Raw genomic sequence first — 72,089 nt, 5'->3', positions numbered from 1 at the left:
GCTTCTTTTGGTCGTGTTCCTGTTCTTTGGGCTAAAAAAGTCTGATCACTTTTAGAGTTAAGTCTCTGTAGTGCTGTAAATCTATTCTGCATCCTTAGTGTTGGGGATGGTGTATTCATTTCTGAACTCCGTAGTGGTTTGCCTTTAGTTGGTATGGTTTTCCAATACTGTCTCTTGATTTGATTAGGTTGTTGATTCATATTTCCAAATCTGCTCCAGTTTTTAATTTTGCCTTGCTCATAGTCCGTCTTATCCCTTAGAAATTTTTTCTCCTTATTTTTCGTGACCTCTTCTTCTATGTGTTCCATTTTTCTGTATAACACCTTTTCATTAATCTTGTAATCCTCTTTATCTTTAAAGGGTTCAAGTTCACTTTCTTTGCTTTTGATGTTTCTCTCTACTTCTAAGAGAGAGTTCTTCTTTTCATCAATAAGCAATTTCATTAGGTTAATGGAACAATTGTGTAGTGTCTTGTCCCACATACACACTGCTCAAAAAAATAAAGGGAACACTTAAACAACACAATGTAACTCCAAGTCAATCACACTTCTGTGAAATCAAACTGTCCACTTAGGAAGCAACACTGATTGACAATCAATTTCACATGCTGTTGTGCAAATGGAATAGACAACAGGTGGAAATTATAGGCAATTAGCAAGACACCCCCAATAAAGGAGTTGTTCTGCAGGTGGTGACCACAGACCACTTCTTAGCTCCTATGCTTTCTGGCTGATGTTTTGGTCACTTTTGAAAGCTGGCGGTGCTTTCACTCTAGTGGTAGCAGGAGACGGAGTCTACAACCCACACAAGTGGCTCAGGTAGTGCAGCTCATCCAGGATGGCACATCAATGCGAGCTGTGGCAAGAAGGTTTGCTGTGTCTGTCAGCGTAGTGTCCAGAGCATGGAGGCGCTACCAGGAGACAGGCCAGTACATCAGGAGAAGTGGAGGAGGCCGTAGGAGGGCAACAACCCAGCAGCAGGACCGCTACCTCCGCTTTTGTGCAAGGAGGAACAGGAGGAGCACTGCCAGAGCCCTGCAAAATGACCTCCAGCAAGCCACAAATGTGCATGTGTCTACTCAAACGATCAGAAACAGGCTCCATGAGGGTGGTATGAGGGCCCGACGTCCACAGGTAGGGGTTGTGCTTACAGCCCAACACCGTGCAGGACGTTTGGCATTTGCCAGAGAACACCAAGATTGGAAAATTCGCCACTGGCGCCCTGTGCTCTTCACAGATGAAAGCAGGTTCTCACTGAGCACATGTTGCAGACGTGACAGAGTCTGGAGACGCCAAGGAGAACGTTCTGCTGCCTGCAACATCCTCCAGCATGACCGGTTTGGCAGTGGGTCAGTAATGGTGTGGGGTGGCATTTCTTTGGGGGGCCGCACAGCCCTCCATGTGCTCGCCAGAGGTAAACTGACTGCCATTAGGTACCGAGATGAGATCCTCAGACCCCTTGTGAGACCATATGCTGGTGCGGTTGGCCCTGGGTTCCTCCTAATGCAAGACAATGCTAGATATCATGTGGCTGGAGTGTGTCAGCAGTTCCTGCAAGACGAAGGCATTGATGCTATGGACTGGCCCGCCCGTTCCACAGACCTGAATCCAATTGAGCACATCTGGGACATCATGTCTCGCTCCATCCACCAATGCCACGTTGCACCACAGACTGTCCAGGAGTTGGCGGATGCTTAAGTCCAGGTCTGGGAGGAGATCCCTCAGGAGACCATCCGCCACCTCATCAGGAGCATGCCCAGGCATTGTAGGGAGGTCATACAGGCACGTGGAGGCCACACACACTACTGAGCCTCATTTTGACTTGTTTTAAGGACATTACAGCAAAGTTGGATCAGCCTGTAATGTGTTTTTCCACTTTCATTTTGAGTGTGACTCCAAATCCAGACCTCCATGGGTTAATAAATTTGATTTCCATTGATAATTTTTGTGTGATTTTGTTGTCAGCACATTCAACTATGTAAAGAACAAAGTATTTAATAAGAATATTTCATTCATTAAGATCTAGGATGTGTTATTTTAGTGTTCCCTTTATTTTTTTGAGCATTGTATAATCCTGGCACTCAGCAAAAATTTGAAATTGGCCTCAGTGTCCTATACAATTTCCAACACACCAGCTAGTGTGTATACATAGGCAGAAAGAATGGTCAATGTTCGTCACTGAAGGATTTGTGACTTTGTTTACACTTTAAAAGTACATGAGTGTTGTCCCTTTTCTCTGTATATGTATAATGATGCAATTCACCCCAGCCCACATAGTGGCCACCTGTATCTCCCCTCCGCAAGGTGGTGATGGGGTTTGCAGGTAAGGGGGCACTAGGCTGAAGCTTTGCCTAGGCTGCAGAGAGAACTTGAACCAGCCCGGTTTTGCAGGGCCAGTATGGGGCAACAAATTTATGTTTAAGTTTTACACAAAAGAGAACAAAACTGTGATGAGGGAACAACGCTCTCATCACACATACTCAATACGTTGCTATTACTTTCCTGGCATAAAAAAGGACTACATGGAAAAATAGGATTTTAATTACCTGCTGGTAAATCCTTTCCTCGTAGTCCGTAGAGGATGCTGGGGTCCATTTTAGTACCATGGGGTATAGACTGTTCCACAGGAGCCTTCGGCACCTCAAGACTTTTCAACAGTGTGAACTGGCTCCTCCCTCTATGCCCCTCCTCCAAACCTCAGTATAGGAACTGTGCCTGAGGAGACGGACATTCTCGAGAGAGGAATTAGTATTAAACTTGTGGCGAGATTCACACCAGCTCACACCATCCATAAACAACATGTCGGCTAACTTGGACTTTAACATAAGTCATGACAACCAGCATGCATAACGCAACAGCTATTAACAACTGAACACATGAAACAATGTGCAAAAAGATAAACGTAATCAGCAGGAAAAATGAGCACTGGGCGGGCACCCAGCATCCTCTACAGACTACGAGAAAAGGATTTACCGGCAGGTAATTAAAATCCTATTTTCTCTTACGTCCTAGAGGATGCTGGGGTCCATTTTAGTACCATGGGGATATACCAAAACTCCCAGTACGGGCGGGAAAGTGCTAATGTTCCTGCAGAACTGACTGACCAAATTGAAGGTCGTCAGCAGCCAAGGTGTCAAACTTATGAAATTTATCAAATGTGTTTGCACCCAACCAAGTAGCAGCTCGGCAGATTTGCAAAGCCGAGACCCCCCGGGCAGCCGCCCAGGACGAACCCACTTTCCTTGTAGTGGGCTTTTACCGAAGTCGGTAATGGCAATCCTGCCGTGGAATGAGCTTGCTGAATGGTACCCCTGATCCAGCGCGCAATAGTCTGCTTAGAGTACAAACGGAGATTCTGTTTTCCTTATCCGAGCCGTTCTTGCAACATAAGTCCTCAGCGCTCTGACGACATCCAAGCACCTTAAGACGGCTGAGGTGTCAGAAGCTACTGGCACCACCATTGGTTGGTTGATATGAAAAGAAGACGCAACCTTCGGAAGAAAGTGCTGACGTGTTCTCAGTTCAGCCCTATCTTCATGAAATATCAAATAAGGACTCTGTGACAAAGCTCCTAACTCAGACACTCGTCTGCCTGAAGCCAAGTCCAACAGCATGACCACTTTTCAAGTGAGAACTTTAACTCCACCTCTTGCAGAGGCTCAAAACAGTCCGATTTAAGGAACTGCAACACCACATTAAGATCCCATGGCGCCGCAGGAGGCACAAAGGGAGGTTGGATGCGCAGAACCCCTTTCACGAACGTCTGGACCTCAGGAAGAGAAGTCAATTGTTTCTGAAAGAAAACCAACAATGCCGAAATCTGAACCTTGATAGATCCTAATCTCAATCAAGCATCCACACCTGCCTGTAGAAATAGGAGAAGCCATCCTAATTGATACTCCACCGCAGGAGACTTCTTGGTTACACACCAAGATACATATTTTCTCCAAATACGATGGTAATGTTTGGACGTTACCCCTTTCCTGGCCAGAATAAGTGTGGGAATGACTTCATTGGGAATACCCTTATGGGCTAGGATCTGGCGCTCAACAGCCATGCCGTCAAACGCAACCGCGGTAAGTCCTGATAAACTAATGGCCCCTGCTGAAACAGGTCCTCGCGAAGAGGAAGAGGCCGAGGATCTTCCATTAATAACTCTTGAAGCTCTTGATACCAAGCCCTCCTTGGTCAGTCCGGAGCAATGAGTATTGCATGAACTCCTGTTCTTCTGATGATCTTGAGAACTTTTGCAGTAAGTGGAAATGGAGGGAACAGATACACCGACCGAAACACCCACTGGGTCACCAGTGCATCTATCGCTATTGCTTGTAGGTCTCTTGACCTGGAACAATATTTCTGAAGCTTCTTTGTTGCGGCGTGATGCCATCATATCCACTTGAGGAACACCCCAACAACTTGCCACCTCCGCAAAGACTTCTTGGTGGAGGCCCCATTCTCCTGGATGGAGATCGTGTCTGCTGAGGAAGTCTGCTTCCCAGTTGTCTACTCCCGGAATGAAAATTGCCGACAGAGCTTTTGCATGTCTTTCTACCCAGAGGAGTATCTTTGTCACCTCTGCCATTGTTGCTCTGCTTTTTGTTCCGCCTCGACGGTTTATGTAAGCTACTGCCGTTACATTGTATGACTGGATCTGTATGGGACGACCTTGAAGAAGGTGTGTCGCTTTATGAAGACTGTTGTACACGGCTCTCAACTCCAGAATGTTTATGTGAAGGCGAGTTTCTTAACTTGACCCTCTTCCTTGGAAGCTTTCGCCTTGCGTGACTGCTCCCCATCCTTGGAGACTTGCATCCGTGGTCACCAGGATCCAGGCCTGAATCCCGAACCTGCATCCCTCCAGGAGGTAAGAAATTTGTAGCCACCACAGGAGCGAAATTCTGGCTTTCGCTGACAAGATTATCGTTTGATGCATGTGGAGATGCGACCCTGACCACTTGTCCAGAAGGTCCCACTGGAAGACCCTGGCATGGAAACGGCCGTATTGTAGCGCTTCGTAAGCTGCTACCATTTTCCCCAACAGGCGAATGCACTGATGAATTGATACTGTTCTTGGTCTCAAACGTTGTTTGACCATGCTCTGGATGTCCTGAGCCTTTTTCACCGGTAGAAATACTCTCTGTATCTCGGTGTCCAGTATCATTCCCAAAAATGATAATCTCATTGTCGGTTCGAACTGCGATTTTGGAAAGTTGATGATCCAACCGTGCTGTTGAAGCACCTTCGGGGACAATGCTATGTTCTGGAGTAGCTTGTCCCTGGATCTCGCTTTTATGAGATCGTCCAATTATGGAATTATGTTGACTCCTTGTTTGCGAAGGGGAACCATCATCTCCGCCATCACCTTGGTGAATATTCTCGGAGCCGTGAAGAGCCCGAACGGTAATGTCTGGAATTGGTAGTGGCAATCCTGAACCGCAAACCTCAGGTATGCTTGATGTGGCGGGCAAATGGGGACATGCAAGTAAGCATCCTTGATGTCCACAGACACCAGAAATTCCTTTTCTTCCAAGCTGGAAATCACCGCTCTCAAGGAATCCATCTTGAATTTGAACCTTTTCAAATAAAGATTCAGAGATTTTAGGTTTAAAATCGGTCTGACCAAGCCATCTGGCTTCGGTACCACAAACAGGCTTGAATAAAAACCTTGGTTTCTTTGTTCGGCAGCAACCAAGGCAATTATTTTGTCTTGACATAATTTGTGTATTGCGTTCAGGACATTTGTGCCATCCTGATCAGAAACTGGCAAGGCTGATTTGAAAAAATCGGCATGGCGGAAGGTCCTGAAATTCCAACCTGTAATCTTGCGATACTATCTGTAATATCCAAGGGTCCAGGTCTGAGTGAAGCCAGACCTGGCTGAAATATAAAAGACGTGCCACCACCCATTCGCACTCCCGCAGAGGAGCCCCAGCGTCATGCTGTGGCTTTTGCAGAAGTAGTTGCGGACTTCTGCTCCTGGGAGCTTGACGGTGTTGTAGATTTTCTACCTTTTCCTCTCCCTTTTCCTGTGACAAAAGGGGTACTCTTAGCCTTTTTGTACTTGTTGGGCCAAAAGGACTGCATAGTATAAGAATGATATACTTTTTTTTTTTTTTAGCCGGTGTAGCTGCCGACGGCAGAAATGCTGACTTGCCAGATGTAGTAGTTGATATCATGGCATCTAGTTTCCAAAGAGGGCCTCACCATTGTAGGGGAGCGCCCAATATTTCTTTTGGATTCAGCATCAGCATTCCATTGGCGGATCCAGAGCGCCCTGTGGCTGAAATCGCCATAGTAGTGTCCCTTGAGCCCAGTAAGCCCATGTCCTTCACAGCCTCAACCAAGTAACCTGCAGAATCTTTGCATCAACCTAGAATTTGCATCACATCTTTATCGACCGTGTCAATATTAACAATTAAATTGTCTGCCCACTTTTCCACTGCGTTACCTACCCATGCAGAAGCAATCGCGGGCCTGAGTAACGTACCCGTAGCAACATAGATGGACTTTAAAGTTGTCTCCAATTTGCGGTCAGCAGGTTCTTTTAATGAAGCTGACTCTGGGGCAGGTCAAATGATTTTCTTTGACAACCTAGAGACTGAGGTGTCTATCATTGGGGGTGACTCCCACTTACGCCTATCCTCTTCAGGGAAAGGGTACGCTATCCTTAGACGGAGGAAAAGTTACCACCTGTTTTTTATTTAATTTAAGATAATCTTTTTCCTCAGGTGGAGGTGTTGTATCAGGAAATTCCAACACCTCTTTTATAGTGACTATCATACATTGAATGCTCTTAGACAGTTTGGGATCTACCCCCCTCAAATCTTCAGTGTCGACTTCAGTGTCGGAATTTGTGTCAGTGTCCCTTTGCATAATATGGGTCAGAGACCTTTTCTGGGAACAGGAGGGGTCCCGAGTCGGTGACGTGGAGGAATCAGCAAACAGAGCATCCTCCACAGACTGTCTTGCTTTGTCTGTTGTTCAGACTCAGAGAATTTACATATTACTCTGCAGCTTTCACACCCACACAGGCTCAGAACACTCTTGTGGTTCCAAAATGGTTTCCTCTGGGGAAGAACTTTCTCTAGACCTGTTACACACGTGTTCAGTCACACCACTCACACACACAGGGGAGCTATTGGGGACAGATCTACCTAAAGTCTGTCAGAGAGACCCACAGGGGATTGCCAGTCCACACCACGCGCCCTATATGTATTACATACAATGAATATACATATATACCAAAACAGCGCTTTTTATCCAATGTGAAGCCAGCAGACTTCAATAAATTATGTGCTCCCCTCCCCTTCTATAACACCCTGGTACTTGTATCAGCGATGTGCGAGGAGAAGCAGCTTGTAGGATCAGCGTTCCGGCATCTCTGTGAGGAGAAAATGGCGCCAAATGAGTGTTACAAGCAAGTCTGGGGTGAAGCCCCGCCCCCTGTAATGGCGCGGTTCAGCCACAGTAATATTTATACTGGCGGGGGTAGTGTACATCAGCGGCTGACATGTATGTACATTTTGCCAGTGAGAGTAAGGATTTATCATGTCCCTCAGAGCGCCCCCCCCCCACGTGCCCTGCACCCTGTGCTGAGAGACATGTTGCTGCGCATGCGCAGCGTCCCGCGCTGCGCTGGTACCTTTATGCCGCCATGATGACCGGAGGGCCCCTCTCTGCAGGTCTCCGGTTATTACTCACCAGCCTTCTGACTTCTGGCTCTGTTAGGGGGTGGCGGCAGTGCTGTGGGAGTGAGCAGCAGCCAGGCAAGGGCTGTGTTCAGTACCCTTCAGGAGCTAATGGTGTCCTGTCAGCGGAAGCAGAGCCATTAAACTAACTGAGAAGTTGGTTCCTACTCCTACAGCCGGCGTCCCTGACTGATGCTAGAGGTCAAAATTGACCCCTAGTGTCAGTGCAGCGCTGCTATGGGAGAGACGTCATGACGTCTCTCCCATAGAGAGGAGCCGGCGCCCGGAGACAGCAGAAGCAGCGGTCCGGAAACAGGAGCGGGGCTGGTAAGTATAGTTTTTTTTCTTTTAGGGTTTGAAAGCGTTGCTACTACAGGGGGCGCTACTACTGTGGGCACTACAACAGGGGGCACAGCTACTGGGGGCAGATCTACAGGGGGCACAGCTGCTGGGGGCACAACTACTGTGGGCACAGTTACTGGGGCAATTCTACAGGGGGGCACAAGTACAGGGGGCACAATTAATGGGGGCAAATCAACTGGGGTGCACAACTACTTGGGGAAAATCTGGGGGCACAGCTACTGGGGGCATAACTGTGGCCACGCCCCTAATTTTCACAAACTGTTTTGCCGTGGCGCCAGTGGATACTTTCGCACTGGGCGCCGCAAGGTGTAGAACCGACCCTGGTCTTAACAGCATTGTAGTCCCTGGGAAAAGCAATCCACTGGGACCCCACCTATTATCATGAATAAATTCAAATAATAATTTACTCTCCTCATGCTTCCATACAGTTAATGGCTATAATCACTTTAATTGATGGATAACGCCACCCACCCACCAATCAGCATTCACTGTCTGGCTGCAGCCTGGAAGGAAGGTAGAAAATGCTAAACTTTGATTGGTGAATAGCTCCAGCTAAGCGTGTAGGTACCATAGGTGCAGGAAGAGCAGCTGCTATGGGGCCTACAGCTGAGAGGGGCCCACCTTCCCTGTCACAGTTAGATGTGTTTTATATAATTTTTTTCACCATTGGGTGATACATAGGGGCCCTTACAAACTTTTTCCTTGGAGGCTTATATTATATCTAGGTATGACTGTGGACCTGCTCATTGTAATGTGGTATAAAATGAATTGGAGGCAATATATGACATAACGTGACTTGTGGGTACTGTATTGCATAATGTGTTCTGGCACCCCTGCAATGAGAAATAATGTGATCTAGGGCACTACTATGGTTTGTAAAATAAACTATTGCTCTATTATAGGGCTTAACATTAACTACTATGGCTCAGAAAATGATGTAGGGCTCTATTTTGGTGCAGAAAATTAATAACTGCTGCAGGGAGTTGTCTCTCTAGATGCATTAAGACAGGGGCTCACAGCCAGATTAATGGGAGGGGGGGCGGAGGACATACTGTACCCTGGGCCCCCTTCGTCAAGGGACAGCCCCTCCCCCCCGGAAAGAGGACACTGACATCACTAGCTTTCCCTCTTATGCAGCAGCAGAACCAGGCAGCCAGAATGTGAGCAGGATAGTATGCAGTGTAGCCAGGCAGAGACAGAGGCGTATCAGGTTTTATGAGCTATCTATGGAGTTTTCCGACCAGAGGAGAGCTAGTAAGGGAAGAGAGCTGTAAGTGACATAGGGATCCACTGAGTGTCTGCGTCCTGTGTAACCTATTATCTAATGAGGGTCTAGAAAGAGACCTCCTGAGTCCTGTCCCAGCGTGTAAGTAGTACAGAGGTTGCTGCTATCCCTGCATGTGACAAGATAAATTATAGATTTTATTTTTCTATGTGTATTTTAAGGTTGTTTAAATTGTCTTTGTTCCACTACAAGAAAATTAGGTAGAGATATACACAGTACTCAGGCACTATTAAAGTAATAGTTTACATCTTATATAAACCATTGGTTTCAATTAAATATACACAATCCATACATCCCAAAATGACCCATTCCAGGAGTGACAAAATGCTCTATACTTGGACTTCCTTCTTAATTTATGACAGCAATCACCTTTCTTATAGTGATGAGCGGGTTCGGTTCCTCGGAAACCGAACCCCTCCGAACTTCACCAATTTTACACGGGTCCGAGGCATACTCAGATTCTCCCGTATGGCTCGGTTAACCCGAGCGCGCCCGAACGCTGTCGGATTCTCGCGAGATTCGGATTCTATATAAGCAGCTGAGCAACGCCGCCATTTTCACTCGTGCATTAGAAATGTTAGGGAGAGGACGTGGCTGGCGTCCTCTCCGTTTATTAATCTTGATGCAAAAATATTTGTGCTTATTCCTTAATTGTGGGGACTGGGGAGCAGCTGTATTATATAGGAGGAGTACAGTGCGGAGTTTTGCTGACAGTGACCACCAGTATACGTTGTCTGCCTGAAAAACACTCCATATCTGTGCTCAGTGTGCTGCATATATCTGTGCTCACACTGCTTTATTGTGGGCACTGGGGACCACCAGTATATTATATAGGAGGAGTACAGTGCAGAGTTTTGCTGACCAGTGACCACCAGTATACGTTGTCTGCCTGAAAAACACTCCATATCTGTGCTCAGTGTGCTGCATATATCTGTGCTCACACTGCTTTATTGTGGGCACTGGGGACCACCAGTATATTATATAGGAGGAGTACAGTGCAGAGTTTTGCTGACCAGTGACCACCAGTATACGTTGTCTGCCTGAAAAACACTCCATATCTGTGCTCAGTGTGCTGCATATATCTGTGCTCACACTTCTTTATTGTGGGCACTGGGGACCACCAGTATATTATATAGGAGGAGTACAGTGCAGAGTTTTGCTGACCAGTGACCACCAGTATACGTTGTCTGCCTGAAAAACACTCCATATCTGTGCTCAGTGTGCTGCATATATCTGTGCTCACACTGCTTTATTGTGGGCACTGGGGACCACCAGTATATTATATAGGAGGAGTACAGTGCAGAGTTTTGCTGACCAGTGACCACCAGTATACGTTGTCTGCCTGAAAAACACTCCATATCTGTGCTCACACTGCTTTATTGTGGGCACTGGGGACCACCAGTATATTATATAGGAGGAGTACAGTGCAGAGTTTTGCTGACAGTGACCACCAGTATATATAGCAGTACGGTACGGAAGGCCACTGCTCTACCTACCTCTGTGTCGTCAAGTATACTATCCATCCATACCTGTGGTGCATTTCAGTTGTGCGCAGTATATATAGTAGTAGGCCATTGCTATTGATACTGGCATATAATTCCACACATTAAAAAAATGGAGAACAAAAATGTGGAGGTTAAAATAGGGAAAGATCAAGATCCACTTCCACCTCGTGCTGAAGCTGCTGCCACTAGTCATGGCCGAGACGATGAAATGCCATCAACGTCGTCTGCCAAGGCCGATGCCCAATGTCATAGTAGAGAGCATGTAAAATCCAAAAAACAAAAGTTCAGTAAAATGACCCAAAAATCAAAATTGAAAGCGTCTGATGAGAAGCGTAAACTTGCCAATATGCCATTTACGACTTGGAGTGGCAAGGAACGGCTGAGGCCCTGGCCTATGTTCATGGCTAGTGGTTCAGATTCACATGAGGATGGAAGCACTCATCCTCTCGCTAGAAAACTGCAGTGCCACTCCTAGATGGGCCAGGTGTTTGTGTCGGCCACTTGTGTCGCTTAGCTTAGTCACACAGCGACCTTGGTGCGCCTCTTTTCTTCTTTGCATCATGTGCTGTTTGGGGACTATTTTTTTGAAGTGCCATCCTGTCTGACACTGCAGTGCCACTCCTAGATGGGCCAGGTGTTTGTGTCGGCCACTTGTGTCGCTTAGCTTAGTCACACAGCGACCTTGGTGCGCCTCTTGTTTTCTTTGCATCATGTGCTGTTTGGGGACTTTTTTTTTGAAGTGCCATCCTGTCTGACACTGCAGTGCCACTCCTAGATGGGCCAGGTGTTTGTGTCGGCCACTTGTGTCGCTTAGCTTAGCCATCCAGCGACCTCGGTGCAAATTTTAGGACTAAAAATAATATTGTGAGGTGTGAGGTGTTCAGAATAGACTGAAAATGAGTGGAAATTATGGTTATTGAGGTTAATAATACTATGGGATCAAAATGACCCCCAAATTCTATGATTTAAGCTGTTTTTAAGGGTTTTTTGTAAAAAAACACCCGAATCCAAAACACACCCGAATCCGACAAAAAATTTTCAGGGAGGTTTTGCCAAAACGCGTCCGAATCCAAAACACGGCCGCGGACCCGAATCCAAAACCAAAACACAAAACCCGAAAAATTTCCGGTGCACATCACTACTTTCTTATCAATTAAACCACAACAACAACACAGGTGACACCAATCATAGAGTAAGGGGGAAGACCAGGTAGAGAGCATTTTGTCCCTCCTGGATTGGGTCATGTTAGGATGTATGCACAAACCAATATATCCCCCCCCCCCCCCCTTCACCAGGGCCCCACTGCATAAGTGCCCCGGGTCCACCCAAGGCTTAATAGCTTAATACATCCCTGGATGGCTCCTTCAAAATATTGCTATGGGGCCCACAAAGTTCTTGCTACGTCCCTGGCTCCAGCTATCCACTAATCATGATGCTGACAGCCATTTACTGTCTGTCTGCAGGCTGGGAGGCATGTAGAGAATGCTGCCTGCCCACCCTGTGTAATTCACAATCAGAGCAGTCAGGCAGCATTCTCTATCTGCCTCCCAAGAATGTCCTGAGGCACTGGCCGAGGGATGGGGGGGGGGGGGGCAAATACCACTGTATATTATGTTTACATATGCAGTCTGGTTTAGGTGGGTGCACATTTAGAATTTCTGTACTGTAGTCCCCTACTGTCCTGCTCAGCACCATCATAGAAGAGATAAGATATGTTTGATTAAACATGGGGGAGATGTGTGCTGAGCGATCTAGCACAGACCGCTCAGCACACATCTCCCCCCCCACCCCCACCCCTGCTCAGCACACAACGCGGTGAAATGAGCAATCTCATTAGATTTGGCACACATGCATGCTAAATCTAGAGGCGGGAGATAGCGACGCGCGGGGCCGCGCATCGCTGTCGCTAAGGGCATACAGTCAGATTGCTTAGAATTTAAGCATGGATCTCGCCGTGTGTACTCCCCATGACACAAACAATGCAGAGCAATCATAAAGCTGATTGCATTGTACATTACTTGCATGGTATAATGTACTGAAAACAATATATTGCTAGAAATCTGAAGAGTACATTCGAAGCAGCTCTAGAAATGCATTGTTAAATCAATCAAATAAAGGTAAGTGGGAGACCGTAGACCTAAAAATAAAATAACTTTTAATGATAGCTTGAAAATCTAGCAGGGAAACTCATAAAAATATGTGTACTTGCTGTTACACCTAAAGATGGAAGATAACAATGTACGTTTTTTGTGAGCATTCCAAAGTATGCAAAGTATGTCTAGGACTAAACAAGACCGCTATTTTTACATTCAGTACAATAGTTCTCCAATAAGAACTGCAGTCAGAAGTGTCTTAAGTGTAGTTTTCCTATTTCTGAACAAAACACCCATTGTCTTTGTCTACTAATCTGGTTAAGGCAGGAATGTGCTGCCCTGGTCAGCTAAAGGTAACAAGGTGAGAAAGAGCAGTTCAAGGACACTTTGATGAAAAGCATGGCCTGATGAGAGTTTGAGGTGCAAAGTGATTTCTGAATGAGTCTGAAAAAGTCTGTTAATCATCCGTGTTGCACAGTAACAGAACATACAGTGAATGGAATACAGTTCAGCTCTTCAGTTTTCGGAATAAGATACAGTACATCCTGTTTCATAACTGCAAGATATTTTACCAATGCTAATGCATTACACCAATCTATATCATCTATATACACATGCAATATTTGGCGTAACTGGAATAAGACATATTAATAGTAATTTAATAAGCTGCACAAATGTGGACCAACATCACCAGTGTCATTTTGTAATGTCATATGCCTATTTTTGTGCTGTACAGGAATGCACATGGCTTAGCATGTCTGCAAGATAGCGACTGTAGGGCTGCAGACTACTGCAAAGTCTGCTACTTCTGTTAGGATTAGCTGGGTAGGACTTTATTTGCTCTTTACAAGTTACCTAGGTGCAATTTATATGGGATCAGGTTGGTATTGGGACTCGGAGACCAGCGTTTGGGATCCCGGAAGTTACTATACCAACCCCAGGATCCCGGTATCCAGAATACCAGCAAGCACAACAAAGCCCCTTGCGGGTTTGCTGCGCTTGGCATGCAGCGGGCACGGTGGCTCGCCACAGTTCTATTCCCACTATAATGGTGTCGTGGACACCCTCGAGTGGGAATAGTCCCTGTTAGTCGGCATGCTGTCCAGAGCTCCAGATTCCAGCGTCGATGTCACATAAGCTCAACCCGGGAAAAATATGTGTGTAAGGGTGAGACGGTGAAGAGATTTTCTTATACGGAGCAGACTTCCTGTATACAGTAATCCCATTGAAGGGCACAGCAGCCAGCCTCTGAAACAGGGCAAACGGCTTATAACTAGAGATGTGCACCGGACATTTTTCGGGTTTTGTGTTTTGGTTTTGGATTCGGTTCCGCGGCCGTGTTTTGGATTCGGACGCGTTTTGCCAAAACCTCCCTGAAAATTTTTTGTTGGATTCGGGTGTGTTTTGGATTCGGGTGTTTTTTTTTACAAAAAAAACCCCTCAAAAACAGCTTAAATCATAGAATTTGGGGGTCATTTTGATCCCATAGTATTATTAACCTCAATAACCATAATTTAAATTTACACTCATTTTCAGTCTATTCTGAACACCTCACACCTCACAATATTATTTTTAGTCCTAAAATTTGCACCGAGGTCACTGGATGGCTAACCTAAGCGACACAAGTGGCCGACACAAACACCTGGCCCATCTAGGAGTGGCACTGCAGTGTCAGACAGGATAGCACTTCAAAAATGGTGCAAATGGTGGAAAGCGCAAGCTCTTCCCGTCCAGTGTTGGGAAGGTCAGGCATCGCAACCGACACAATTGGACTCTCCTTGGGGATTTGTGATTTAGAAGAACACACAGTTCTTTGCATTGCTTTTGCCATCTTAAGTCTTTTCATTTTTCTAGCGAGAGGATGAGTGCTTCCATCCTCATGTGAATCTGAACCACTAGCCATGAACATATATACTGGTGGTCACTGTCAGCAAACTGCAAAACTAAAATGCACCACAGGTATAGAATCTAGATGGATAGTATAATTGATGACACAGAGGTAGGTAGAGCAGTGGCCTTCCGTACCGTACTGCTATATATACTGGTGGTCACTGTCAGCAAACTGCAAAACTAAAATGCACCACAGGTATAGAATCTAGATGGATAGTATACTTGACGACACAGAGGTAAGTAGAGCAGTGGCCTTCCGTACCGTACTGCTATATATACTGGTGGTCACTGTCAGCAAAACTCTGCACTGTACTCCTCCTATATAATACTGCTGGTCCCCAGTCCCCACAATAAAGCAGTGTGAGCACAGATATATGCAGCACTCTGAGCACAGATAGGGAGCGTTTTTCAGGCAGAGAACGTATAATACTGGTGGTCACTGGTCAGCAAAACTCTGCACTGTACTCCTCCTATATAATATACTGCTGGTCCCCAGTCCCCACAATAAAGCAGTGTGAGCACAGATATATGCAGCACACTGAGCACAGATATGGAGCGTTTTTCAGGCAGAGAACGGATAATACTGGTGGTCACTGATCAGCAAAACTCTGCACTGTACTCCTCCTATATAATACAGCTGCTCCCCAGTCCCCACAATTAAGCAATAAGCACAAATATTTGCAGCAACATTAATAAACGGAGAGGACGCCAGCCACGTCCTCTCCCTAACAGTTCCAATGCACGAGTGAAAATGGCGGCGACGCGCGGCTCCTTATATAGAATATGAATCTCGCGAGAATCCGACCGCGGGATGATGACGTTCGGGCGCGCCGGGTTAACCGAGCCATATGGGAGAATCCGAGTATGCCTCGGACCCGTGTAAAATGGGTGAAGTTCGGGGGGGTTCGGTTTCCGAGGAACCGAACCCGCTCATCACTACTTATAACATAGCATACTGTACCTTTCTCTCAGGCATGCAGCAAAAGTGAGCACAATGTTAAGTCATAGTTGCCTACTTTTGAAAAGTAGTTTCAGGGAGATTATACATTGCACTATAATGCGGGGAGTGTGCCATGCAATTGAGAGGGCGTGTCACATTCCACCCCAGGGGTGTGTTTATCTCCACCTATGTCTTAAGGGTGTGTCCTGCAGTGGCAGGGGAAAACTAAAGTACAAAGCGCAGTACATGGTACACACTGACAACACAGCTACATTACACAGCACAGCTATGCACCAACATCACATCTACATTACACGGCAGGGCTACGCACAGACATCACACCTACATTACACGCAGGGCTATGCACCAACAAAACAGCTACATTACATGGTAGGGCTACAGACCGACAACACAGCTACATTACATAATAGGGCTACGCACTGACATCACAGCTACATTACACGGCAGGGCTACACACTGACATCACAGCTACATTACACGGCAGGGCTACACACTGACATCACAGCTACATTACACGGCAGGGCTACACACTGACATCACAGCTACATTATTATACACATACAGTATATGTAACATACACGTGTGACAGACATTATTTTGGCCTTTAAAGTTTAAACTTTAATGTTCTTAATTTTTTTTTAAATAGGCCACTGCTTTCACTCCCGCTACTGCCAATAAACAGTCCCACCCAATGATACCTCATCCTGCTAGCGCTACTATGCTAGTCACCGCTACTTACAACCCCGCGGTGGTGCCGGTGGCTGGCCTTTAAACATCACAACGTCTCCCCTACAGGTCCCGCAGTAAATTTGCAGGGCAGCGGGAGACAGGTAAAAAAACGGAACCCTCACACATGGCAAGTCTGCTCCAAATAGGTATATGTTACTGGCTCTATTAGATCAATTAAATCCATTCAGCTGTTCATTACTTCCCACTAATACCTCTTTTACACCCAAATTCTGGATCCAACCCAGGATGTGGAACACACAGTTCAAATCTGGGTCAGATACAGAATTTATCCCATTTCCACTGCAGTGCCGACCCGGGATATTCCCGTGTCGGCACTGATGTGCAGTGTCTTAAAGGCTGGCACGTGTGTGTGTGTGTGTGTGTGTGTGTGTGTGTGGTCGTGGGTGCCTTGGATGGGGGAGAAGGATGTAAAGCGAGAGAGTGAGCAGGTGAGGGGAATCTATGTGGGGAGAGAGGGGTCGGGGGATACTGCGAATGGGGAAAGGGGGAGTTTGGAGCTGTGAGGGGAAAAAGAGTAAGCCTAAGCAACAAGCCACTCACTGACATTGGACCAGCTATAATAGGGGCAGTAACACAGGTTCCCTAATGCCTACCCCAGAGGCAAACTCAGAATTTGTGTGTTTGTGCGTGCGTGTGTGTGTGGGGGGGGGGGGGGGGGGGTTCCTTATGATTACACACACATATATACAGTATAATACATGCATGCTCACACACAATGCTAGATGCCACCAGGTCTTACAGATGACAACCCCCTGACTCTCCCATGTACAGTCCTATGCCAAAGTACAGATGTGAATGGCTGTTCATTGTGCATGACTGGTGCATACAGCAGAAAGGTGGATGGCATGAAGTGTGCATGTGTCACAGTTGTGCCCTGTGCAGTGAATACAGCAGACTGGTGGATGACAGGCAGAGTACATCTGCCACAGATGAGCTCAGTGCGGCGCTTACAGCAGAATGATGAGGTGTGCAACATGCATGTGCCACAGATGAAACCTGTGCGGTGCACACAGCTGAATGGTGGGTGACATGCAACATGCATGTGCCACAAACGTGCCCCGTGTGGCGCATACAGCAGACTTGTCGATGACATGCAGGGTGCATGTGCCACAAATGAGCCCTGTGCGGTGCATACAGGTCCTTCCCATTGTCTCACCAGCACTGGGTGCAGCTCCTGCCCGCCGGCCTCTGCGCACCTGTACAGCAGCCAAGTGCGTACAGTTCTGGCCCCGGGGATCCTCCAGACCACATACAAGTGCAACAGCGCCCGCTTATTCCCCTTCTCCTCCTCCGCCACCTTTGTTGTGCACGCCCCCGGCGGCCAGCAGGTGGCAGGAGTGAGCTGCCCGGGCCAGTGTGTGCTGCCAGTGAGTCTCCCTCACTGACCGGTGTGACCGCGGCCGTGGGACGTACCACTCACAGGCAATCGGCAGGGGGATTATTTGGCAGCAAGGAGGCATCCGCACTCACTACCGTCCACAGTCCTACCGGTTTCCACTTGCATACACACTGCATATTCTCGCGGACTGGGGAAGGGGTGGTTGTAGTGGGAATCCGGGAGCTGCAGGTCAGTGTGAGGGGCAGCGGGGGACTGGCAAAATACGGGAGCCTCCCGCTAAATGCGGGAGGGTTGGCAAGTCTGTTTAAGTATCTAAGGTTCTGTCAAGGATTAGGACCTCGACCTTTTCCACACATATCTGTGAAAGGTATTTATAGCTCACTCTTTTATCCAAAATCAACTTCGATTTAGTGGCCCTTAAATTATAACTATGGCAATAAGAACCAGAAATATCCATCATAGTCCCAGCTATGTTTTCTGGCACTGCTCCTCCCCAGGAAGACTGGTTATATTTCACCCACTGACCACCCTGAACTCTGCTTGAGAGATGTACATGTATGCTTTATTTATGCTGTTGTTCTTGTGATTTCAAATAGACACTGTACCAAGCTTTGTTATAGAGTGATATTAACCTCTATCTGGAGGTAACTAAAAAGGTAACCTTGATATCTGAGGGGTGTCTAAAGGCCCATATAGACGGGCTGATGTGGGAGAGATGTGTGCTGAGCGAACCGCTCAGCACACCTCTCCCGCCGCTCAGCACAGCGCGATCTGCGCTGAGCGTGCGGGAGGAGATGGAGGGGGCTCATTTCACCCAGCGGGTGAAGTGAGCGACCTGCTAGATTGGCCTGCATGCAGGCCAATCTAGCACCAGCGATAGCGATGCGCGGGCTGCGCATCGCTATCGCTGTAGGGGTTACACACGGAGCGATAATGCTTAAATTCTAAGCAATCTAGTCAGATTGCTTAGAATATCGCTCCGTGAGTACCACCCTTAAGGTGTGTGTAATTCTGGAGGGGGCTACTCTCTCTGTCCCACTTTTCAAAGTGAATGTGCAGTTGTGCACTGAGGGTGTAATAACTTCATAAAAACAAATGTCACTACGAAAAACCTTTTTCTCATACGTCCTAGAGGATGCTGGGGACACTTCAAGAACCATGGGGTATAGACGGGATCCGCAGGAGACATGGGCACTTTAAGACTTTGAATGGGTGTGAACTGGCTCCTCCCTCTATGCCCCTCCTCCAGACTCCAGTTTAGAATTGTGCCCAGGGAGACTGGTCACACACAGCGGAGCTCTACTGAGTTTCTCTGAAAAGACTTTATGTTAGGTTTTTTATTTTCAGGGAGAACTGCTGGCAACAGTCTCCCTGCATTGTGGGACTTAGGGGAGAGAAGTCAGACCTACTTCTAATGAGTTCAAAGGCTCTGCTTCTTGGCTACAGGACACCATTAGCTCCTGAGGGTTTGGAACACTAGGTACGCCTAGGGGTTCACTCCCAGAGCCCGCCATCACCCTCCTTGCAGAGCCAGAAGTCAGATGAGTAGAAGAAGATAGAAGACTTCAGTGACGGCTTTCTGAGGTACCGCACAGCGATCGCGCTGCACACCATGTTCCCACACACAGCGCACTACAGGGTGCAGGGCGAGGGGGGGGGGGGGCACCCTGGGCAGCATAAAAAAATCCTCATACAAGCTGGCAAAGTGGATAAGATGTGCCAAGGCACAAAATCCTGACCCCCGACTGCGTTTTTATATTATAAAATAGCGGGCTGAAGCGCGCCATTGAGGGAGCGGGGCTTAGCCCTCACAGCTCTCAGCGCCATTTTCTCTTCACAAGAAAGCTGTAGAGACACTGGTCCTTGCCTCCAAAAACGGGGGGCACAGTTAATTTGGCTTATATAAGTTATAAAAGCGCTAGAAAAAGGTCTGGGCTTTATATTAAGGTTTCAGTACTGGGTTTGAGCACTGGGTTGTGAGCTGGCAAACTCCCTCTGTGTTTCTCTGACAGGCTTTACTGTAGGTCTGTCCCCTATCTGCCCAGTGTGTCATTGGGTGTCGGTACACATGTGTCGGCATGTCTGAGGCTGAGTGTTCTTCCTAGGAGGAGACTGTGTTAGGGACAGAAATGGCCGTGGGAGTGACCATGTCGGCGCCGCCGACTCCTGATTGGGTAAATGTGTTGAATGCCTTAAATGCTAATGTAAATCTGTGGAGGATGTGTTATCACAGGTCCAGAACCCCTCGGGGGTCACATAAACGTTCATTTGCTCAGTTGGCAGACACAGATACCGACACTGACTCCAGTGTCGACTATAGTGATGCCAAATTAGACCCAAAGTTGGCAAAGAATATTCAGTACATGATTGTGGCAATAAAAGATGTGTTAAATATCACTGAGGACCCTACTGTTCCTGATACTAGGGTCTGTATGTGTATAAGGGAAAGAAACCTGAGGTAATGTTTCCTCCCTCTCATGAACTGAATACTTTTTTTGAGACAAGAGGATTCAGGTGACGTATCCATTCCCTTCTGGGGATAAAGAAAAGTGGGAGTCTTCCCCCATTGTGGACAAGGCTCTGTCACGGTTGTCTAAAAAGGTGGCTTTACCGTCTCCTGACACAGCAGCCCTTAAGGATCCTGCGGATCGTAGACAGGAAAATACATTAAAATCCATTTACGTCACCACAGGTTCACTGCTCAGACCAACCATTGCATCGGCGTGTGTGAGTAGTGCTATTGAAAAGTGGGCAGATAACTTGTCATCTGATATAGATACCCTAGATAGGGATAGTATCCTGTTAACTCTGGGTTATATCAGGGACGCTGTGGCCTACCTAAAGGAGGTGGCGAGGGATATTGGCATTTTGGGAGCAAAAGCCAATGCCATGGCAATTTCAGCTAGGAATGCTGATGCTGACTCTAAGAAAGCTATGGAGTCTCTCCCATATAAAGGTAGTGTTTTGTTTGGCGAGGGTCTCACTGATTTGGCATCTACGGCGACCGCGGGTAAGTCGTCTTTTTTGCCTTATGTTCCTCCACAACAAAAAGGCCATTTTCAGATGCAGTCCTTTCGGCCAAATGAATACAAAATAGGGCGAGGTTATTCCTTCCTCGCTAATAGGGGAAGAGGAAAAGGTAAAAGATCTCCAGCCGTCGCAGCTTCCCAGGAGCAGAAGTCCTCCCCGGCTTCTGCCAAGTCCACCACATGACGCTAGGGCTCCACTGAGGGAGTCCGCACCGGTGGGGGCACGTCTCAAGCTCTTCAGTCAATTTTGGGCTCGATCGGCCCTGGACCCATGGGCTTTAGAAATAGTGTCCCAGGGGTACAAACTGGAGTTTCAAGACGTTCCCCCTCACCAATTTTTCAAATCGGCCTTACCAGCTTCTCTTCCGGACAGGCAGGTTGTATGCGATGCAATACAAAAGTTATGCCTAAATCAGGTCATTATCAGGGTTCCCCCGTCTCAACAGGGAGAAGGCTTTTATTCCAGCCTGTTTGTGGTCCCGAAGCCGGATGGTTCGGTCAGACCAATTCTGAACCTAAAGTCCCTCAATCTTTACCTAAGAAAATTCAAATTCTAGATGGAATCTCTCCGAGCAGTGATCTCCAGTCTGGAGGAAGGGGATTTCATGGTGTCGGTCGACATAAAGGATGCCTACTTACACATCCTCATATATCCTCCGCATCAGGCTTACCTAAGGTTTGCTATTCAGGATTGTCATTACCAATTTCAGACGTTGCCGTTTGGTCTGTCCACGGCTCCGAGGATTTTCACCAAGGTAATGGCGGAAATGATAATTCTCCTTCGCAGGCAAGGAGTCACAATTATCCCTTACTTAGACGATCTCCTGATAAAGGCGAGATCCAAGGACAAACTGGTCAAGGACTTTACGCTATCCCTGACAGTTCTACAACAACATGGTTGGATCCTAAACTTGCCAAAGTCACAGTTGAATCCGACAAAATGGCTGTCGTTCTTGGGAATGATTCTGGACACAGAATTACAGAGTGTTTCTTCCAGAAGAAAAAGCTCTGGAAATCCAGAGTTTGGTCAAACGGATTCTGAAACCAGCGAGAGTGTTGATCCATCAATGCACTTGTTTGCTGGGAAAGATGGTGGTGGCCTACGAGGCCATTTAATTTGGCAGGTTCCATGCCAGAGTATTTCAGTGGGACCTGTTGGACAAGTGGTCCGGATCCCATCTACACATGCATCGGAAAATAATCCTGTCCTCCAGGACCAGAATCTCACTCCTGTAGTAGCTGCACAGCTCTCACCTCCTAGAGGGACGCAGGTTAGGGATCCAGGAATGGATTCTAGCAACCACGGATGCGAGTCTCCGGGGCCGGGGAGCAGTCACACAGGGAGAAAACTTCCAGGGAAGATGGACAACCCAGGAAGTTTCTCTACACATAAACGCGCTAGAGTTAAGAGCCATTTACAACGGTCTTCTTCAAGCGGAACGTCTCCTTCAAAACCTGCCCGTACTAATCCAGTCGGACAATATAACTGCAGTAGCGCACATAAACCGCCAGGGCGGAAGAAAGAGCAGAGCGGCAATGGCAGAGGCCACAAAAGTTCTCCGCTGGGCGGAAAGACATACAAGCGCTCTGTCAGCAATCTTCATTCCAGGAGTGGACAACTGGAAAGCAGACTTCCTCAGCAGACACGATCTCCATCCAGGAGAGTGGGGTCTTCATCAAGAGGTCTTCACAGAAATGACAAGTCTTTGGGGAATTCCTCAAATAGACATGATGGATTCTCGCCTCAACAAGAAACTTCTGAGATATTGTTCCAGGTTGAGGGACCCCCAAGCAATAGCTGTGGACGCACTAGTGACGCCATGGGTGTTTCAGTCGGTGTATGTGTTCCCTCCGCTCCCACTCATACCAAGGGCGCTAAAGATCATAAGAAGAACAAGGGTTCAGGTGATCCTCATTGTTCCGGACTGGCCGAGGAGGGCTTGGTATCCAGATCTTCTGGAATTACTCATAGGAGATCCCTGGCCTCTTCCTCTAAGAAAGGATCTGTTACAGCAGGGGCCGTGCGTATATCACGACTTACCGCGGCTACGTTTGATGGCTTGGCGGTTGAACGCTGGATCTTGCCCCGAAAGGGTATTCCCAGTGAAGTAATTCCCACACTTCTTCAGGCTAGGAAAGATGTAACGGCAAAACATTATCACCGTATTTGGAGAAAACATGTGTCTTGGTGTGAATCCAAGAGGGCTCCTACGGAAAAATTTCAGCTGGGGCGTTTTCTCCATTTTCTGCAAGCAGGTGTGGATGCGGGCCTAAAGTTAGGCTCCATAAAAGTACAAATTTCGGCCTTATCAATTTTCTTTCAAAAATAATTGGCCTCCCTTCCAGAAGTTCAGCCTTTCGTGAAGGGCATTTTGCACATCCAACCTCCCTTTGTGCCCCCAGTGGCACCATGGGTTCTTAATGTGGTGTTGCAGTTCCTTCAATCTCATTGGTTTGAACCTTTACAGAAGGTAGAGTTGAAATTTCTCACTTGGAAAATGGTCATGTTATTGGCCTTAGCACGACGGGTGTCTGAGTTGGCGGTTTTGTCTCACAAGAGTCCGTATTTAATCTTCCATGAAGATAGAGCAGAGTTGAGAACTCGTCAACAATTTCTGCCAAAGGTGGTTGCATTGTTCCACATGAACCAGTCTATTGTGGTGCCAGTGGCTACTGACGTTTTTACTGAATCAAAATCTCTCGATGTGGTCAGGGCTTTAAAGATTTATGTCACCAGAACGGCTCCACTTAGGAAAAATGAAGTTTTGTTTGTCCTGTATGCTTCCAACAAGATTGGAAATCCTGCTTCTAAGCAGACTATTAAGCGCTGGATCTGTAATATGATTCAGCATGCTCATTCTACGACTGGATTGCCGTTACCGAAATCAGTGAAGGCCCATTCTACCAGAAAGGTGGGCTCATCCTGGGCGGCTGCCCGAGGGGTCTCGGCATTACAACTCTGCCGAGCAGCTACGTGGTCGGATTCAAACACTTTTGCAAAATTTTACAAGTCTGATACCCTGGCTGAGGAGGACCTCATATTTGGTCAATCTGTGCTGCAGAGTCATCCGCACTCTCCCGCCCATTCTAGAGCTTTGGTATAAACCCCATGGTTCTTAAAGTATCCCCAGCATCCTCTAGGACGTATGAGAAAATAAGATTTTAAACCTACCGGTAAATCTTTTTCTCCTAGTCCGTAGAGGATGCTGGGGACTTCGTAAGGACCATGGGGTATAGATGGGCTCCGCAGGAGACATGGGCACTATAAAGAACTTTTAGTATGGGTGTGCACTGGCTCCTCCCTCTATGCCCCTCCTCCAGACCTCACTTAGAGAACTGTGCCCAGAGGAGATGGACAATGGCCCTCATTCTGAGTTGTTCGCTCGCTAGCTGCTTTTAGCAGCATTGCACACGCTAAACCGCCGCCCTCTGGGAGTGTATGTTAGCATAGCAGAATTGCGAACAAAAGATTGGCAGAATTGCGAATAGAAATTTCTTACCAGTTTCTGAGTAGCTCGAGACTTACTCAGCCATTGCGATCAATTCAGTCAGTTTCGTTCCTGGTTTGACGTCACAAACACACCCAGTGTTCGCCCAGACACTCACCCGTTTTACCCAGAAACGCCAGCGTTTTTTCGCACATGGCCAGAAATCGGCCAGTTTCCGCCCAGAAACACCCACTTCCTGTCAATCACAGTACGATCACCAGAACGATGAAAAATCCTCGTTATGCCGTGAGTAAAATACCTAACTTTTGTGTAAAATAACTAACCGCATGCGCTCTGCGAACCTTGCGCAGTAAGCGACTAATCGCAATATAGCGAAAATCGGCAACGACCGAACAACTCGGAATGAGGGCCAATATGAGGAAAGGATTTTGTTAATCTAAGGGCAAGATTCATACCAGCCCACACCAATCATACCATATAACCTGGAATATACGCAACCAGTTAACAGTATGAACAAAACAGTATCAGTCAAAGACCGATTCCAACTGTAACATAACCATTATGAAAGCAACAACTATATACAAGTCTTGCAGAAGCAGTCCGCACTGGGACGGGCGCCCAGCATCCTCTACGGACTAGGAGAAAAAGATTTACCGGTAGGTTTAAAATCTTATTTTCTCTTACGTCCTAGAGGATGCTGGGGACTCCGTAAGGACCATGGGATTATACCAAAGCTCCCAACCGGGCGGGAGAGTGCGGATGACTCTGCAGCACCGACTGAGCAAACGCAAGGTCCTCATCAGCCAGGGTATCAAACTTGTAGAATTTAGCAAAAGTGTTTGAACCCGACCAAGTAGCTGCTCGCCAAAGCTGTAATGCCGAGACGCCTCGGGCAGCCGCCCAAGAAGAGCCCACCTTCCTAGTGGAATGGGCCTTTACCGAATTTGGTAACGGCAATCCAGCCGTCGAATGAGCCTGCTGAATCGTGTTACAGATCCAGCGAGCAATAGTCTGCTTAGAAGCAGGAGCGCCAACCTTGTTGGCTGCATACAGGACAAACAGAGCCTCTGTTTTCCTAACCCTAACCATCCTGGCTACATAAATCTTTACGGCCCTGACTACATCCAGGGACTTGGAGTCCTCCCAGTACCCCGTATCCACAGGCACCACAATAGGTTGGTTCATATAAAATGAAGAAACCACCTTAGGCAAAAATTGAGGACGTGTCCTCAACTCTGCTCTATCCACATGGAAAATCAAATAGGGGCTCTTGTGGGACAAGGCCGCCAAGTCGGACACCCGCCTTGCAGATGCCAAGGCCAATAACATGACCACCTTCCACGTGAGAAATTGTAATTCAACTGTTTGAAGAGGTTCAAACCAGTGACATTTCAGGAAACTTAACACCACGTTAAGGTCCCACGGTGCCACTGGGGGCACAAAGGGGGGCTGGATGTGCAGCACTCCCTTCACAAACGTCTGGACTTCTGGGAGAGAAGCCAATTCCCTCTGAAAGAATATAGATAAGGACGAAATCTGTACCTTAATAGAGCCTAACTTTAGGCCCATATCCACTCCTGTCTGTAGAAAGTGGAGAAACCGGCCCAGATGGAAATCTTCCGTAGGAGCATTCTTGGCTTCACACCAAGATACATATTTCCTCAAGATACGGCTTTGCCGTCACCTCCTTCCTAGCCTTTATCAGAGTAGGTATAACTTCCTCCGGAATACCTTTCCTAGCTAGGATTCGGTGTTCAACCGCCATGCCGTCAAAGGTAACCGCGGTAAGTCTTGGAACACACATGGCCCCTGCTGTAACAGGTCCTCCCTGAGCGGAAGAGGCCACGGATCTTCTGTGAGCATTTCCTGAAGATCTGAGTACCAGGCCCTTCGAGGCCAATCTGGGACAATGAGTATTGTCTGCACTCTTCTTTGTCTTATGATTCTCAATATTTTTGAGATGAGAGGAAGAGGAGGAAATACATAGACCGAATGAAACACCCATGGTGTCACCATGGCATCTACTGCTACTGCCTGAGGGTCCCGAGACCTGGCACAATACCTCCGAAGCTTTTTGTTGAGGCGTGACGCCATCATGTCTATTTGAGGAATTCCCCAAAGACTTGTTATCTCTGCAAAAACTTCTTGATGAAGTCCCCACTCTCCCGGATGGAGATCGTGTCTGCTGAGGAAGTCTGCTTCCCAGTTGTCCACTCCCGGAATGAAGACAGCTGACAGAGCGCTTACGTGATTTTCCGCCCAGCGAAGAATCCTGGTGGCTTCTGCCATCGCCCATCTGCTCCTTGTCCCGCCTTGGCGGTTTACATGAGCCACGGCTGACGTCTGATTGAATCAGAACCGGTAGGTCGCGAAGAAGATTCTCCGCTAGTCGTAGGCTGTTGTATATGGCCCTCAATTCCAGTATGTTGATGTGTAGACAAGCCTCCTGGCTTGACCATAATCCCTGAAAATTTCTTCCTTGTGTGACTGCTCCCCATCCTCGGAGGCTCGCGTCCGTGGTCACCAGAACCCAGTCTTGAATGCCGAATCTGCGACCCTCTAGAAGGTGAGCACTCTGCAGCCACCACAGGAGAGACACCCTGGCCCTGGTGGACAGGGTTATTTTCTGATGTATTTGTAGATGGGACCCGGACCATTTGTCCAGAAGGTCCAACTGAAAACTCCTTGCATGAAACCTGCCGAAGGGGATGGCCTCGTAGGCTGCCACCATTTTCCCCAGAACTCGATTGCATTGATGAACAGACACTCTTTTTGGTTTTAGCAGGTCTCTGACCATGTTCTGGAGATCCTGGGCTTTTTCCAATGGTAGAAAAACCCTCTTTTGTTCCGTGTCCAGAATCATGCCTAGGAATGATAGCCGAGTCGTTGGAACCAATTGTGACTTTGGCAGATTCAGAATCCAACCATGCTGTTGCAGCACTTTTAGGGAGAGCGACACGCTCTTCAGCAACTGGTCTCTCGATCTCGCCTTTATCAGGAGATCGTCCAAGTATGGGATAATTGTGACTCCCTGCCTGCGCAGGAGCACCATCATCTCTGCCAATACCTTGGTGAAAATCTTTGGGGCCGTGGAAAGCCCAAACGGCAACGTCTGAAACTGGTAATGACAGTCCTGTACAGCGAATCTCAGGTACTCCTGATGAGGGGGGTATATGGGGACATGAAGGTATGCATCCTTTATGTCCAGTGACACCATCAAATCCCCCCCCCCTTCCAGGCTGGATATTACAGCTCGGAGCGATTCCATCTTGAATTTGAACTTTTCAAGTACAGGTTTAGGGATTTTAGATTTAAAATGGGTCTGACCGAACCATCCGGCTTCGGGACCACAAACAGGGTTGAATAATACCCTTTTCCCTGTTGGACCAGGGGAACCTTGACCACCACTTGCTGTTGACACAGCTTTTGAATTGCAGCTAACACTACTTCCCTCTCCGGGGGTGAAGCAGGCAAGGCCGACTTGAAAAATCGGCGAGGGGGCACCTCTTCGAATTCCAGCTTGTAGCCTTGGGAAACAATTTCCATCACCCAAGGATCCACGTCTGAAAGAATCCAGATCTGGCTGAAAAGTCGAAGGCGCGCCCCCACTGGTGCGGACTCCCTTAGGGGAGCCCCAGCGTCATGCAGTGGATTTTGTAGAAGCCGGGGAGGACTTCTGCTCCTGGGAACTAGCCGAAGCAGGTGTTCTCTTTCCTCTACCCTTACCTCTAGCAAGGAAGGAGGAGCCCCGACCTCTTCTGGATTTATGCGACCGAAGGGACTGCATCTGATACTGTGGAGTTTTCTTTTGCTGTTGGGGAACAAAAGGTAAAAAGGTAGATTTACCCGCGTTAGCTGAGGCAACCAGGTCCGCGAGCCCCTCCCCAAACAACACTTCACCCTTGTAAGGTAAAACCTCCATATGCTTCTTCGAGTCTGCATCACCCGTCCATTGGCGGGTCCATAGAGCTCGCCTCGCAGAAATAGCCATGGCATTGGCTCTGGAACCCAGCAGCCCAACGTCTCTTTGTGCGTCACTCATATATAAGACTGCGTTTTTAATGTGGGCTAAGGTCAATAAAATGGTATCCCTGTCTAGGGTATCAAGGTCAGCTGACAAGGTATCTGTCCATGCTGCAACTGCGCTACATACCCATGCCGATGCTATTGCCGGTCTGAGCAAAGCACCCGTATGCGCATAAATAGACTTTAAAGTAGTCTCCTGTCTGCGATCAGCAGGATCCTTGAGGGCTGCCGTGTCCGGAGACGGCAGCGCCACCTTCTTGGACAGGCGCGTTAAAGCCTTGTCCTCCCTGGAAGAGGATTCCCAACGTACCCTGTCCTGTGCAGGGAAAGGATACGCCATAAGAACCCTTTTGGGAATCTGCAGTTTTTTATCTGGAGTTTTCCAAGCTTTTTTAAAAAACTTGTTAAGCTCATGAGATGGGGGAAAGGTTACCTCAGGTTTCTTTTCCTTATACATGCGCACCCTCGTATCAGGGACAGAGGGGTCATCAGTGATATGCAAAACATCTTTTATTGCAATAATCATACACTGAATACTTTTTGCCACCCTTGGGTGTAATTTTGCATCATCGTAGTCGACACTGGAGTCAGAATCCGTGTCGGTACTAGTGTCCACTATTTGGGATAGGGGACGTTTTTGAGAACCAGAAGGGCCCTGTGACCCAGTCCAATCCGTGGATTGACTCCCTGCTTTCTCCCTGGACTCTGCTTTGTCCAGTCTTTTATGTAATGAGGCCACACTCGCATTTAACATATGCCACATGTTCATCCAATCATGAGTCGGCGTTGCCGACTGAGACACACCACACATCTGCTCCACCTCCTCCTTGGAAGAGCCTTCCGCTTCAGACATGCCGACACGCACGTACCGACACCCCCACACACACAGGGATATATCTATAAGGGGACAATTCCCCAACAAGGCCCTTTGGGGAGACAGAGAGAGTATGCCAGCACACACCCAGCGCCAAATTGACACTGGAATAACCCAGATAGCGCTTTTTATATATATAATCAATGTTATACACTCACTGCGCCTTAAACATGCCCCCTCCCCCCTCTTTTCAGCCCTCTGTCACCGAGTTCAGCAGGGGAGAGTCCGGGGAGCCAGCTTCTCTGCAGTGTTCTGTGGAGAAAATGGCGCTGTTAGTGCTGAGGGATCAAGCTCCGCCCCCTCCAGCGGCGGGCTTCGGTCCCGCTTCAATATTCAAAAAATAGCGGGAGATCTCTTCATTTACTGCCTCCGCAGCCTAATGTACCCCCCCTGCGCCCTGCACCCATCAGTGCCCGTTCTGTGTGGGAGCAATGGCGCACAGCGGTACCGCTGTGCGCTTACCTGTCAGGGCCGAGTGTTTTTGTGAATCCGTTAACCCTGGACCAACCAAAGGTGTAGGTGGTGGGGTATGATGAAAGCAGGGAGGACGAAGAAAGTTCTGTTTCATATATTTCTCTGACGTCCTAATGGATGCTGGGAACTCCGTAAGGACCATGGGAATGGCGGCTCCGCAGGAGACTGGGCACAAAAGTAAAAGCTTTAGGACTACCTGGTGTGCACTGGCTCCTCCCCCATGACCCTCCTCCAAGCCTCAGTTAGATTTTTGTGCCCGGCCGAGAAGGGTGCACACTAGGAGCTCTCCTGAGCTTCTTAGTGAAAGTTTTAGTTTTAGGTTTTTTATTTTCAGTGAGACCTGCTGGCAACAGGCTCACTGCATCGAGGGACTAAGGGGAGAAGAAGCGAACTCACCTGAAGTGCAGAGTGGATTGGGCTTCTTAGGCTACTGGACACCATTAGCTCCAGAGGGACCGAACACAGGCCCAGCCTCGGAGCTCGGTCCCAGAGCCGCGCCGCCGGCCCCCTTACAGAGCCAGAAGCAAGAAGAGGTCCGGAAAAATCGGCGGCAGAAGACATCAGTCTTCAACAAGGTAGCGCACAGCACTGCAGCTGTGCGCCATTGTTACTCAGGCACACTTCACACTCCGGTCACTGAGGGTGCAGGACGCTAGGGGGGGGGGGCGCCCTGAGCAGCAATGTAAAACACCTTGGCTGGCATAAATACACCACATATAACCCCCAGGGCTATATGGATGTATTTTAACCCCTGCCAGAACTTACAAAAAAGCGGGAGAAAAGGCCGCCGAGAAGGGGGCGGAGCCTATCTCCTCAGCACACAGGCGCCATTTTCCATCACAGCTCCGCTGGAAGGACGTCTCCCTGACTCTCCCCTGCAGTCCTGCACTACAGAAAAGGGTAAAAAAGAGAGGGGGGGCACTAATTTGGCGCAGTTTTGATATAACAGCAGCTATAAAGGGAAAAGCACATTTTATAGTGGTATTCCTGTTTATATATAGCGCTCTGGTGTGTGCTGGCATACTCTCCCTCTGTCTCCCCAAAGGGCTAGTGGGGTCCTGTCCTCTATCAGAGCATTCCCTGTGTGTGTGCGGTGTGTCGGTACGATTGTGTCGACATGTTTGAGGAGGAAAATGAGATGGAGGCGGAGCAATTGCCTATTATACAGTTGTCACCCCCTGGGGAGTCGACACCTGAGTGGATGAGCTTATGGAAGGAATTGCGTGACAGTGTCAGCTCGTTACGACAGACAGTTGACGACATGAGACAGCCGGCTACTCAGCTTGTGCCTGTCCAAGGGTCTCAAACGCCATCAGGGGCTTTAAAACGCCCATTACCTCAAATGGCAGACACAGACACGGATACTGACTCCAGTGTCGACGATGATGAGACAAACGTGACTTCCACTAGGGCCACACGTTACATGATTGAAGCAATTAAAAATGTATTGCATATCTCTGATAATACAAGTACCACTAAAAAGGGTATTATGTTTGGTGAGAAAAAACTGCCTGTAGTTTTTCCTGTATCCGAGGAATTAAATGAAGTGTGTGATGAGGCGTGGGTTTCCCCCGATAAAAAACTGATAATTCCTAAAAGGTTATTGGCATCATACCCTTTCCCGCCAGAGGATAGGGCACGTTGGGAAACACCCCCTAGGGTGGATAAAGCGCTCACACGTTTGTCAAAACAGGTAGCACTGCCCTCTCCTGATACGGCCGCCCTAAAGGAACCTGCCGATAGAAAGCTGGAGAATATCCTAAAATGTATATACTCTCACACGGGTGTTATACTGCGACCAGCAATCGCCTCAGCCTGGATGTGCAGTGCGGGCCTGGCGTGGTCGGATTCCCTGACTGAAAATATTGATACCCTAGATAGGGACAGTATATTACTGACAATAGAGCATTTGAAGGATGCATTTCTATATATGCGTGATGCACAGAGGGATATTTGCCGACTGGCATCAAGAGTTAGCGCGCTGTCCATTTCTGCTAGAAGAGGTTTATGGACGCGGCAGTGGTCAGGTGATGCGGATTCTAAAAGGCACATGGAAGTATTGCCTTATAAAGGGGAGGAATTATTTGGGGTAGGTCTATCAGACCTGGTAGCCACGGCAACTGCTGGAAAATCCACATTTTTACCCCAGGTAGCTTCTCAACCTAAGAAGACGCCGTATTATCAGGCGCAGTCCTTTCGGCCCCATAAGGGCAAGCGGGCAAAAGGCGCCTCATTTATGCCCCGTGGCAGAGGGAGAGGAAAAAGGCTGCAACAAACAGCCAGTTCCCAGGAACAAAAGCCCTCTCCCGCCTCCGCAAAGTCCTCAGCATGACGCTGGGGCTTTACAGGCAGACACGGTGAGGGCCCGTCTCAAGAAGTTCAGTGCGCAGTGGGCCCACTCGCAAGTGGACCCCTGGATCCTTCAAGTGGTATCTCAGGGGTACAAATTGGAATTCGAGACGTCTCCCCCTCGCCGTTTTCTAAAGTCTGCTTTACCGACGTCTCCCTCAGACAGGGAGGCAGTATTGGATGCCATTCACAAGCTGTATTCCCAGCAGGTGATAATCAAGGTACCCCTCCTACAACAGGGAAAGGGGTACTATTCCACACTATTTGTGGTACCAAAGCCGGACGGCTCGGTGAGACCAATTTTAAACCTAAAATCCTTGAACACTTACATACAAAGGTTCAAATTCAAGATGGAGTCACTCAGAGCAGTGATTGCAAACCTGGAAGACGGGGACTATATGGTGTCTCTGGACATCAAAGATGCTTACCTACATGTCCCAATTTGCCCTTCTCACCAAGGGTACCTCAGGTTTGTGGTACAGAACTGTCACTATCAGTTTCAGACGCTGCCGTTTGGATTGTCCACGGCACCCCGGGTCTTTACCAAGGTAATGGCCGAAATGATGATACTCCTTCGAAGGAAGGGAGTTTTAGTTATCCCTTACTTGGACGATCTCCTGATAAGGGCAAGATCCAGGGAACAGTTGGAAATCGGGGTAGCACTATCTCAGATAGTGCTGCGCCAGCACGGTTGGATTCTCAATATCCCAAAATCTCAGCTGATCCCAACTACCCGACTCCTATTCCTAGGGATGATCCTGGACACAGTCCAGAAAAAGGTGTTTCTCCCGGAGGAGAAAGCCAGGGAGTTATCCGAACTAGTCAGAAATCTCCTAAAACCAGGCCAAGTCTCAGTGCATCAATGCACAAGGGTCCTGGGAAAGATGGTGGCTTCTTGCGAAGCAATCCCATTCGGCAGATTCCACGCAAGAACCTTCCAGTGGGATCTGCTAGACAAATGGTCCGGGTCGCATCTTCAGATGCATCAGCGGATAATCTTGTCACCAAGGACAAGGGTGTCTCTCCTGTGGTGGTTGCAGAGTGCTCATCTTCTAGAGGGCCGCAGATTCGGCATTCAGGACTGGGTCCTGGTGACCACGGATGCCAGCCTGAGAGGCTGGGGAGCAGTCACACAGGGACGAAATTTCCAGGGATTGTGGTCAAGCCTGGAGACATCACTTCACATAAATATCCTGGAGCTAAGGGCCATCTACAATGCTCTAAGCCTAGCAAGACCTCTGCTTCAAGGTCAGCCGGTGCTGATCCAGTCAGACAACATCACGGCAGTCGCCCACGTAAACAGACAGGGCGGCACAAGAAGCAGGAGGGCAATGACAGAAGTTGCAAGGATTCTTCGCTGGGCGGAAAATCATGTGATAGCACTGTCAGCAGTGTTCATTCCGGGAGTGGACAACTGGGAAGCAGACTTCCTCAGCAGACACGACCTCCATCCAGGGGAGTGGGGACTTCACCCAGAAGTCTTCCACATGATTGTGAACCGTTGGGAAAAACCAAAGGTGGACATGATGGCGTCCCGCCTCAACAAAAAACTGGACAGGTATTGCGCCAGGTCAAGGGACCCTCAGGCAATAGCTGTGGACGCTCTGGTAACACCGTGGGTGTACCAGTCAGTGTATGTGTTCCCTCCTCTGCCTCTCATACCCAAGGTACTGAGGATCATAAGAAGGAGAGGAGTAAGGACTATACTCGTGGCTCCGGATTGGCCAAGAAGGACTTGGTACCCGGAACTTCAAGAGATGCTCACAGAGGACCCGTGGCCTCTACCTCTAAGAAAGGACCTGCTTCAGCAGGGACCCTGTCTGTTCCAAGACTTACCGCGGCTGCGTTTGACGGCATGGCGGTTGAACGCCGGATCCTGAAGGAAAAAGGCATTCCGGATGAAGTCATCCCTACCCTGATCAAAGCCAGGAAGGATGTAACCGTGCAACATTATCACTGGATTTGGCGTAAATATGTTGCGTGGTGCGAGGCCAGGAAGGCCCCTACAGAGGAATTTCAACTGGGTCGTTTCCTACATTTCCTGCAAACAGGACTGTCTATGGGCCTAAAATTAGGGTCCATTAAGGTTCAAATTTCGGCCCTGTCGATTTTCTTCCAGAAAGAACTGGCTTCAGTTCCTGAAGTTCAGACGTTTGTCAAGGGGGTACTGCATATACAGCCTCCTTTTGTGCCTCCAGTGGCACCTTGGGATCTCAATGTAGTTTTGGGGTTCCTAAAATCACATTGGTTTGAACCACTCTCCACTGTGGACTTAAAATATCTCACTTGGAAAGTGGTAATGTTGTTAGCCCTGACTTCAGCCAGGCGTGTCTCAGAATTGGCGGCTTTATCCTATAAAAGCCCTTACCTAATTTTTCATACGGACAGGGCAGAATTGAGGACTCGTCCTCAATTTCTCCCTAAGGTGGTTTCAGCATTTCACTTGAACCAGCCTATTGTGGTGCCTGCGGCTACTAGGGACTTGGAGGACTCCAAGTTGCTGGACGTAGTCAGGGCCCTGAAAATATATGTTTCCAGGACGGCTGGAGTCAGGAAATCTGACTCGCTGTTTATCCTGTATGCACCCAATAAGCTGGGTGCTCCTGCTTCTAAGCAGACTATTGCTCGTTGGATTTGTAGTACAATTCAGCTTGCACATTCTGTGGCAGGCCTGCCACAGCCAAAATCTGTAAAAGCCCATTCCACAAGGAAGGTGGGCTCATCTTGGGCGGCTGCCCAAGGGGTCTCGGCTTTGCAACTTTGCCGAGCAGCTACTTGGTCGGGGGCAAACACGTTTGCTAAATTCTACAAATTTGATACCCTGGCTGAAGAGGACCTGGAGTTCTCTCATTCGATGCTGCAGAGTCATCCGCACTCTCCTGCCCGTTTGGGAGCTTTGGTATAATCCCCATGGTCCTTACGGAGTTCCCAGCATCCACTAGGACGTCAGAGAAAATAAGAATTTACTTACCGATAATTCTATTTCTCATAGTCCGTAGTGGATGCTGGGCGCCCATCCCAAGTGCGGATTGTCTGCAATACTTGTACATAGTTATTGTTACAAAAATCGGGTTATTATTGTTGTGAGCCATCTTTTCAGAGGCTCCTCTGTTATCATGCTGTTAACTGGGTTCAGATCACAGGTTGTACGGTGTGATTGGTGTGGCTGGTATGAGTCTTACCCGGGATTCATAAATCCTTCCTTATTGTGTACGCTCGTCCGGGCACAGTATCCTAACTGAGGCTTGGAGGAGGGTCATAGGGGGAGGAGCCAGTGCACACCAGGTAGTCCTAAAGCTTTTACTTTTGTGCCCAGTCTCCTGCGGAGCCGCTATTCCCATGGTCCTTACGGAGTTCCCAGCATCCACTACGGACTGTGAGAAATAGAATTATCGGTAAGTAAATTCTTATTTTATTGAAAGCAACAATTCCAGTAAGGAGTTAAATGACAAATTATTAATCACCATATATAAACTGACGTATTGCATAAAGTGGTAGAATGATAAGCAGGAACAGTCTTAAAGATACATTGAGGAAATGTTCATAGAACTGAGTTTTAAACAGGCTTGTGAATGAATGATGAATTGTCCAAAAGAAACAAGATTTGATGCTGAACTGTAAAGAGTGTTAACTGGATAATGCAGACATAAATGAGTAACTGTAGAGACTTGTAATGAAGTTTAGAGATTTAACTGAAAGGCTGTGAAGAATTGTCCTTGATTGTAGCAACACAGAAAATACAGTACTGAAATGGGTTACTTGCGAGTTCTGAAGATCACTGTGAAACTGCAGCAGACGACAATGGTGATGAATGGGTTAAGTTTAGAGCAGAACAAACGAACAGCTGATGTTAGTAGAATCCTCCAAAGTCTGTGTGGTTGAAGCAGGCAGACAGGGTAACCTCTTACAAGACTCTGGGAATCCACTTGTTTGCCACTGGGAAAGTGATTGACTGACAGCACAGCAGGGAGCTGGTGGATCTTTAGCAGTGAAGGCTGCAGGCAGACATCTGGGAGCGGAGACGATATCTGGACCACGGGAATCACACAGGAATGCACAGAGAGAGCACAGAGCTAGGGCATAGAGTAGATACAACAAAGCACTAGCCCAGAGTAGCATAATCCCAGCCTACTTAAAGGCAGCACAAGCATGGGATTGGCTTACACTTACCCACAGGTGTTTTCACAAGTGCTCTGTATTGCTTATTTGGTCTCCAACATGGCCTCCTCCTATACTGCAGACACACAGCGGTGCCTTTGGCCATTTGGTCCCCGCACTTCCAGATCCTGCATCACCTGTGCCACTGATCACGCCGCGTCCCCACACGGCCGCACAGCACCGCGAGCAACCGCACCGGCAACGGATGAACCCCAGAACCCGCAGAGGTGAGAGATCGGTTTGTGACATTACCTCAGTGAAGATCTGAAGTCTTTTGCCGCCTTGAAGTCTTCTTTTCTTATACTCACCCGGCTTCTATCTTCCGGCTCTACAAGGAGGACGGTGGCGCGGCTCTGGGACGAACGGCGGGGTGGGACCTGCGTTCCGACTCCCTCTGGAGCTAATAGTGTCCAGTAGCCTAAGAAGCAAAGCCTATCATTTAAGTAGGTCTGCTTCTCTCTCCTCAGTCCCACGATGCAGGGAGCCTGTTGCCAGCAGTGCTCCCTGAAAATAAAAAACCTAACAAAATTCTTTTTCAGATTAACTCTGGAGAGCTCCTCTGTAATGCACCCTACCTCCTCTGGGCACAAAATGTAACTGAGGTCTGGAGGAGGGGCATAGAGGGAGGAGCCAGTGCACACCCATACTAAAAGTTCTTTATAGTGCCCATGTCTCCTGCGGAGCCCGTCTATACCCCATGGTCCTTACGGAGTCCCCAGCATCCTCTAGGACGTAAGAGAAAATAGGATTTTAATACCTACCGGTAAATCCTTTTCTGTTAGTCTGTAGATGTGACTGGGTGCCCGTCCCAGTGCGGACTCTATCTGCAGTTCTTACTTGCTAAGTTTTGGTTATGTTACACACAGATTGTGTTTCTGTTGTAGTCAGCATGTTGCTGACATTGTTCATGTCGTTGACTGGATTTCTGTTAAATGCCATGTTGTGCGACGTGTTTGTGGTGTGGGCTGGTATGTATCCCACCTTAGTTTAACAATAAATCCTTTCCTCGAAATGTCCGTCTACCTGGGCACAGTTCCTATAACTGGAGCCTGAAGGAGGGGCATAGAGGGAGGAGCCACTTCACACCCATTCAAAGTCTTAAAGTGCCCATGTCTTCTGCGGATCCCGTCTATACCCCATGGTTCTTGAAGTGTCCCCAGCATCCTCTACGGACTAAGAGAAAAGGATTTACCGGTAGGTATTAAAATCCTATTTTCTCATAGTCCTAGAGGATGTTGGGGTCCACTTCAGTACCATGGGGTATAGACTGTTCCGCAGGAGCCATGGGCACTTTAAGACCTTTCTAGAGTGTGAACTGGCTCCTCCCTCTATGCCCCTCCTCCAGACCTCAGTTTAATAAATGTGCCCAGGCAGACTGGTCGCACTCCAGTGGAGCGCTACTGAGTTTCGCTGAAAAGACTTTGTTAGGTTTTTTCTTTTCAGTGAGACTGCTGGCAACAGTCTCCCTGCTTCGTGGGACTTAGGGGGAAGAAGTAGGAACCAACTTCCTAAATAGTTTCATGGCTCTGCTTCTTGCTGACAGGACACCATTAGCTCCTGAAGGGTACTGAACACTAGCTGCGGCTATGCACTCACTCCCACAGCACGCCGTCACCCCCGTAACAGAGCCAGAAGTCAGAAAACGCATGAGTATTATTACCGGAGATCTGCAAGAGGGACCTACGGTCATCGTGACGGCTCAAGGTACCGCGCAGCGAGCGGGAACGCTGCGCGGACATGCTACCCATACACAGCAGGGGGAGGGGGGGGCTGGGCAGCATGAAAACCTACTCTTACACTGGCAAAAGTAGCATATTATGCCGTGGCACAATCCTACACCCCCGTCAGTATAAATATTACCTCATGTTTGCTGAGGAAAAACGCGCCATTGCAAGGGGTGGGGCTTCTTCCTCAGGCAGCCAGCACACTGCTCAGCGCCATTTTCTTCCAGCAAAAAGCAAGGGAAGAAACGTTGATCCTCCTCTCAACTTATGATTTTAGTATCAGAGTGCAAAAAGGGGGGGGGTGTATATTGTGGTATTATAACCTATTATTGACAATATATATAGAGCGGAAATTCTCTGTGTACAAAGTACACGACACAGGGATTTTTTATTGAAGCGCTGAGTTGTGGACTGGCAATGTTTTTTCTGTGTCCCTCTGATGGATTTTACTGTGGGTCTGTCCCCTATAAGCCCCGGAGTGTCTGTGGTTTGATTGTGCACGTGTGTGACATGTCTGAGGCAGGGAGCTCTCCTTCTGTGGGAGCCATGTTAGGGACACAGAGTTGTAATGTGACACCATGAGCCTGACTGGGTGAAAGATTTACGTGATAGTGTGAATCATATCAGTAAGAGATTGGATAAGTCGGAGTCTCATGCAGACAACTGAAAATAATCTGTTGAAGATGTGATTTTTAATAGTTCTGCTTTTCATCCACAGGGGACCCCCCTGGGTCACATAAACTTTTGCACAAGTAGTATGAACTGATACCGACACGGACGCTGATTCCTGTGTCGACACTAGTGATTCCAGGGGAATAGATCCTAAGTTAGCGAAAAACATTCAAAACATGTTTTTAGCTATAAAGGAGGTATTAGAAGTAACGGGGCCCCCTCCCTTACCACAGGAGCAGGCTTACTTTAGTAAAGAAGTAATGTAACTTTCCGTCCACCTCATGAGCTGAACAGTCTCTGGGAGGGAGTCTGGTTAACCCGAAAAGAAATTTCAGATTCCTAAAAGAAGTCAGGCAGCTTAGCTTTTTCCATGCAGAGGACAGGAAATGGTGGGAGTCACCCCCCATTTTAGACAGTGCCCTGTCACGGTTAAAGGAAAAAGGTGTTTCTCCCTGCGCCTGGGACAGCTTTACTTAAGGAGCCGGCAGACCGCAAATTGGAGTCTACGTTGTAATCTATTGATGTGGCCAATGGGACACTACTCAAGCCTACCATTGCCTGTGCGTGGGTGAGTGGTGCTATTGAAAAGTGGTCAGAAAACTTGTTATTAGACATTGACACAATAGATAGAGACGAGATACTCCTAACGTTAGGTCATATCAAAGACGCTGCTGCGTACATGCTAGAAACCATGAAAGATATTGGTCTCTTGGGATCAAGAGCTGCTACCATGGCAATCTCAGCATGGAGGGCGTTGTGGATTCGCCAATGGAAGGCTGACGCAGATTCCAAAAGGAATATGGAGGCTCTCCCGTATTAAGGTGAGTCCTTATTTGGAGATGGACTGGATGCTGTAGTTACTGCGGCTACCGCAGGTAAGTTGACAGTCTTGCCTATTGCTCCTGCGCCGGCGAAAAAGACACATCACTCTCGAATGCAGTCATTTCGGCCCAAAAATTCCAAAAAAGGATAAAGGTTCCCCTTTCTTTGAGGGTAAAGAAAGGGGAAAAGGAAATAAAGTCCTCAGCGTCTCCAGGATCAGAGGAGCAGAAATCAACCTCTGCTCCTGCCAAATCTTCAGCATGACGCTGGGGCTCCCTTGCGGGAGTCCGCTCAGGTGGGGGCACGTCTGAAACTCTTCAGTCAGTTCTGGGTTCAATCTGGCCTTGACCCACGGGTACAAACTGGAGTTTCAAGACCTTTCCCCAGGCCGTATTTTCAAATCGACCTTACCAGCTTCTATCCCAGACAGGGAAGGGGTGGCAGCAGCAATACAAAATTGTGTCAGGATCAAGTTTTTGTCCTGGTTCCCTTGTTACAACAAGGAGAAGGGTTTATTGCAACCCTATTTGTGGTTCCGAAGCTGGACGGCTCGGTTATACCGATTCTAAACCTGTATACTCTGAATCTCTACCTGCAAAGGTTCTAGTTCAAGATGGAATCCCTGAGGACAGTGGTTTCCAGTCTGGAGGAGGGGGACTTCATGGTTTCAGTAGACATAAAAGATGCCTACTTACACGTTCCCATTTATCCTCCACATCAAGCTTATCTGAGATTCGCAATACAGAATTGTCATTACCAATTTCAGACGTTGCCGTTCGGACCTTCCATGGCACAGAGGGTTTTCACCAAGGTGATGCCAGGAGATAAGGGTCCTCCTTCAACAACAAGGAGGTATATTTACTAAGCTCCCGATTTTGACCGAGATGGTGTTTTGTTCTTCAAAGTGTCATCTCGGGAATTTACTAAACTCCAATCTCGGCAGTGATGAGGGTATTCGTATTTTTTTTTACGGCTGTGTAGTAAAAATACGAATGAATACACCATCGGTCAAACGCGGCTGTTTAGGTATAGAACTCGGTCATTTACCATGCATTCGTATTTGAAATCTCTACCGTGAAAATGCATGTGCGGCCGTGAAAAAATGCAAATCGTAAAAAAAGCCTAAAAAAAAAGTAGACCTGCTTTTGAGAAGCGTGTTTACATGTGTTTCCAATTCTACATTACTCACACCTGAATTTTTGGACCTTTAAAAAGGACCCAAGCACATTTTTAACATCTCTCACTCTGAAATGGCTGCTACCGTGTGTAGTACTGATTTGAAATGTCTTGTTTGCTGGGGAATACCTGAGACTGCTCCATGAGGCAACAATAAACCAAGGCCAGGAAAGTGAACATGGTCAGCAGGTTGTACAGGTTCCGCGTAGGCTGGGTAGGCCTGGTTTTTTTAGGGGGCGTTTAAACTTGAACAAATTGAAATTGCCCGATGACCAGGTTATACAGATGGTCCGGCTAAATAAAACATTTTCCATCTGTATGACCTTGTCAAACTGAACCTAGACCCTGAGACAGCACGCTCTCGCTCTGTCTCAGGCCTGCATCAACTTCTGGCTGTGTTGCACTTTATGGCTACTGGTAGCTTCCAGGCTGTGAATGGCGATGTAATTAGTATCTCACAGCCCACCTTTTCTAAATATTTAATTCAGGTGAGTTAAAACATACATACACGTCTATGTCTAAGTGGTGCTTCTGTTATGTAATATAACACAGTATTGTATTTATTACAGGTCATGACACTCACCTTATATTTTGTAATGTCCACTCAGGTTTTGGATGTCTTGGATGTCCACATAGATGCCTCTCTCTGCTTCCCTACCCAGGAGTCGCAGTGGCATGCAGTCAGGGTAGCTTTCTCTGAGCTTGCTGGCATGCCCAATGTGCTGGGTGCCATAGACTGCACACACGTTGAGCTGAGCCCACCTAGGGGCAGGCAATATATTTATACCAATAGACATCTGGGCCAATCCACTAATGTGCAGGTGGTTTGTGTAGCAAATTAAACAATACACATATTCCGTGTGAATAATTTATTACCTTGAACACTGGCATTTTTTGTGTAACAATTCAAAAAACATTATTTGTAACAAACTATTTGCTGCAGCCGTAATTTTTTTTTTTTTTTTTTGTGTGTGCTGGGTGCAGAGGATTGCCCTGGTTCATTGGTCCGGGTTCTGCTGGAGCGTCTAACTGGGGAGTTACGTGGGGTCTGGCTTGGTGTAGTTGTTCCCGAGCTAGAGCTTAGTTGGTGTGATGCCAACACATTAAGGCTTTGGCTCAGGTTATTTAGGCTTGCAGTGAGTTGGCTATTAGCGGCAGTGTTGTTTGCAATAATTCTGGACAGGTTTTCGTTAATCATTTGGTTGTGTTGAATCAGTTGAATGAGGGCTTGTTGCTGCCGCTGTTGCTCATCCATGATGCGTTGCAGATTGGCTTGCATTTGGCTGTTGTCTGCCCTCATCTGCTCCATTGAATTGGCAATTCTGCCAACCTGAACTATCAGTCTGCCTGAGTTTCGACTGAGTCTAGGCAGATGGTGGGGCAGACTGGCAAGGTATTGGGTGTGGGTGTTCAGGCACGCATAGTGTTGCGCCTGTTGTGTGGCCCAACTGCTCCAAAACTCTGGGGTCATTTGTTGCTGGGGTGGTGTTGGGCTTAATTGGGGGCTGTGGGATGTTTGGGGTGGTTGGGGTATGTCCTGCGGCGTGGTTGGCTGGGTAGGATCTATCGCTTGCAGGTGTAGTGTGTACGTATCCTGCTGGTCACTTTCGTGCTGGGCATCCTCGGCCATGATGGGTGGTTCTGTATGGGATTGAAGACAGCCACTATTTAGTCAATATTTTGCATTGGTCTTATTATAGCTTTACGTCAACATGCATTACTTCTTAATATTCATGTTGGAATTGATAAATAGATTGTGGCCTAAACTTAACTATGTTGCTCAACTTTTTGTATAAATATGTGGCTTCTAACGTTCACTACTCAGTTGAAAAATGTTTGAGGGAATTGTTGGACTCTGAGCCATAATTCATGTGCGAACACGAAGAACTCTAACAAATACAAATTACTACATTTACATATTGTGTATGAAGTTTCCTTTTGTACAACACACACAATACAATAAATGTGTTGAGCAATACACTCATACATTGTTCAAGGCAGTCAGTGGTCTGGCCAAAACTTAATCAAATATAGTGGTAAAAAAGTAATACATTAACAATGGGGGAAAAAGTCTTAAGGTGGCCTATGTTTAGAACTGGTGATGTTGGGCATGCAAAACAATTGGATGAGACTTAAAATTTATGTAGCTGTTTCTAGCAAAGATTACAAATAAAAATTTTTGTTGCTATGCCCAACATCACATCTGAAAATTAACCAAAAAAAAATACCTTACCCCCATGACTGTTTATTTGTGACACATTTTTTTTGCTGTGCACAAACAGTGGGGCAGATGAATTAACCTGGAGAAGACATAAGGAAGTGAAAAACCAGTGATATGTGCAAGGTGATAAAGGCACAAGCCAAACAGCTCCAATATGTAATTTAACAGTTAGGATCTGTTTGGCTGCTGCCTTTATCACCTTGCACATAGCACTGGTTTATCACTTCCTTATGCCTTCTCCAGGTTAATACATCTACCCCACTGTTTTTTAACTTCTTTACAAGTAATTGTTATGTTTACTCACCAGACAGCTGAGGGGATTGTGGATCCTCGCTTTGTGGGCTGGCCAAAATGGCTTGTGGTGGCAGGGCCGACACTGTGGAGATGCGCCGTTGGGGTGGTGAGGATGCTGCTGGTGATTCAGCTTCAAGACGGCGTCTCTTGGTTGGCCTCCTATGTTAAGTATCCGAGCCCTGTGATGTGCGCCTTAGTGGAGGAGGGTTTGCTGAAGAAGAACCTATGTGATAAGATAAACATTAACATTCTGCTTTTCTATGTGTTTTCAGAATGTGTTTACACTAAAAGCTTACCTGCATTGCCAGCATCTGCATCTCTTGGCAGTGTGGGATGTGGCCTGGCTGTGCTGCTTCTCTTTCGTACTGTAGAAATATGAAGAATGTCCTTATGAACATACTATTATGTTTATATGTTTATGCAAATTCCTTATTGTGATGTAAACATATGTGGAACCAGATGAGAAGTAAACTAAACTATGCTTATGCTTTTCTGCCTGACTTCATTGGGTGTGTATAGTTGAAATCAGAAACAATTTCACCAACCAATCCATACACAAAGGTGCATAATGCACAATATTATACTACTTAAAACCCAAATGTGGTAGCTTGACACAACCAGAATATTGCTCGCTATTTTTCAAATTTTTCCTGCTAACAACAATACACTACCCCCAAATATCTGCACAAAATTGTATGCATCGAATACAAATATGCATGAAAAATCACATCAACCACACAAAGGACAACCCAGAACAACACACAATAACCATAAGTCTATTGAAAATCTTTAAAAAAAAAAAATTCATTAAACACATGAATCACACTTCTTTAAAATACACCTACAACAATTTACTTTTGAATTAAAACACCAGAAAAAGCCCAAGGCAACCTGCTAAATTGACAATACAAAGAATAAAAACAAAACTAATTGTGATTAAAACTACATCACTAACACATTAGAAGAATGAACCAACTTACAATCACAATTAGCTAGAAGACATTTCAGATAACTAAGGACAAAGCACAGATGTTTACATTATAAAAAATGAAAAAAATACAAACTCACCATCCTGCCTTGGGCGATCCGAATCCCGGACATGAGTCGCACCAACCACTTCTGGCGGAATCAGAGTACGCACAGGCTCCTCCCAATCCCGATTTGACGCTTGGAAGGGGTGTCCACCCCCTGTTTGGCGGGCTGATTTAGCCTCCTTAGACATCTTAGCCTTGACACGGCGCTTGATGTCGTAGAATCGCTTACGACACGTGTCCTCGGTCCGCCTCACCACACCCTCACTATTAACAGCCGCAACGACCTTCCCCCACAGAACAGTCTTCCTGCGTGACGAAACCTTTGCAGCATCATGGCCAAACAGCTGTCGATGATGCCTCATCAGCTCCCGCACCAATGCCATATTCTCAGCGTAGCTGAATTTAACATTGGGGCCCATCTTTGTAGTGGTGCATGGCTGCGGAGCCACAGCACCATCACTGTCACTATTACTGGAGGCCGCAGCAGCAACCTCCCCCTCCTCCTCACTCACCTCCTCCCTCTCACTAACCTCCTCCACCACACTCACCTCTGACTGGGACATAATCAGGACAAACAACAAATAACACTGAGAAAAAAAAACAGTAAACACACTCCTCCACTACCACTACACACCACACACCAAACACACACACACACGCACTCACAAACAATGACAATAGACGGTAAAAAAAAGACAAAAAACTAGACAGACTTTTAAATAACTACACAACAAGTATGACAAGACTACTTACACACACAGTACAGCACTCAACAATCGCAAAGAACCTCCCCAAAACCACCAAAAACTCCTAACAACTCACCAACTCCTAACACACCTTCCTCTCACCTCTCCACTAGCTAAACCCACGAGGTGCGGACGGTTTGGGGCGGTTTTATAGTAATGAGCACAGACACTCCTCCATCACGAATCAAACCAATCACGGACCAGTGACAAAAACGAAACTTAGAAAAAAAACGCGGCCGGGAACAGATAAACACTGCCGTAAACTAAAAATGACGCAGTCGGTGAAAAACCTCATAACACGGCCGCAAATCCACAAAATCGTCCGCATTCTACCTTTGAAAAACACGAATGACATCGACATCGGAAGACACGAAAATGAAAAATACGACAGCTTAGTAAATGAGTCGTAATAAATTCGAAAAGTTGCAACTTTACACATTCGATGTCATTCGTGTTTGAACTTTAATCTCATTCTAAAAAATACGAATTTTAGTAAATATACCCCAAGGAGTCAATATAATTCCTGACCTGGAAGATCTCCCGATAAAAGCGAAATCCAGGGAAAAGTTGGTGCAGAACATAGCACTCTCCCTGACAGTACTTCAACATCACGGTTGTATTATAAGTTTTCCAAAGTTACAATTGGAACCGACGACAAGATTGTCTTTTCTGGGGATGATACTGGACACAGAAGTACAGAGGGTATTTCTTCTAGTAGAAAAGGCTCTGGAAATCCAGAGAATGGTCAAACAAATTCTGAAATGATAATGTCAAATATTACCTTAAAACATAAAGCTATATACTAATACCTTGGAGCCGCTATGGCCGCTAGACCACGTGCACGTGCTACGCACTTTGTACGCTATTTGCGTACAGAGTCCCGCACGTGGTACGCACTTGGCGTACACACGCTGCGCTGAGTGTACGGAATACACACAGCGGGCGCACACACAGTCGATAACCTTTAAACCTTGTTAATTAAACACAGTAAGAATTTACTTATACTCTAAACCTTAATAATCAAATACTGTAACGATCTAACGCTTAAACCCTTTAACAATGTGTATGCTGTTTGAGCGATTAAGACGCTAAGAGAGCCCTTTGCAGGAAAGTGAAAACGCAACACCTGGTTTGGATTTAAAACCACAGCAGCTCTAACACCGCCGTGGATAGTTTAGAGAAAAAGGGGAAAAACAATACAAGTTATACACTACAAGCTAACACAGAAATCTAACATAATAACAGAGAATAAAACATATAATGGCGAACAATGGCTAACAAGAGCGAACAAATGACTAACAAGAGCGAACAAATGGCTAACAAGAGCGAACAAATGGCTACAGAGAAATATACATACGTGGGGAATTTTTCGCAAGCGCGACCTGGAATCCAGTCCTCAGCTGTTCAGGAAGAAAGCCTTCAGAGACATGAGGCTGGCCAGGCAACAGTGGTCTTTATATACACAACATACATTCACAATACAATGGTCCCTGTAATCTCATTGTTCATTGGATACAGGAATGTGTCTTTACATTACAGCAAAGGTCATAGGTGGATTTGAACAGGTGGGCTGTGTCTTTCCCCAACTGCTCTGGTGGGAGGTATCCTCAGGATTCCCGCCGCATGTGTAATTTACAGCAAATACAGTTAATGTTCATAAACTACTTTTGTACATAACTATACGCAGGAGCGAGCGATCCTTTCCTAACTAACATCGGAATGTTACCCTTAAAATACCCTACAGCTGGATACTAGACACCACCTTTCAACCTTTATCTGACCCTTCCTATCATGCAAAGAGGAATCTCTCTGTCCAGGAACAGTTTAAACTAATCATACTCGCTGATATGGTCTAGGGCAGTGGTTCCCAAAGTTTTTTGAATCATGGTGCCCTAGAGTATCAGAATTTTTGTCACGGCACCCCATGGCCAATAATTTCTTAATGAGAGATTTAATAAGAAATATTAAATTAAGTAGATTGTGTTTATATGTCATCCTTAGGCTCAATTTTGTGGTGAGGGACAGGATGTGCTTCTGTTTGTCCCCATATTTTATGACTGACAGCCACCAGCACTGGTTTTGCCTTTTATATTGACCATAAATAATTTGAATTGGTCCTGGATCACCAACCCAGGGCACCCCTGCAAGTGTCCCGAGGCACCCCAGGGAGCCACGGCACACAGTTTGGGAACCACTGGTCTAGGGGAATATTAACTACAAAATGCACTATGTGGGTTAAATATGCTACGATCGAGTCGCACGCTACATGCTCACAAACTCTACCGTAAATGCGCATACCACGCGCCAAGGTGCATGGCCGTGGAAGCTCCGTTACGCAAAGTGCGGATATGCGCACGCACGGCAGAGCGAGTGCACGCGCAGCGGGCATGTGCATGGGGTTAGTACAAAAGGATATGCATCATGATATTTTTCGACTTTGACAGTCCACCCTTTGGCAGTCAACAATAACTGCCACTTATCTAAACAATTAAGCAGAAAAATATATAATACCATGAAATACCTATATATGATTGGGTGTAGGGAGGAGAGGAGAAGGTGGGAAATGTATGACCTAGTGGGATAGTAAAAGCATGTATGTATGAAATTCATGTCTGAGGGGCCATGTATCATCGTGCCGTACATGTTCTAAATAAGCTTCGAGGTATTGCGAAGTATTGAATCCTTCTTATCCCGTATTAAGGGTCTGTAAGTGGGCTAACAAACTCTACCGAGCTCTTTTCGGCTTTTAGTTCCAACAAATGGGGTGCACATTAGTTGATGATACATGGAGGGGGAAAATATGTGAGTGCTAATATATGTACCTGTCACGATCCGGGTATCTGGACACCATTACTTGCCTTTCAGATGTCTCCTGAGGCTGGCTCAGCGTTCCAAGGCCGGATCTCATCTGTGTCCACATTCTGCATACCCCTCCTGTCACGCTGAGACGCTGTCACAGCGGCGCCATGTTTGAATCCTGCATGGCGTCTCCTGTCCTCTGCGGCCGGCGCCGCCATTACTGTTATGTTTCCACATGGTTTCCAAACCAGCTTTCTCTCCAAGTTCTAACATGGGCGCAGCCATGTTGGATCCAATCACATGTCTCAGTTCCACCAATCCACTGTCTCTGGAAATCTGCATAATTGCCCAGCCAATGCCTGTATTGCTGCAGGTATAAGTATCCTGTGCCTGGGCCAGGAAATCGTCAGTGCTTTGTTTGTCATACCTTGTTCCTGTCTCTCTCCTGTGGTTGTTTTTCCAGGTTCCAGCATCCACTAAGAGACCCGCACCTGCCTACCATCCTGCGGTGCAGCCTGACTCTGCAGTCCTCCGTGGCTGATCCGGCTTCCAGCTATTAACCCATGTGCTTCCAGCAGCCTGCTTCCAGCAGTTTCCAGTATCCTTAAAGTGCCGGTGTTGTTCCAGCGGATTCCTACTTATCAGCAGTATCCACTACCACCGGTAACCTTCCTTTAACTCCTCTGTTTCCACGCTCCCTAGCATCTTACAGTTTCCACTCCGTGTATCATTACCTGGCTGGTTCCATCCAGCATTCACTCAGTGACTTTATCACCTGGCTGATCCCACTCAGCATCCACTACGTGTCTTACCACCTGGCTGGTTCTATCCAGCAAACAAAACAGCTGATTTAAGTTACCAACTTCATCTATTCCATCTACTGGCATGTTCATGGTTATCTGCACTACTACAGCCAGGCCTGGTAAGGTTTTTCCATCAAGGACTTTAACAGCTGTTCTTAACCTACCAGTGCTCTGTTACACCTTCCATGGTCAAAGTGTTCCAGGAATATTATTTATTGCCACTGTCATCATTTGCTGTCTGTTGTTACACGGAGTTTGTCAATAAACTTTTAATTTACTTTTACCTGTTTGTCATGGTCACACCTTCGGGTTTCCTTTTAACACTTACATGTCCAGGGGTCTGATTAAACCTCCCCGGTTTAAGTTCTTCTCAGCCCCTACAACTGAGGCTTCCTCCTGTCAGCTAAAACCCTCAGTTGTGACAGTAAGCACTGACCATATGAATCCAGCCGGAGACCAGGATCAAGCGGCTAGGCCGATGCAAGAACTGGCAGCCAGACTCGAACATCAGGAGGCTGCACAAGGCCACATCATCCGCTGTCTCCAGGATCTCGCTACGCGGCTGGATGGGATTCAAACGACCCTCCGTGAACCTGACACGTCCGGTGCGTCCACCACAGTGACACCAGCTGTAACCCCACCCACCTTGCCCATTTCCATTCCACGTCTTCATCTTCCAACGCCAGCAAAATTTGACGGATCTTCAAGGTTCTGCAGGGGATTTCTCAACCAATGCGAAATCCATTTTGAGCTTCAACCTGGCAATTTCCCCAGTGACCGTACTAAAATTGCCTATATCATCTTCCTTCTCAGCGGCTCAGCCCTTGACTGGGCATCACCTTTATGGGAGAAGTCTGATCCCCTGCTGTCCTCCTATACTGACTTTGTGGCAACATTCAGGCGCATCTTCGACGAGCCAGGCCGGGTAACCTCTGCTTCATCTGAGATTCTCCGTTTACGCCAGGGAACACGTACTGTGAGACAGTATCTAATACAGTTCCAAATCCTGCATCCGAACTTGCATGCAACGACGAGGCCCTGTATGCTGCATTCTGGCATGGCTTATCTGAGCGCATCAAGGATGAGTTAGCTACCAGAGACTTGCCCTCTAAGTTGGATGAGCTAATTTCATTATGCACGAAGGTTGATCTACGGTTCAGTGAAAGAGCAATTGAGCGGGGAAGGTCATCCACTCCAAAATCTTCTGCTCCTCCTCCTCGTCAACCGTCTCCATCCGAAGATGAGCCCATGCAAATTGGTCGTTCCCGTCTATCCCCTGCTGAGCGCCGAAGACGTCTTTCCGAGTTCCTCTGTCTCTACTGTGCAGCTCCGTCTCACGCAATCAATGCCTGTCCCAAACGTCCGGGACTTCAAGTCCTAGCTCGCCAAGGAGAGGGCCGGCTAGGAGTAATGCTCTCCTCTCCATCTCCTCGTGATTGTAATCTCCCAGTCTCGCTTCAAATTGCTCAACGTTACAGGAACGTCATTGCCCTCCTTAATTCCGGAGCAGCTGGGAATTTCATAACCGAAGCTTATGTTAAACGGTGGTCCCTACCCACCGAGAGACTTTCCTCGTCCATCTCCTTGACTGCCGTGGATGGCAGCAAGATATTTGACACAGTTATTTCTCTAAGGACTCTACCAGTTCGTCTGAGAGTAGGAGTTCTTCATGCAGAATTTATTTCCTTCCTAGTGATTCCAAGAGCCACACATCCAGTGGTTTTGGGCCTTCCATGGCTCCGCCTCCACAATCCATCGATTGACTGGACGACTACGCAGATACTAGCATGGGGTCTCTCCTGTGCTGATACCTGTTTGTCCAAAGTGCTTCCTGTTTGTTCTTCTTTCCCCAGGTCGTCTGATGTTCCACCTCCTCCATATCAAGACTACACGGACGTGTTCAGTAAAGCTTCTGCTGATATCCTTCCTCCTCATAGAGAATGGGACTGCCCAATTGATCTCATTCCAGGGAAGGTTCCACCTCGAGGCCGAACTTATCCGTTGTCTCTGCCTGAGACGCACTCCATGGAGGAGTACATCAAAGAGAACCTGGCGAAGGGTTTTATCCGACCTTCTTCTTCTCCAGCTGGCGCAGGCTTCTTCTTCGTTAAGAAGAAAGACGGTGGTCTGCGGCCGTGCATCGACTACAGAGGTCTGAATGACATTACCGTCAAGAACCGGTATCCTTTACCCTTGATTACAGAGCTCTTTGATAGAGTCAGCGGAGCAACCATCTTTACAAAGTTGGATTTGAGGGGTGCCTACAATCTCATCCGGATCCGTGAGGGTGACGAGTGGAAAACCGCCTTTAAAACCCGTGATGGACATTATGGAGTACCTCGTCATGCCCTTCGGATTGAGCAATGCTCCAGCTGTCTTCCAGCATTTCGTCAATGAGATCTTCAGAGACATCTTATACCGCCATGTCGTGGTATATCTAGATGATATCCTCATCTTTGCCAATAATCTAGAGGAACATCGTTTTTGGGTAAAGGAGGTTCTGTCCCGTCTCCGTGTCAATCATCTCTATTGCAAATTGGAGAAATGTGTTTTTGAAGTTAAATCCATTCCGTTTCTAGGTTACATTGTGTCCGGTTCCGGACTAGAGATGGATCCTGAGAAACTACAAGCAATCCAGAATTGGCCGATACCCTTAACCCTCAAAGGGGTCCAGAGGTTCTTAGGGTTCACCAATTATTACAGAAAGTTTATACAAGACTTTTCCACCATTGTGGCACCTATCACTGCATTAACCAAGAAGGGTGCTAACCCGTCCAAGTGGTCTGAAGAAGCTACGCAAGCTTTCATCTCCTAAAGCAACGTTTCATCTCTGCACCAGTTCTGAAACAGCCCGACATCGACTCTCCTTTCATCTTAGAGGTGGATGCCTCCTCCGTTGGAGTAGGAGCGGTGTTATCCCAGAGGGCTAAAGATGGCCATCTACATCCTTGCAGTTTCTCCTCCTGGAAGTTCTCCCCAGCTGAGCGCAACTATGCCATTGGCAACCAGGAGTTGCTAGCCATTAAGCTCGCTCTAGAGGAGTGGAGATATCTGTTGGAGGGAGCTTCTCATTCAATTACTATACTTACCGACCACAAGAATCTTTTATATCTGAAAAGCGCACAATGTCTTAACCCTCGTCAGGCCAGATGGGCACTTTTCTTTTCCAGGTTTGACTTTAAACTCCAGTTCTGTCCGGGTTCTCAGAATCGCAGGGCCGATGCCCTTTCCCGCTCATGGGAGCAAGAAAATGAGTCGGAGTCTGCGGACAAGCATCCTATTATTAATCCGTTGGCATTCTCCACGGTAGGGATGGACTCTACGCCTCCACCAGGGAAAAGTTTTGTGAAGCCGGTGTTAAGGAAGAAGCTCATGCATTGGGCCCATGCTTCCCGTTTTGCCGGACATACAGGCATTCAGAAAACCCTTGAATTTATTTCTAGGTCCTACTGGTGGCCAACTCTGAAGAAGGACGTCATAGAGTTTATTGCTTCTTGCCCGAAGTGTGCCCAACACAAAGTCTCCCGCCAGTCGCCTGCAGGGCAACTGGTTCCATTATCTGTTCCCCGTCGACCGTGGACCCATTTGTCGATGGACTTTGTTACAGACCTGCCTATGTGCAACAAGTTTAATACCATCTGGGTGGTAGTTGACCGGTTCACCAAGATGGCACATTTCATACTCCTCACCGGTCTTCCGTCAGCTTCCAAGTTGGCTTTTGTGTTTATCCAAGAGATCTTCCGACTTCACGGTCTTCCTGAAGAGATCATCTCCGATCGTGGAGTACAATTCGTAGCCAAATTTTGGCGAAGTTTGTGTCAAGCCCTCCAAGTCAAGTTAAAGTTTTCTACAGCTTACCATCCTCAGACCAATGGTCAGACCGAGAGGGTGAATCAGGACTTGGAGGCATTCCTCCGCATTTATGTGTCTTCCTCCCAAGATGACTGGGTTCAACTCCTTCCTTGGGCCGAGTTTAGCCACAACAATCAATACCATTCCTCATCTTCTTCAACACCATTCTTCATCAACTATGGATTCCACCCTAAAGTTCCAGAATTCCAACCGCTTCCAGCAACTTCTGTTCCAGCAGTGGATGTCACCTTGCGTCAGTTTTCAAATAACTGGAAGAATGTCCGCGCGGCCCTGCTTAAAGCCTCATTCAGGTACAAGAAGTTTGGCGATAGGAAGCGTAGAGCGGTTCCTGCTCTCAAGGTGGGTGATCGTGTATGGTTGTCCACGAAGAATTTGAGGTTGAGAGTTCCCAGCATGAAATTTGCACCTCGTTTCATCGGTCCTTTTAAAATTGAACAAGTCATCAATCCCGTTGCTTACAGGCTTCAGTTACCTCCCTTCTTGAAAATACCCAGGACATTCCATGTTTCCCTGTTGAAACCGCTGATCCTGAATTGGTTTCATTCTGCACTTCCTCCAGCTCCTAAAGTTCAGACTCAACGGGGAGTCGAGTATGAGGTGGCCAAGATTCTGGACTCACGTTTCCGTTACGGTCAGTTGCAGTATCTTTTTGACTGGAAGGGCTATGGTCCTGAAGAACGCTCTTGGACCAATGCCTCAGATGTCCATGCTCCTGTCTTGGTCCGGAATTTCCACTTAAAGTTTCCTCTAAAGCCTTAGAAGTGTCCTGGGGCCACTCCTAAAGGGGGGGGGGGGGGTGCTGTCACGATCCGGGTATCTGGACGCCATTACTTGCCTTTCAGATGTCTCCTGAGGCTGGCTCAGCATTCCAAGGCCGGATCTCATCTGTGTCCACATTCTGCATATCCCTCCTGTCACGCTGAGACGCTGTCACAGCGGCGCCATGTTTGAATCCTGCATGGCGTCTCCTGTCCTCTGCGGCCGGCGCCGCCATTACTGTTATGTTTCCACATGGTTTCCAAACCAGCTTTCTCTCCAAGTTCTAACATGGGCGCAGCCATGTTGGATCCAATCACATGTCTCAGTTCCACCAATCCACTGTCTCTGTAAATCTGCATAATTGCCCAGCCAATGCCTGCATTGCTGCAGGTATAAGTATCCTGTGCCTGGGCCAGGAAATCGTCAGTGCTTTGTTTGTCATACCTTGTTCCTGTCTCTCTACTGTGGTTGTTTTTCCAGGTTCCAGCTCCTGTCTCCAGCATCCACTAAGAGACCCGCACCTGCCTACCATCCTGCGGTGCAGCCTGACTCTGCAGTCCTCCGTGGCTGATCCGGCTTCCAGCTATTAACCCATCTGCTTCCAGCAGCCTGCTTCCAGCAGTTTCCAGTATCCTTAAAGTGCCGGTGTTGTTCCAGCGGATTCCTACTCATCAGCAGTATCCACTACCACCGGTAACCTTCCTTTAACTCCTCTGTTTCCACGCTCCCTAGCATCTTACAGTTTCCACTCCGTGTATCATTACCTGGCTGGTTCCATCCAGCATTCACTCAGTGACTTTATCACCTGGCTGATCCCACTCAGCATCCACTCCGTGTCTTACCACCTGGCTGGTTCTATCCAGCAAACACAACAGCTGATTCAAGTTACCAACTTCATCTATTCCATCTACTGGCATGTTCCTTGGTTATCTGCACTACTACAGCCAGGCCTGGTAAGGTTTTTCCATCAAGGACTTTAACAGCTGTTCTTAACCTACCAGTGCTCTGTTACACCTTCCATGGTCAAAGTGTTCCAGGAATATTATTTATTTCCACTGTCATCATTTGCTGTCTGTTGTTACACGGAGTTTGTCAATAAACTTTTAATTTACTTTTACCTGTTTGTCATGGTCACACCTTCGGGTTTCCTTTTAACACTTACATGTCCAGGGGTCTGATTAAACCTCCCCGGTTTAAGATCTTCTCAGCCCCTACAACTGAGGCTTCCTCCGGTCAGCTAAAACCCTCAGTTGTGACAGTACCTATATCACCTGTCGTCTATGTGTGTCACTACCTGAAGATCGTAGAGATGAAGGTAAGAAACGTGTTATAAATGCATTCATATGATAATGTGTGTAATTTGTCCTTGGATGTCTGTTGAAGTCTTGTCCGGATTGCTGTATCTTTGCTGTAAGTGGTAAGCAAAGTTTTTCAAGTGTCCATAGAAAGTTAAAGTCTCTAAAGTGTCTCGCAAAGTCTGTGAAAAAGTTCATCAAAGGTCTGTAGAAATGTTCATCAACGGTCTGTAGAAATGTGCATCAAAATCTTCTTCCGAGTGGATGTCTTTTTACCTTGGAGAAAAACAAAGGAGAAACGGGTGAAAGAAACGGACCGTGGAATCACGTCTTATCACAACATTGTCTCGATTGATGGGTCATAAATTAATCCAGTTGTTGTAACAATGCCCTCGCTACTCAAACTCATCAATTTGGTACTGCGCTTGCAATGCATTAAAATCCGAACACATCTAAATATTAAACCAATCATTATGACAACTCCTAGGATACACAAGAGAAATTTCCCTACATTCACGATAACATTTTGAGCCCATTCTCCTAAACCTGAGAACCAATTGCGTGGGTTCAACCATGAAACCCAGCCGGTCAGTTCATTACTCACAGCAGTAAGGGTAAGGTTGTGTCTCCTTCGGAACTCCAATTTCAATTGCAAGATATCGTCCATCTTTTGATCTATGACCTCGGTTGGGTCATCCGTGCTGTTTGTGATATATGTACAGCACTTCACACCATACTGAGTTGCTAGGGTGACACAATACCCGCCTGTCACCGCTGTGATGTAATTGAGAACCATCCTGTGCTGGATCAGTTCCGTTTTGTAAGCTTGCAATTCCCTCCCAGTATACCTGAAGGTGTCATCATACATCTCGGTGATATTGTCTATCAGGTTCGCTAGCGCAGTAATATACCTAAAATTTATAACTCCTCTGGCGGTATGGGTGATATCTAGCGCGAGTAGGAATTGAATCCCGGTGGATTCGTGGATCAAATCAGAGGCTGCGTGCTCTGTCCTATCTATAAGGTGTCTCTTAACAATGTGTTCGTAGTGAGTGTGAGTGTAAGGAGCTTGAGCTTTGCGGTGAACGTCTTTCATCTTATCATGGGTAATGGTCATTACTTCTGGCAACACTCTTCCAATGTAACACAATCCCTCTGAGTTTGGGGCAAGCCACTTATACGCCTTCCTCCCACATATGAAATATGCATCATCGGGGAGGACATATGGGACAGAATATGACATCACCATATTACAAACCTTCCAGGTGAAAAATCCTATCCCTAACTCTCTCATCTGTTCAGTACACGTATCAGGCTGTATGATATGCGCACAGTATCCTGGTGATACTTCTCCAACCCGCATGGTCCTACTTCCTAGAGTATACCTATACTGAAAATATCTCCCACCGTTGGCTATTTGGCATATAAGCTCTGAGTCTACGGGCATTCTATCGGCTCTGTGTGAAAATGCCATGGTTTGGTTGTTCCATGTCACTTCCCAATTTCCCGGCTTTCGGGGATTGGAAATGTTAAAACATATTAAGGACCTATCCACATGATATTGGTGGAGCTTCAAACTAGGAGGCCTAGAAATATTAAATTTCTTGTCCACCGGTCTCCCACCCCTTAATTCAAGTACCTCATCTATCGTTAAAGCGTATGGCACTAGTCCTGACTTTCTATGACCTTGAGGTACTTGTGAGCACACCCAGCATTCCGTTTGGTTTAAAACCTTACCCACTAATGAGTGATAATCACTCAATGGATGACGGTCCATGTTGATATTAAGGCTGGACTGACATCTCTGGATGCACCCGTCCTCAACTATGTTTTCACAATTCCTACAGATACAATTATCTTCAGCTAACAATCCTTCACAATGTCTCCTAGTGTCATGACTACCAGATCGTTTTCTGATACTCGCCTTTGCTCGGTGATTGTGTTGCTCTTGGAATTCTACGAATCCATCCTTGTCATCAGAACCCATTCCAGATCCTTTCTCGACCTCTCTGGTACTCTCACCGAAACAGACTGTTCTGGTCAACAACAGGGTCAACAGGAAAACACAGAATGCAGTCTCTTGGGGCAAGTCCATCTTGCAGGAGGAGAAAGAAAGAGTGGTAATGGGGATAAAGAAAATAATTAGGAGGGAAAGAAAACTGGTGCGACAACCGCCTCTGATCTTGTAGTTCTCTGTGCTCAGGTGCCGTGACAACAGTCCTGCCTCTCAACCTTCCCGGAACAGACACTCCAGTGATATGGTTTCCTCTACACTCTGCTCTTTGTCACGGGCTTTCTCTGGGTCAGCGACCTACTTACAGTGGGACGAGTGGACCCAAGTCTCTCTTTCGGCAACCTTCAATGCTGTCGTGCTGGTCAGTAAGACTTGGTACGGTCCTTCCCACCGGTCAATCAGGCAACCTGAGCGTAGAAAATTCCGAATCATTACATAATCCCCAGGTTCAATGTCATGACAATTACTGTCTGGCAGATCAGGAATCACTAGCTTTAGGTTGCTATTTTGATTCTTCAACTGCTTGCTCATCTTAACCAAATGCTTTACAGTTACTTCATTGTTACATTTCAAATCATCCTGGGGGTCAATCATTACATGGGGTTGTCGACCAAAAAGTATGTCAAAGGGTGACAGATTAAGAGGGGACCTGGGAGTGGTTCTGATGCTGTATAATACAAGTGGCAAAGCTTCTGGCCACAACAATCCAGTTTCAGCCATCACTTTGCTCAACTTGTTCTTAATAGTGCTGTTTACTCTTTCCACTTTCGCACTCGCCTGTGGGCGGTACGGAGTATGCAGCTTACTATTAATTCCCATTAATTTGCACATTACCTGAAAGACTTCACCTGTGAAATGGGTACCCCTATCAATTTCAATTATCCTAGGGATACCATACCTGCACACAAATTCCTGCACAATTTTCTTTGCAGTAAACACAGCAGTATTTGTGGCAGCGGGGAACGCTTCTACCCAATTTGAAAACACATCAATACAAACCAATACATACTTTAAATTTCTACAGGGTGGCAATTGTATGAAATCAATTTGTATCACCTGAAAAGGGCCGTCCGTTAGCGGGATATGGGATGGTTCTGTTGGTATCGCCTTTCCAATATTCTGTCTCAGGCAGGTGAGGCATGTCATTGCTCTCTTACCCGCATGAGAAGAAAATCCTGGCGTGCACCAGTAGGCTCTTACCAACTTGCACATACCTTCTTTGCCTAGATGGGTCAGACCATGTGCCGCCTCAGCTAAACTTGGAAGGTATGCTCTGGGTGCCACTGGCTTACCCTGTCCAGAGTCCTGAGAACTCCTGGCCATATCCTTTTGACCTCCAGACTGCCTTTTCCTGTGGGGAACACAAGTTTTGCATTTCACTCAATTTCTGTGTGTTGACGGTATTGAATACCATCAGTTGTGTGATGTCTGTCTGTATGGGGGTGCTGGCTGCTGATTTAGCAGCTTCGTCTGCCCGACTGTTACCAAGTGACACTGGGTCTTGGCTGTACGTGTGGGCTTTACACTTGATAACAGCCACTCTGTCAGGTTCCTGTATCGCTGCTAGAAGTCTTTTGATGTGGGTCGCATGCGCCACGGGTGTGCCAGCTGCCGTCATGAAATTTCTGAGGCGCCATAGGGCCCCGAAATCATGCGCTACTCCAAAGGCATACCTAGAATCCGTGTAGATATTGGCTGACTTACCCTTAGCCAATTCACACGCTCTGGTTAGGGCGACCAGCTCAGCAACTTGTGCTGAGTGAGGTGGGCCCAGGGGTTCCGCTTCTATGGTACCTTTGTCATCTACGACTACGTATCCAGTACACAAGTCTCCCGAGTCCGTCTGTCTGTGGCAACTACCGTCAGTGTAAAAAGTAAAATCTACACCTTCCAGTGGGTTATCACTGATGTCGGGTCTTGCAGTGAAATTTTGGGTCAAATATTCCATACAATCATGTGTGTCAGTGTCTGTACTAAATCCTCCTTCACCATCACTCTCATCCCCCACCCTTTGTGCCTGTCCAGGCACACCTGGGAGATACGTTGCAGGATTTAGTGCGCTGCATCTCCTTATGGTGATGTTTACAGGGGCCATTAGTGCTAATTCCCACCTTGTAAACCGTGCTGATGAGACGTGTCTGGTTTGGGCAGAATTCAGTAAGGCTGACACTGCATGAGGTGTATGGATGGTCAGGTTGTGTTCTAATACTACATCTTCGCTTTTACTCACTAGCAATGCTATCGCTGCAACACTTCGCAAGCATGTGGGGAGAGATCGTGCTACGGTGTCTAGCTGAGCGATGTAGTAGGCTACCGGCCTGCTGGCATCACCATGTTTCTGGGTTAAAACACCTGCCGCACACCCAGCACTCTCCGTACCATACATTCCCATAATCTGGCATACCTAATGCTGGTGCCTGCGATAGGCACTGTTTGAGTCTCTCAAATGCCAGTTCGGACTCATCTGTGTGCGAAATCCGATCTGGTTTGTTTGATGAGACCATCTCTTGTAAAGGTAAGGCTAGTATGGAAAACCCTGGGATCCAGTTTCGGCAGTACCCACACATTCCTAGGAAAGTGCGAATCTGTTGCTGGGTTTGTGGCAGAGTCATGTCGCGAATCGCCTGTATTCTATCAGCGGTGAGGTGTCTCAGTCCTTGTGTCAAGCAATGTCCCAAATATTTTACCTTGGTCTGGCATAACTGCAACTTATCCCTTGAAACCTTGTGTCCCGTATCAGAAAGATGAAACAAAAGCTGTTTCGTGTCTCTCAAGGACGATTCGAGTGAATCAGAACACAGCAGTAAGTCATCTACATACTGTATTAATACTGATCCACTCTCAGGTTGAAAGGATTGTAAACAATCATGCAAAGCCTGTGAGAAAATACTTGGGCTGTCAATGAAACCTTGTGGTAAGCGAGTCCAGGTGTACTGTACTCCTCTGTATGTAAATGCAAACAAGTATTGGCTGTCAGGGTGCAGAGGGACCGAAAAGAAAGCGGAGCAGAGGTCAATAACAGTGAAAAATTTTGCAGTGGGAGGGATTTGCATAAGGATGACAGCTGGATTTGGCACTATGGGGAATTGGCTCTCAACTATTTTGTTGATCCCCCTAAGATCCTGCACTAGCCTGTAACCCCTCCCCCCACTCTTTTTCACAGGGAAGATGGGACTATTGGCAGTGCTGGACGTCCTAACCAGAATGCCCTGTTGTAGCAAGCGCTCTATTACTGGGTAAACTCCTAATTCCACCTCTGGCTTCAGAGGATATTGTGGGATTTTTGGAGCTATCCTACCATCTGTTACTTGAACTACTACAGGAACTACATTTGCCATCAATCCAGTGTCTTGTCCATCCTTGGTCCAAAGTGACTCCTGTATCTGGGAAATCATTTCCTCTACCTTGGAAGGACACCTGTCTGTAACAGCAGTGTGTGACATTAACCTTTGAGGGGAGTCTAGCATATCCTGCACTTCCTGAGCGTGATTCTCGGGTATATCTAAGAAAACACCTCCAGGAGTACAATATATGACACACCCCATCTTACACAGTAAATCTCTCCCAAGTAGATTAGTCGGAGCCGATGCAGCTAGCAAAAAGGAGTGCTTGGTCTGCAAAGGCCCTATCGTAATCTCTGCTGGTTTACTTAAAGGGTAGTGTTGTACTACTCCTGTTACTCCCATTGCTGGAATTGTTTTACCCGTGGTCTTCATACCCACCGTTGAATTTAACACTGACTTGGCCGCCCCCGTATCTACAAAGAAAGGTAGTGATCTACCAGCTACATCAATTGTGACCTCAGGTTCACTTCCACGGCTCGCAATTAATTTCACTGGCTGCAGACTACAGGTGTGGCCTGACCCCTATTGTAAGTTGTGGCCCTCCCGCAGCGCGTTGGCAGCTACAATATGTGAGGGGGGTAACAGAGAATTTTCAGAGACCTCGCTTTGGTGGGTACCTCTTTGTTTCCCCTGCATGTGGCTCATAACTCCTCCTCTGCGGTCCCTGATCCCATTTGCGTGCGCCATACCGTGTGCCATGTTCTGGTCTAGGGGGTCGATATACCTTATGTGGGTCTCTATAGGTGCAGTTCCGTGAGAAATGTCCTTCCCTCTGACAGTTATAACATTTTACCACATACGACTTACCGTCAGGGGTCTGGGGCTTAGGCTGAGGTGGCCTTGTTGTAAGGGCCTGTATACTTACTGCCATCAGCTTATCGCCCTGTGACTCCCTGTGTCTAACGATGTTCCGATCATGCCCGACAGCGGACTCTCTTAGTGCAGCCACCGAGATACCTCTCCAGTTAGGTTGAGTGGTCTGTACCCTTGTTCTCAACACTTCCTTTAAACCGTCCATTAATACGGACACCACTACCTCCCTATGATGCACACTTTCCTCAATGTCTACAACCCCAGTGTATCTAGCCATTTCCTCTAATGCTCGATGGAAATAGTCAGAAGCAGTTTCACCTTCTTTTTGTCTAATGGAGAAAATTTTGTTCCACTTGACAACAGTTGGGAAATATACTCCTAACTGCAAATTGATCTGTTTAACATTCTCCTGATTGTAAGTTAGATGAAGAGGTACCTCTCACTGATGAATACAATCAGTAATGAATTTCACAGGGTCAATAGTAGAGGGCAAACATGCCCGCAGCACTGTCCGCCAATCTTTGATAGTGGGTTCGGCGGCGTTACCTAGTTCTTTAATAAATCTTTGACATGCGGCTAGATCTTTCCTGGGATCAGGAAATTCAGACATAATTGTCCTTAATTCTGTCCGTGACCAGGGGCAATGCATTGCAATATTCCTGACGGGAGTGACTCCCTGTGCGTCAGTCTTTTCATTTGGGACTACGATCACCCTGACAGGATTAAGTTCAATTACATCACTCTGGGTTGATTCCACAATGTGAGGTGTAATTGTTTCCGCATAATGTACAGTACCGTACTTACCCGTGGACACGACCTGACCTATCCCTCCGCTAGGGGCCTTCGCTACTATTCTTACTGTTTGGGCCGTGCCCACTGTAGTCTCTTGTATGGTGGCTGCTAGAGAGAGTGCCGATATCGTAGTGGGCTCATCTTCCTGGTCGCCGTCCTGAGGGAAGTTTAAGATGGGATACAACTTGCACGGGTTAACATTAGCATCAATACACTTATCTACTTTACTCTTATCACCATTAATACATTTATTAAGTGCACTTTTATCTTATACCAGTATGCCATTCTCTGTAGCCATTTTCTCTCCTGTTATGTATGGTGGTGGTGGTGCTGTTGCTATCAGTTTCCTGCTAGGGTTGGAACCAGATGCTTGAGCTAATCCCCTTTGTATCTCACCCTCCTGTTGCCATAACTGTAAATAATCAGAATGTCTAATCCGTTGCTTTCCGGATTTTATCAGACATATCCTTCTCCTCAGATTTTGCAACACCTCAGGATTAAAACTGCCTACCCTAGGGAACGGTTCCCTATCGTCCACAGTCATACGTTCCCACTCATTGCATAAGACCTCTGCGTGTGATCCATATTTCTCACACATTATGTACCTCGCCGACCCTTTGGGCCGACAAATATCAACGTGAACCCTTGTTGATCGTCCCTTACTTGAGCAACTGGCCCCCATTCTTTGCAGGTATTGCCTTCTCAGCTAATCCTTACAAAAACCAAATTACTCAGTGGTAAGGCGACGGTGAAAGTTCTCTGAGCGCTTTCACCCACTCACGCCCCTATTGGCCAATACACCAAACACTGTGTCCAATGCCGGTCGTACCCAACCTTGGGCTCCTGTGTAACCTCTATTTACTGAGAGCGTGTGGGAGAATGCTACCCCTCCCAGTAAATATCAGTTGTTGGAGATTTCCTGAGTGAACAGCAAAACTCCCTTAAAAAAAAAAAAAAACCTGTTACACAAATCAAGTCACGTGTACAATTAGCATCTATGATCCCGCAGATTTAATGGGTATCAGGGTGAACTAACTAATGCACACAGTAACGTGCGGTACAGTCGCACTGCGTATATGTAACTATTACTTATCCGCCGAACGACCAGCGGAATCGATTGTTTAGGCTGCGAAACCTCAGCCGGAGCGTATTCTCAAAACGTGCCTATATGGGTACTACGCAAACCCCCGGGGCTGCGCTCACTACCTCTGACCTTTCTCAGGCCAGGGTTTTCAGAACTTCGCTAGGCCTGGTAAGCGGATTTCTGACTTCGCCGACCTTTTGGTCTGCTGTAATACTAATTGCTCCTTTATACCTTATACAATGTTAACGTGAGAAAGCCACTCCCACACCACCAAGTGTCCACTCACCTGATGTGGTCTCCGACGGGATCCCGAATTCTGGGTTCACAAAACCTTTATTTGCACACTCACTCTTGCTCACTCATATACACTTTGATTTTTCTGTACAGAAAATTACTTTCATTTCAGGTGAAACAGGCTAATCCCAGAGGTGTCACAATAAGAGAAGGTTCTTTTAAAGTAAAATTTTGGAAACTAAACAAATTTGTGCTATTATCGCGTGGCTACCGTATCGCCTAAACTAAAACAATGCTATCGTGTGATTTGTATTTAGTGGGCGTATCTGTACGCACGCTGCGTAAACACGCCACATGTGTAGGCCTTTGCGTTGCGTATGCAGTCTCGCACGCGGTCCGAGACACGTGTACAAAGGCTGGATACGTCTGCAGTAACACAAATAACACGCTTCTATAAATGTAAACGATATTTAACTATAATCGCTTACCAAGCACCACACAGTATCTCCTGTATAAACCTTTATAACTGGGTCAGGCTGCGTGTGTGTTTTACAATTACTCCCTTAAATATTACTCTTTACTTTTAACTAAATAGCAACAAATTTCCCAGCACGTGATCAATGCTAATGGCAAACAAAAGGGTAGATATGCGAAAATACACAAATGAAATACAAGTGTGTGCGTGTGTTGCGTGCGCAGTCGGCACCAAACAGAAATTTAACAGATTTAAAAACCAATAGCTTTACGTTCTTACCTTTCGGATCCCACCAGCATCCCTTCAAACCAAGCGGAGCAGACGCTTATCTAATCAGCACTCAGGTATCCCCGACCACCAAACGGCTAACAAGGGGATACTACCTTCCCGCCCTTTGCGGATAGATAAAAGTCTGCCTTGTCCTGCTAGGCTGCGGATATGAGGAGATCCTGGACGAGCCCCCAATTGATAATGTCAAATATTACCTTAAAACATAAAGCTATATACTAATACCTTGGAGCCGCTATGGCCGCTAGACCACGTGCACGTGCTACGCACTTTGTACGCTATTTGCGTACAGAGTCCCGCACGTGGTACGCACTTGGCGTACACATGCTGCGCTGAGTGTACGGAATACACACAGCGGGCGCACACACAGTCGATAACCTTTAAACCTTGTTAATTAAACACAGTAAGAATTTACTTATACTCTAAACCTTAATAATCAAATACTGTAACGATGTAACGCTTAAACCCTTTAACAATGTGTATGCTGTTTGAGCGATTAAGACGCTAAGAGAGCCCTTTGCAGGAAAGTGAAAATGCAACACCTGGTTTGGATTTAAAACCACAGCAGCTCTAACACCGCCATGGATAGTTTAGAGAAAAAGGGGAAAAACAATACAAGTTATACACTACAAGCTAACACAGAAATCTAACATAATAACAGAGAATAAAACATATAATGGCGAACAATGGCTAACAAGAGCGAACAAATGGCTAACAAGAGCGAACAAATGGCTAACAAGAGCAAATAAATGGCTACAGAGAAATATACATACGTGGGGAATCTTTCGCAAGCGCGACCTGGAATCCAGTCCTCAGCTGTTCAGGAAGAAAGCCTTCAGAGACATGAGGCTGGCCAGGCAACAGTGGTCTTTATATACACAACATACATTCACAATACAATGGTCCCTGTAATCTCATTGTTCATTGGATACAGGAATGTGTCTTTACATTACAGCAAAGGTCATAGGTGGATTTGAACAGGTGGGCTGTGTCTTTCCCCAACTGCTCTGGTGGGAGGTATCCTCAGGATTCCCGCCGCATGTGTAATTTACAGCAAATACAGTTAATGTTCATAAACTACTTTTGTACATAACTATACGCAGGAGCGAGCGATCCTTTCCTAACTAACATCGGAATGTTACCCTTAAAATACCCTACAGCTGGATACTAGACACCACCTTTCAACCTTTATCTGACCCTTCCTATCATGCAAAGAGGAATCTCTCTGTCCAGGAACAGTTTAAACTAATCATACTCGCTGACATGGTCTAGGGGAATATTAACTACAAAATGCACTATGTGGGTTAAATATGCTACGATCGAGTCGCACGCTACATGCTCACAAACTCTACCGTAAATGCGCATACCACGCGCCAAGGCGCATGGCCGTGGAAGCTCCGTTACGCAAAGTGCGGATATGCGCACGCACGGCAGAGCGAGTGCACGCACGGCAGAGCGAGTGCACGCTGTCAAAGTCAGAAAAATGTCTCAATGCACGTTGCCATATTTGCACCGCACACTGGTCCGCGCTGCGCGTGCGTGCGCTCTCCCGTGGATGCGCATACCCGCAATAACGTGCACTCGCAGGCGCGGTATGCGTATTTACGGTAGAGTTTATGTAGTCGTAGCGTGCGACTCATTCGTTACAAATGTTCACAATTAATGTAGTTTATAGATCATGGTCCCTTTGATAGATTCTGAAAGTTTGGTTAAAATACAATGTCCCAGAGCTGAGGAATCCCTCTTTATATCGTACAAAGGGTCTAACAGGAATCATACAGCAGTGTTTGGTACCCATCGGAAGAGTATTTAATTAGCAATATTCCGGTGTTGGTTTGGAGCGTATTAATCGCTCGTGCGAATAGTTATGGACATAAGAAGTTTATGTCCATTTCTATTATTTACACATACTCAGGTATGCGGCGGGAAACCCAGTTTCCCACCCACCTGAGCTGTTGGAAATCGTCACAGCCCACCTGTATGAATCACCCTATGACCTTTTGTTATGATACAGGGCCGAATTCCTTCGGCCAATGGACAATGGGATTGTAGGACCAGGAGATTGCATTGTGTGTGGGGCATAAATAGGCAGGCCGACCACATCCAGCTCTCACTCTCTCATCAACTGTTATCTGCTGATAGCCGGGAGCTGGATATCGAGGCGCAGGCGATCATACCCTTTGTGCGTAAGTTTCTCTCCGTTATCATTGTCTTTCTGTGAGCCAATTTCTCTCATCTCATCTCTCTCTCTCTCTCTCTCTCTCTCTCTCTCTGTTCTGTTCTCTCATATCTCCCCTAGACTAGGCTAGTATTGTATTGTATTAGATAGTATTGTATTGTATTGCATTTAGGTCAGTGTAGTATTGTCTTTTTGTATTTATTGTTTAGTTCTGTGGTTAGGAAGTCTTTGTTATATTGTAGTGTATCATTTGTACTGTTATCCCCTTTTACAAGTATATTAGATATAATACAGTTAATAGGCCTTGGAACCTAAACCAGTATCTGAGTATTTCCTATAGTGTTAAGTGTTCACTTGAGCGTCGGTGACGCTCAAGCAGCTTTGTAGTTAGTCAGGTTACACAAGGTTGCACTTACACCCTGTACTCACATTAAGGTATTCAGTGTATTTCATTGGTATAAGGTTTTATCATAAAGGTATAGCGTTGTGAGCGTCTGCGCCGCTGGTGATCTCCTCGTGGTCTCGAGCGTCCGCTACGCCATAGCGAATCATTACTCTAGTCATAGCCAATAACGTGTCCTGTGATCGCTGGGCCGTGAGCGAACGTGACGCTTGAGCGTCTCGCCTACGGCTGAGCGATCGCTACGCAGATAGCGTACCATTACGGTACTTCTTAAGTAAACAGCGTACAGTGTTCTTAGCTTCATAAAGGGTGTTTATACGACAAAGGAATTTAGCATTGTCAATTGCGGGCTCGTCCTATACTTCTCATATCTGCACTAGGTAGATCAGCAGACATTATCCCTCCAGCAAAGGGTGGGAGATTGTCTCATAGTGCTGGCGGGATAAGCGTCTGCTTCGCTTAGATAAAGAGTGCTGAAGGAACCCGGTAACCGGAAGTAAGAACAAAACGCTTGTGTCTTTTAAAACTTTTATTTCTCTTCTGTCTTGCGTATACACGCACGCATACATATATCTGCATTTCTGTTTCATTTTTCGTATATCACTATTCCTGTTTGCCAATTTTATAGTTGATAGAAAGTGCTAAAAAGAGATTTGCTGTTATTTAATAGTAGAGGTGATAGTTAAAGTATAGAACAAACACACGGTTTGTCTGAGATACAAGGCAGTCAGTGTGGATTGCGGTAGATGATCAGGGATCATTTACATTGATAAAAATATATTGTGTTACGGTGGATCCTTTGCATTGCGTACACGTGTCGCTAACAAAGACTAGCGTACGCAATCCAAAAGGCAGACGCACGCAGCGGTCATTACGCAACGTAACGTCCGGTTACGCTCACGTAGCTCAAGTCACGAAAAAGTTGAATTAGCGCAAGGCGATAATTAACGCACAGCGGTAGATAACGCGAAGCGGTAAATGACGCAAATCTATTTTTGGAAAATCTGAAATTTAGTTTAACAGATCCTGCTCCTAATTGGTAACACTTTTGGCCTAAAGACAATTTCTGCGCAGAAATAGATATAGAAACAAAGTGTACATGTGTTGAGTGAGTGTGTTTTGTATACAAAAGTTTATATAACTTTAAGGTGGAACCAAAAAGAAAGCCGGGTACTCGTCAAGGGACATACGTGTAAGTGACATATACGGTGGCCAGGGAGGCATCCCTGGTTAAATAATATTTGAGCATTAGAGTATAGCGGACCATAAGGTAACAAGACCAGGAGGTCATAAGGTAAAGGTAACAAGACCAGGAGGTCATAAGGTAACAAGACCAGGAGGTCGTAAGGTAAAAGGTCCGCTATAAAAGTCCAGTGGCACAACGCCTGGGGTGTTGGTGCAGAACCCATATAGGCCATAAGCTCTTGCTGAAGGAATCGCGGCCGGAAACATCGATTCCATTGATCTTTCAGTACATGACAAGTAGTGCTCGTGTACTGAACGATTGGACCGCACGTTATTGTGTGCAGTGGTTAGTAATCTGACCTAATACCATTAGAGTAAAGTGGTCACAAACGCTATCTGTACATTCTGACGTGATTTGTGTAATTTTTTATTTTTGGAAGGGAAGTTCGCTGGTCACTCAGGAACTATCTAACAACCCCACCTTTACTGGAAAGAGTAAGTGTCCTGCGGGTAACCCTCATATGTTCCAGTAAACTGAAGGTTCCATAGGGGCCCTGTATCGAGTACGCCAGCACCACGTCGGTGTGATCAGGTCGTATTGGTCGAGGTGGGCGAGTGAGTGGGGTACTCGGTAAACCGCCACCGCCGGCCTACTGTGGAGTAATTTGGTTGTCTGTAAAGGCTTGCTGAAAACCTTGATACAGAGATCCAAGGAGGACTAAGCAACACCTGCAGACTATGGGGGCCAGTTGCTCAGGTAGGGGGCGATCAACCCTGGTTCAGGTTGATTCTGTGAACCGACCAGTTGGGTCGGCACGATATGTAATGTGTGAAAAATATGGAATTCACACCGAATCTTTATGTGATGAATGGGAGAGAATGACTGTACAAGACAGGGACAAATTCCCAAGAATAGGTAGCTTTAGTCCAGAAGTGTTACAAAATTTAAGGAGGAGGATATGTCTCGTAAAATCAGCAAAGAGACGAATTCAACATCATGATTGTTTACAGTTATGGCACCAGGAAGGTGAGATACAGAGAGGTTTGGCTCTGGCGGCAGGATCTGGGGCAGTCAGGAAGTTGATTGCCACAGCTCCTCCTCCACCATACATTGCAGGAGAGAAGTTGATTGCGGAGAGAAACGCACTGGGTTGTAAAACACAAACTCTTAGTAACACTGTAAATGTTAATGATGTTAACCAAATAACTCATGCAAGTATTAACCCGTGCAAGATGTACCCTGTTTTGAACCTTCCTCAGGAGTGTGATCAAGAAGACGATTCAGCAACAATTTCAGCTCTCTCTCTTGCAGCCACCATAGCAGAGACCACAGTAGGCACAGCGACACCCACGAGATTAGTGAAAGCCCCTAGCGGAGGGATAGGTGAGGTCGTGTCAACGGGTAAGTACGGCACCATGCACTACACTGAAACAATTGTACCACAACAAGCTGTAGAATCTACACAGGAAGAGGCTGTTAGAATTGCTCCTGTAAGGGTAATAGCAGTTCCCAATGGAAAAACAGATGTGTCTGGAGCCACTCCCATAAGGAACATTGCCATGTACACTCCATTTTCCAGAATGGAATTAAGAACAATAGTGTCCGAATTTCCTGACCCCAGGAAGGATTTAGTTGCTAGCCAAAAATACATCAGGGATCTAGGTAACACTGTAGAACCCAACAACAAGGATTGGCAGATACTGCTAAGAGCTTGTTTACCTTCCAATGTTGATGCAACTCAGTTTTTAGCTGATTGTGCATTGGATAAAGATGTACCGCTTACAGACGTGTACAACAAGGATAATGTAAAAAGGATAAATTTACAGCTAAAAGAGTATTTCCCAGCCGTTGTTAAATGGAATAAAATATTTTCCATTAAGCAAAAGGAGTCCGAAACGGCAACAGAATATTTTCACCGGGCACTATTAGAAATGGCAAAGTACACTGGTATAGAAGACATTAAGACCAACCCAAACCATCGAGAAGTAGCAGTATCTGTACTGATGGATGGTTTAAAGGAAACATTAAAGACTAGGGTTCAGACCACGCAACCATGCTGGCGAGGTCTGTCAGTGTCCGGCTTGAGAGAGGCTGCTATTGATCACGACAGAAACATCACTAGGCACAGGGAATCGCAAAGTGATAAGTTGATGTCCGTAAGTATACAGGCGCTGACCACAAGGCAGCCTGCGTATGTACCACCGAATCCTGTGGGTAAGGCAAGTGTAATAACATGTTTTTCTTGTAACAGACCGGGACACTTTGCACGAGAATGTAGAACAAAGAATGTACAAAGGTCTTTTCAACCCCCTAGACAACAACACAACACACGACATTGGGAGCAGGGTCCACAGAGGCGGAGTTTTGAGCCACATACAGGGGAAACAAAAAGATATCCCCCAAACAGAGACTGGCATGCCTCTGGTAGTTCCCAGCTAACTCCCTCACAAGTAGTTGCTGCCAGCGGGATTCAGGGAGGTCAGCATACCCAATAGGGGTGTGGCCATACCTGTAATCTGCAGCCAGTTAAGTTGATTGCCAGTCTTGGAAGCGAACCAGAGATTGCAATCAATGTGGCTGGTAAAACTTTAAACTTTCTTGTAGACACAGGGGCGGCCAAGTCAGTGATAAATTCGACAGTGGGCATGAGAACCACTGGTAGGACAATTCCAGCCATGGGAGTAACAGGAGTAGTCCAGCACTACCCTGTTAGCAAACCAGCCGAGATTACAATAGGGCCTTTGCATACCAAGCATTCCTTTTTGCTGGCTGCATCTGCACCAACTAATCTCCTGGGGAGAGACTTACTATGTAAAATGGGTTGCGTCATTTATTGTACTCCTGAAGGTGTATTCTTGGACATCCCTGAGAATCACGCTCAGGAAGTACGAGACATGTTAGACTCCCCATCAAAATTAATGTCACATTCCATTATGACAAATAGGAATCCATCCCAAGTAGAAGAGATGATATCTCAGATACCAGAGTCACTTTGGACAAAAGATGGACAGGACACTGGATTAATGGCAAACGTAGCTCCAGTAGTTGTACAAGTAAAAGATGGTAGGATAGCTCCAAAAATCCCACAGTATCCTCTGAAGCCAGAGGTGGAGCTAGGAGTTTTTCCCGTAATAGAGCGCTTGCTACAACAGGGCATTCTAGTAAGAACGTCCAGCACCGCAAATAGTCCCATCTTCCCTGTTAAAAAGAGTGGGGGGAGGGGTTACAGGCTAGTGCAGGATCTAAGGGGGATTAACAAAATAGTTGAGAGTCAGTTCCCCGTAGTGCCAAATCCAGCTGTCATCCTAATGCAAATTCCTCCCACTGCCAAATTTTTCACTGTTATTGACCTCTGCTCCGCTTTCTTTTCGGTACCTCTGCACCCTGACAGCCAATATTTGTTTGCATTCACATACAGAGGAGTCCAATACACGTGGACTCGGTTACCCCAAGGTTTCATAGATAGTCCAAGTATATTTTCTCAGGCTTTGCATGATTGTTTACAGTCTTTCCAACCAGACAGTGGATCAGTATTGATACAGTATGTGGACGATTTATTACTGTGTTCAGATTCACTGGAAACATCTCTGAAGGATACGAAACAGCTCCTGTTTCATCTTTCAGACACAGGTCACAAGGTTTCCAAAGACAAGTTGCAATTATGCCAAGCTAAGGTAAAATATTTGGGACACTGTCTAACACAAGGACTGAGACACCTGACCGCTGATAGAATCCAAGCCATTAGAGACATGACACTGCCACAAACCCAGCAACAGATCAGGACGTTTTTAGGAATGTGTGGGTATTGCCGTAATTGGATCCCAGGGTTTTCCATATTGGCGCTACCTTTGCAGGAAATGGTCTCTTCAAACAAACCTGATCGGATTTCGCATACAGACGAATCTGAAACAGCATTTGAGAGACTCAAACAGTGCCTAACGCAGGCACCAGCACTAGGTATGCCAGACTATGGGAAACCCTTTGAACTATACGGAACAGAAAGTGCTGGGTGCGCAGCAGGTGTACTAACACAAAAACACGGTGACGCCAGCAGGCCAATTGCATACTACAGCGCCCAGCTAGATACGGTAGCGCGATCCCTCCCCACATGCTTGCGTAGCGTTGCGGCAATAGCATTGCTAGTAACAAAAAGCGAAGATGTCGTGCTAGGCCACAACCTCACAATCCATACACCGCATGCGGTATCTGCCTTATTGAATTCTGCCCAAACCAGACACGTCTCATCTGCAAGGTTTACAAGATGGGAATTGGCATTAATGGCCCCAGTAAACATCACCATAAGGAGATGCAGTGCATTAAACCCTGCAACATTTCTCCCAGGTGTGCCTGGTCAGACACAAAGGGTGGGAGGTGAGAGTGATGGGGAAGGAGGATTTAATGCAAAGGAAGATGCACATGATTGTATGGAATATTTGACCCAAAATTTTACCGCAAGGCCTGACATCAGTGACAATCCACTGGAAGATGCAGAACTCACGTTCTACACGGATGGTAGTTGTCACAGACAGTCAGACTCGGGAGACTTGTGTACTGGATACGTAGTCGTAGATGACCAAGACACCATAGAAGCGGAACCGCTAGGCCCACCTCACTCAGCCCAGGTTGCTGAACTGGTCGCCCTAACCAGAGCATGTGAATTGGCTAAGGGTAAGTCAGCCAATATCTACACCGATTCCAGATACGCGTTCGGGGTAGTCCATGATTTCGGAGCCCTATGGCGGCTCAGAAATTTCATGACGGCAGCTGGTACACCGATAGCGCATGCAGCTCACATAAAAAGGCTTCTAACAGCGATACAGGAACCCG

At 46.9% G+C, this 72,089-nt stretch overlaps 1 long non-coding RNA gene across 1 annotated transcript; it reads left to right on the top strand.

Annotated features, from left to right (window-relative positions):
• The first annotated feature begins 18,107 nt into the window (after positions 1 to 18,107).
• On the top strand, positions 18,108 to 43,628 carry LOC135050916 (uncharacterized). The gene is made up of 2 exons (XR_010241921.1): positions 18,108 to 18,240; positions 43,155 to 43,628. It is a non-coding gene; the product is annotated as an uncharacterized LOC135050916 (long non-coding RNA).
• Positions 43,629 to 72,089: the final 28,461 nt, after the last annotated feature.

Source organism: Pseudophryne corroboree, chromosome 2 (genome assembly GCF_028390025.1).
Source record: "Pseudophryne corroboree isolate aPseCor3 chromosome 2, aPseCor3.hap2, whole genome shotgun sequence".
Taxonomy (NCBI): domain Eukaryota; kingdom Metazoa; phylum Chordata; class Amphibia; order Anura; family Myobatrachidae; genus Pseudophryne; species Pseudophryne corroboree.
The sequence above is the reverse complement of the archived record's forward strand: the minus strand, read 5'-3'. Positions and strand labels throughout refer to the sequence as shown.